Raw genomic sequence first — 72,089 nt, 5'->3', positions numbered from 1 at the left:
AATCTGGGGCAGTGTCAAAATGCCATAATGTTGCTGGGAATGCTCCCAGAAAACTGTGTTAAAGGGGACAATATTCACGAGGGAGCATTAAGCCAAAAAAAGTGGCTTAGTGCTGCCTCGTAGATATGGAGCAGGCTCCTGCGCCACATAACGTCACAAAAAGTGATGCTCTGGTGGCGCAAGGGGCCTCATAAATGAGGCCTAACGATTGTATGAAGCTTTTGAAATTTTGTGTATTATCTTTAATTTATATAACTCAATTTTTTGTGCCACTGCGCCATGTGTAACATATAATGGATTGAAGGGTGGCATGACGTTTTGGGGTCAATCATTTATTAACTGGTTTGTTGTTAATATGATGAATAATAGTGATGATTATTATTATTGTAATATTTATTAAGCACACGTTCACTGAGTCATCTTGGTGCTAGGGACAACCCCATAACAGGCCATCAATGTTCTAAATGACACTTAACTAGAACTTCACAAATGTGATTATCTTGACCTCTTCATTTTCTTGTTTATGCCTCAGAAAAGGAAGACATTGAGGAGAAAGGTCAAGAAAATAATGCAATGAACTGTCTTTTTTTACCACGCCCATCTTCCCTCTCTAGTAGTCCTGGAGCTTCCACCACAGAGGGTGGCTTGGGTACCTACAGGTTCAGGAGATGAGGGAAGAGGTTTTTTTTTTATCTCCCAGGGCAAAGAGGGTGGGAGTAGATGTGCTTGAGGTTAACTTATCCATTTAACATCTAAGCACTGGGCTCTAATCCTAGCATCAGCACTCGGTGAACAATCCTTTGATTCTGGCCAAATATATATAAATATATATTTATTAGAAAGGGAGTATTGTTCCAAACATATTCACAACCTCAAATGTAATCATTTTACCTCTAATGAGTTAAAGCACTGCTAATGTAGAGTGTGAAATATTTCTAATAGCAATACTATAATCATAACTTATAATAAATTGATTTCCGCCTCATGAAGTAATGAACGTTAGCGATCAGTGCTATGATAACTATTGCTTATCAATGAGGGAGTTAAATAAGTCACATGCTATAGCTAAGGGTTTTATACGAGCAATGTACAAACATACTTTAATGAGTTTTGCGTCTAGGAGAAATTAGAGGAGCTATGGGGCATATCAGCAACGAGGCGATAGAAAATTATCGCCGCTTTTGCGACCGTTTTTGGCCGAAAAGCAGCGATAATTTTATCGCCTAATTAGCTAACGCGTGAAACCTTGCTTTAGCACGCGAAATCTTAACGCCCAGCTTTGCATCTCTAATGAGATGCAAAGTGGGCATTCCTGACCAAACATGACAGTAGAAGTGTCGCTAAGCGACATTTCTCCTATCATCAAGCCCCACGCTATGAAGCATAGCAGCAAGAAAAGTAGCGATAACCCCTGTTATCGCTACTTTTCTTACGCCTGCTTCAGGACTGACTTAGCCATGATATCCTATGAAGGGTGGATATCATGGCTAAGTTTGTGAGGCCCTATCAACAAGCTAACGCCACACTTCGTGAGATTATTATCGCTGGGTTTCCAGCGATAATCTCACGTTAGGCAGTTAGCGCTAGGATTTTTATCGCTTTTGAGATAAGCTAATAGCACGCTGTCTCAGCGATAAAAATCCACGCTAGCCGGCGATAATTATCCTAGCGCTAAGTGCGCTTAGCGATAATTATCGCCGGTTGTTGTTGATATGCCCCCAAGTGTTAGTAAGAAAAAGGGATAATCTTTCGGTATTCATTGTCTTAGAAAAATAAAAGTATGCTACAAATGACCCCAAAACACCCTTTAAATACATATTTTTTTTGCAAAATATTTTTATTGACATTTTAAAATAGATAACAGTACGGTTGTATTAATTAATACAGGAGGTCATTTACTTTGCACTCTATATCAAAACATCTGTCTATTGAACATTATTGCAATAACACAATATCCATTAAAATAATCAACAATAAGTCTTTGAGTACCATAAATTGGTTGGTGTTATCCCTTATATATTGGCCCCATTTGGTTACGTGTCAGCCTGTGTTGATATGTATGTTTCATAGTGCGTCCCGGTGTTGTCTGGCTTATTTCATGTCTCTACTGCTACTCATGTTCGTATGTTTAATCATTCAACATTACTTGATGCTCTGGGAGTCATGGTCGTGGAGACCACCGTAGAAATATTGCCATTGTACTGCTCAATAGGAGAAGGCAATACAGATTATATTTCTATTGACTACAATTCCAGACAAACAAACAAAAATAATAAGGAAACCATCATGTCGCTCGGTGGGTATGTATAGGTTAGCTGTCAGGAGGATGTCCTATAGGTCAGTTGGCCGGTGGTATGAGCATGTCAAACCGGAGGGGGGGAGGTGTTGGGGGTCATATGTGTACCAAGCCTAGTCTGTCAATTCGGGGCATTATTGCTTTAACTCTCAGTAATTGGCTAAGGAGTGGATACCTCCAGTTCTCAACTAAGCTCGCGATCGATGAAGTGTCGTCTGCCCTGGCAAGGAGATATGAATTCCATGCCCTCAGCACTTTCGTCCACTGTTCCGTTATTGGGCAGCGTCTGAGTCCATAGGTGTCCTCTCTTTTTAATGCCCTCTCTTCTGCCCCAGCCCATGCTTCTACATCTTCCTCCCATGTCACGGTCGTGGGACTCAGCTTGGCCATCCAGTGTAGGGCTATACAGCGTTTTGCTAGTATCATGGCCAGGTCTATGAATCTGTTGCCAACCTTGCATGCTTTGGGCCTAGGGAAGAGTCCGAGTAGGCAGATCTCTACTGTGCATATTTCCTCAGCCTTGGGCAGTCCCATACCATATATGCCATATCTGCGAATCCCACATCTGATATCCCGCATTTATTGCAGGTCCTGGGTTCCCCTCCATGCATAATCCTGCGGCGGTGTGGGGTCAGGTATGCCATATGTAGGCAATTAAATTGTATATTTTTTAAACCAGTGATCCTGGAGACACTCTTATGGCTTTCAACAAATCTATTCCACTCTGCTTCTGTTAGGTCTCTGCCTATCAGTGATTCCCATTTATCTCTTAGCCCTGACAGTCATCCCGTAACCACTTCTAGTTGCGCCCTCTAGAGCCATTTTACCAGGTGTTGCACTGACCCCAACGTCACCAATGCCAGTAAGACTGCATGGGTTTCTTGTTCATCGTGTTGGCCGGGCAAAAGTTGTTTATAAGTTCTGGCTATTGCGTGATACACTAGGAACTGACCGGGTGGCAGTCCACACTGCTCCACCAGTTCATCAAAGGGCAGAAGCTCTCCTAGTTGGAGGCAGTCTCCAGCTGTCACTAACCCTGAGGATGTCCAATCAGGTAATTTGGGCTTGTGAAAGGAGAGGGAGGATCTCCATGCGGCATGCCTACAAGGGGTAAGTTTGGGGTATTAAGATGTGCTCCGCAAACACGCCCCACACATCTTCTGCAGCATTGTAGGGCTGTTCGTAGCAATACCCCTGGTGTTGGGATCTTTACTTTTGGGTTGTGTAGCGTCGCTAGTAATAAACCTTGATTGGTGGACAATCCAATTGGGCCTAGTAGGTCAAGGTCCCTGCCATTCAGTCAGTGGGCCAGCCACTGAAGTTGCGCTGATAGATAGTACAATTCTACATTTTGGACTCCCAGCCCTCCCTTCTCTGGTGTTCTCTACAGGACTGCCAATGAGACCCTGTGCCTCCCTCCATCCCAGATCAGCTCTCGGAGCAGCGAGTCTAGAAACCAGTAACACGGCAACATAATAGGGAGATTAACAAAGTAATATAGGAGTCTCCGGAGCATAATCATCTTAGAGAGTGAAATACGTGCCATCACATGTAGCTTTAAGGATTGCCAAAACAGTATATTAGTTTAAAGGGATCAAATTACTGGACCAAAATTGCCCTCTCTAAGGTCGTCAAGGGCATGGCATACCCCACTGCAAGGAATCAAATAGCCTTTAAATACATATGAAGGTTCCTGAGAACTTGAAACCTATATCTCTGCTGCCTTTCTTTGCTAAGGTTGCTGAAAAATATGTCAACCAGCAGTTGATAAATTTTGCGGAAGAGAAGGAATTGCTACATGAGTTCCAGTCTGGTTTCAGACCACTCTTACGCACAGAAAATGCACTTTTATTTGCTTCAGAGTCACCGCATCCCTCTGCTGATGAGGACAAGACAGCTGCTTTAGTCATGCTTGATTTAAGGGCAGCCTTCGACACGATGTCCTATGCCCTGTTATTAGAATGGCTATGGAGGCTCGGGTGGGGAGCTCTGTGCTGGGCGGGATTGCAGATTTTTTTCAGGATCGGTTTTTTAGCAGCCCTATACTTCCAAGATACTGCCTCTGCAGCAGGGAGTGCCACAAGGCTCTGCCTTGAGTCCAACTTTATTTAATGTGTACATGCATCCTCTAGCTTAAGTAATTGAGTGCCATGGTGTCAAAATTGTATCCTATGCTGATGACACCCAATCGATCATAACTTTGGTGCAGGACTGTAAAGCCACAGATGACTTTAGAGTATGCCTGGTGGACCTTCAAAAATAGATGGACTCTAGCTGCCTCAGACTCAATGTAGGTAAAACAGAGATTTTGGTGGTAGGTAAACAACCTTCTATATGGTCACTGCCTGGTGGCCGAACGAACTAGGCTCTATGCTCACTCACAAACCAAAAGTGAAAAAAGCTTGGCATTTGATTTGATTCCACCTTATCTTTTGATGACCAGATTTCTGCTTTTGAGGGAACTTGCTTTGGAAAACTAAAGTTGATTTGGAAAATTTTAGGGCTTTTGCCTGATTCCACAAAAAAACTGTAATTAAAGCACTCGTGGTATCACAAATCAATTACTGTAATATGCTCTATTTAGGGGCCTCTAAGGGCAGATTGAAAATGCTCCAAAGGGTGCAAAATGCTGCGGCCCGTCTGCTTTTAAACATCCCTAGATTCTCATCTACAAGCACAGCTCTTGCTAAATTTCATTGGCCCCCTGTTGAGTAGAGAATCTCTTTCAAAGCATTATGCTTTGTTCATAGAATGCTCAATCAGAAAAGGCCCTGCTATATCTTCTCCCGAAACGATGTTTGAGGTCTTTAGGAACTGTCTGGACAGTGATCCCAAAAATTTGCAGAATACGTCTAGGTGGCAGCTCTTTTAGCTTTTTGGCTGCTACCCCTAAATCTCAGACTAGAAGCCTCCAAAGTCCTTTTCTGTAAACATCTGAAAACGTGGATTTCAGAAAATCCTTTAACCACTAGTCTGCTTCTAGCTGGCTCTCTCACTAGGCTCTCAGTTGGATTCTAGCTCGGGGACACTCCGAACTGGAGTAACCATGCGCTCTATAAATCTCTAACATAACATGAAATCTTTCTGAAACAAATCCCAAAACAGTAATAAATGACTGACGAATGTGACTTGAACAAAGAGTGATTAGCCTTTTGTCCCTTAACGGCGACTAAAATAATGCAGTGGATGCATGATTCAACCGAATAAGGGACAACACACAATAATCAAAACAGAGAAGAAGCACTCACTTTAATAGGCTTATTACACGTGGTTTAACTCATTTTAACAGAAGTCAAGATGGATTGATGTCTTCACATTCTTCCACGCAAATGCTATAAGCTTTTAACTAATCTCTTGAAAGCAATGCAGGAGATATTGATTTTAAACTGTTTCCCCTCCGCTGCTAATAATTTGCATGACCCGCTGAGTTTTTCTTACCTCAAGGTCATACACTCTCTTGAAGTAAGACCATTAGGTTTGACATTTAGGATCACAGTTATTAAAGTTTGTGGTGGCGCTTGAGTGCTCCAACACAATATATTGCTGTGCATTGTAGGATTAAATGTATATATTCTTCATGTACCTAAAATTGTCAGCATGGGTACATAATGGGTAACTATGCAATATGGTCCTATTATTTAATTAAAATGTACTCATGTTTTGGAGGTTGTTTTGGGATTTTTCTTGTTTTAGGTTTTCACTTTATTACTGTTTGTGTGCTGCATCAATACTTTACAAATTGCCTCTAAGGTAGGTCTGGCTGGTTTTGTGCCAAGCTACAAGAGTGTGCAGCACAACAATTATGATAGTTGCCTGAGTGAGGCTTCCATCCAGCTTAACCAATAGCCCAATTTCTTACAGCAGTGTATTACAATATTGCCAATTTTACCTACTACCTGTTCTGTATGTTTTATATTACATGTTTCGTTTGCAGGATTTAGTTTGAAAAGGCTGTTTTCACCAATTTGCAGCAAACACTGACCGCTTACAGAAGTAAGAATGGGTAGGCTTTGTTTACCTTTCATGAAAAGGTTGCGGATAAAATAATGGACCACAGTGATGGCCAATGGATTTATGTGATTCAGAGGCTGCAGTTTTTATTGGATTATTGTGGATTGCTATGGATTTTCTGAATTTTCCAAATGATTTTCTTGACCTGAAAACTTCACCCCAAAAATATTTTCTACTTTGAATGTTTGAAAATACTTCCAGAGAATGTACCTCATAATCAGTGGGGTAACACAGACCCCCGCAGCCCCAGCGGCTCAGGGGGTGGTGGGGCAAGCTGCAGGGAGCCCCATCAGCACAGTACTCAGGCCTGAGAGCTCTAGATTGAATCCAGAGCTGGGGCCCCTCCATGACCGTTGCAAGGGGGCCCCCTCAACGTTCATTATGCCACTGCTCATAATTAACATTTTTTGCCACATAGATTAGAAAACATTTCTGCATAATTTCTTGCTCTGTGCCACATAATCCTAGGGGTCTTGACAATGCTAAAGCTCTGCAGCATGGCTTGGGGCTGTCATTACGATGATGAAAGCCACGTGTCGCATGGAACCATCTGAAATATGGATTTTATACCTCTGCATTTTGTGCAATAAAAACATCAAAACATGTATTATATCTATAGTGGCAGGAGCCTCTTTATTTCATTATTAAATGTTTATATTGCAGTAAACTGAATGAGTCTCCAGTGGCCCTCTGATTGCTTGGTCAGGGGTTAGACCGGGTTTTGGCTACTTGGTAATGGCTGATTGCATGGTCAAGGCTTTGACTGCATGCATACTCAGCTGTCAACCCATAATACCGACATAGTGGCGTTGCTCATTCAGTGAGTGGGAGGGGAATACCGCTGCATGGGTCACATAGCATTCAGCCAATAGTAACTGCAACAAAGAATGAAGAGGGTGGTTTTGCTGAGGACGCAGCCACATATTTGTGGAGATGGTTGTCAGGCTGACAACTGAGGTAAGGTAAACTGGGTTTGTAAATGTATTTTTTCTTTTTTTAAGTTTAAAACGTTTTCATGATTTATATTGCACATAAATCGTTAAAACTAGTGCACACGCTAGAAATGTATAACAAAATTGGGTATTATCACATTCTGCACCATTTTCAAAGAAAACATTTCCAAAAAGAGATTTTCGCAAAAGTAACTTTCTATGATTGGTAGAGCACAGATGTCTGGGTGACCCAAAAGTTGAGAAAAGGAAAGAAATTGGGCAGATTATGGTATGGTAGGAGTATTCCAGCTAGAAGACTAACAGGCACTATATATATATACCGTGAGCAAGACCGTGAAGGTTGAAATGCGTAGTAGGAGCAAGACCACTGACTCATTGTCAGTGAAATTGCTCTCCCTCCCTCGCAGCTCCACCATTAAGTGAGGCCTTCCCCCAAGCCCCTGCACTCTCGAGTGTTGGTGTTCGAGGCCCTCCTCCGCCCGCAGGTTTCACCTGCGCCTCATCCCTGGTTGTCAGTGGACCTCTGTCTCCATTCTTTTGCTCCGCTAATTTTATCCTTTTCACTCGTTTTTTCCCTCACTTCTATCTCCCCCCTTCACTCTCCTTCTGGGTCTTTCCTCCATTTTCTGTCGTTTTCCCCTCATTTCAAGCTCCCACCTTCAGTCTCCTTCTGTGTCTTTCCTCCGTTTTTCCTCGTTTTTTACCCTCATCTCAATCTCCCGCTTTCACCATCCTGTGTCCTCTGTGTCTTTCCTCCACTCTTTCTTGCACTTTTGCTGCCTTATTTGCACTTTTCTCTCTCTTTTTGCCTTTTTCCTTTTGCCTTTTTCAGCCCGTTTTTCTCCGCCGCTGCTGCCCCTGCGGCCCATCCCCCCCAGCACGACCAGTGCGACTGGCCCAATCCAGCTCCCCTCTCCACCTCCCAGTTGTTCAGCCCACCCCGACCCTTACTTAATGGCGGCCGCCGTGCGGCCGCGCCGCCGTGGTGCCAAAGGCAAGCTCGTTTGCACCCATCCACGACCTGACTGCGACCAGCGCCAGGAACCCTGGATCTCTGCACTGCCAACGCTATGACCCAGTGGCACTCCATGCTCTCAACCCAGGCAACAACTGCAAGCTAGCATCACCAGCCGACATCAACGGACCCTTCAGTTGTCACCGCTGCCGACACACCTGCAGCACCGCCAAGACCACTGACCCAGCGCAATCCGCCCGCAAGAACACAACCGAAACGAAGACCCTGCAATGCATCCTCCTCAATGTCCGATCCCTCCACAAACACGCCACTGAAATCTTGTACCTCCTCGACAGCACTACCCCAGACGTGGAATTCTTTACTGAAACCTGGACCATCACCAAGTCGGGACCGGACATCGCCATTGCCATTCCCCAAGGATACAAGATCTCCAGGAAGGAAGGCCCCACCCGCCCGGGAGGAGGAATCGCCATCGTCCACAAATCCACCTTCCGCCTGAGCACACTCCCTGATGAGCCCACAGACCTGATGGAACAACTTCACTTCAAGATACTGGCCAGTCCTACATCACGGACATCATCTCGCCGCATGCCATCGCGTCCACCAACTACACCCTACTGGTAGACCTCAACTTCCACCTCGACAACCAACTGGACCCCAGCACGACATCCTTCCTGGACAACCTCCACAACATTGCACTCAGGCAAGATCATGACCGAACCCACGCACTCAGCAGGACACACCCTCGACCCCCTCTTCACAACATGAAACTCCATCACCTTCAGCCACACCACCGAACTCCCATGGACTGACCATCGGTGCGTCCACTTCACCTTCAGAACACCCCAATCCACAGACACCAGCACCTGCTCCCATGAAGAAACTGAACCAGAATCACCGACGACCAGTTAACCTCATTACTCAGCAACTCCACCCCAACCATTGCGGAAAACGACGATGCCAACACCGCAGACCGAACCATGCACAGATGGATCTCTGACAGTGCCAACACCGTAGCCCCCCTCAAGAAAAATAACAACACCCACACCATGAAAGCTAGATGGTTCACCACCGAACTTCAAGAGTCCAGACGCACTTGCCGCCGCCTCAAAAAGGCCTGGAGGAACACCAAATCCACAGAAGCCCACAACAACTTCAGAGCCGTCACCAAAGCCCACCACCAACTAAAGAGAAAAACGAGGAAAAAAGCGATTGAAGACAGAATCTCCACTCATGCACATAACAGCAAAGAACTCTTCAACATCATCAAGGAGTTCGCCCAACCCACTAGCGAGTCTACCAACATCCCCCCTCACAAGACCTCTGCAACAAAGTTAGCACCTTTTTCCACCACAAAATCAAGAGCATCTACGACAACTTCGACGAAGACAACCAACACACTGAACCCTCACCAACCACCCCCGACACCCTGAATCCAGCGATCGACAACTGGACCGACCTCACCACCGAAGACACACTGAAGACGATGAAGTCAATCCACTCCGGGGCCCCCACGGACCGCTGCGCCCACCACATTTTCAACAGAGCCGCCGACACCATAGCAACCATCCTCTGCCACACCATCAACCGCTCCCTGGCAACCGCCTAGTTCACTGACGACAGGAAACATGCTGAGATCAACCCCCTCCTGAAGAAACCCTCAGCGGACCCGACCGACCGCAAAAACTACAGACCCATCTCCCTGCTCCCACTCCCAGCGAAAGTCATCGCGAAAGCCATCAACAGCTAACTCGCCACATTCATCGAAGAGCACAACATCCTCGACTCCTCCCAATCCGGATTCAGAAAAACCACAGTATGGAAACCGCCCTCCTCGCTGCAACAGACAACATTTGTACCTTACTGGACAAAGGAGAAACAGCAGCCCTCATACTCCTCGACCTCTCAGCGGCATTCGACACGATCTCTCACCGCACCCTAATACACAGACTCCACGAAGCAGGGATTCAAGACAAGGCCCTCAACTGGATCCACTCCTTCCTCACCGGCAGAACGCAGCGGGTCAGACTCCCCCTTTCTTCTCGGACCCTACACCTACCACCTGCAGAGTCCCCCAGGGGTCCTCCCTCAGTCCTAAGCTCTTCAACGTCTACATGGCTCTGCTCGCCCCCATCGTCAGAACCTATGGACTCAACATTGTGTCATACGCAGACAACACCCAACTCATCCTCTCCCTGTCCAACGAACCCAACACCGCCAGACACAACATTCACGAAGGCATGGAAGCCTTCACCAAATGTATGAAAAACAGCTGCCTACAACTAAACACCAACAAAACAGAAGTACTCTTCATGGGCCCAAACACAGATGCCTGGAAATACACCTGGTGGCCCCCCACCCACCAGAAGCCCAACCACCCCCACGGACCACTCACGCAACCTGGGAATCATCCTGGAGTCAGAGCTCAAAATGGACCACCAGATCAACTCCATCTCGTCCTCCTGCTTACACACCCTCCGCCTCCTACGTAAGCCCTTTAATGGATCCCTCTCGAACACAGAAAGACCGTCACTCACACCCTGGTCACCAGCAGGCTCGACTACGGCAACACACTCTATGCCGGAATAAACAAAAACCTCACCCGCAAGCTACAGAACATCCAAAACACCGCCGCAAGACTGGTCCTCAACCTGCCAAGACACTGCCACATCGCCCAGCACCTGTGCACACCCCACTGGCTCCCCATCAAAGCTATAGTCACCTTCAAGATGCTAACCCATGCTCACAAGGCCCTCCATGACACCGGACCAGCATACCTGAATAGCCGACTCAAATTCCACGCACCCCAAAGGACCCTACTATCAGCCCAGCTCGCCTATGCCGTGGTCCCCCGCACCAGAAAGACCAGATTGGGAGGCCGCTCCTTCTCCTTCCACGCGACCAGAGCATGGAACGACCTTCCGCTCCACCTCAGAAAGATTACATCGCTCCCCATCTTCGCAAGAAACCTCAAAACCTGGCTCTTCGACAGACCTCCTCCTTGATGGACTGGAACCTGCGAATCTCCCCCACACACCCCCCAGTGCCTGAGACTCTTACAGGTGGGTAGTCGCACTTAACAAACACCTGATTTGTAGGAGGAGGAGAGAAAAGGATTAAATAAAATAAACGTATGAAACCCCAAGGAGAGTTCTGCGAAACCATTTTTTGTAATGAGAAAAAAAAAAAAATATGTAGGCCAAACAGTGAATGACCTCCGTACACGATTCAGGAACCACAAATCTGCAATAATTAATAAGAAAATTGACCAGCCTGTAGCCAATCATTTCAAACGCGTCAGGCATGACGAATCTTTTCCTCGCTGCTGCTTCAAATAAAGATTGTGGCAGATACTTACCTGTTTCGTGGGCTCCTTCCATTACAGGCAACCTGTTGGATTGGTGTTTAGCGGCCCGCCTGAGCCGCGGAGTGGAGCCCCTGGGCTGGTTTGCAGACCACCAGCGGAGACGCCAACCGACGCCTCCGCAAAGGGGAACAGTGCTTGTTGTTTGAAGGTGACTTTCAGCAATGAGGATGGGCGCCTTGCCGCACAAACCCACTGCGGTTTAAATTTAATTTGAATGGACGCATTTGCATCGCAGCTCACATGAGAAATACTGGCACTACAAGCACCATCGAGCAACGGGGTAGCCACGCCCACTGGGGCAGTTCTTTACTATTTAAACAGTGGTGCCCGAAATCGTCATGCTGCTGCCTCCTGAGTCTGTCACCTTTGACAAAGTGCTCTGTGCACGAAACGCGTCAGGCAGGACTAATCTTGTTGCCGCTTTGCATCTTTTCCTCGCTGCTGCTTCAAATAAAGATTGTGGCAGATACCTGTTTCGTGGGCTCCTTCCATTACAGGCAACCTGTTGGATTGGTGTTTAGCGGCCCGCCTAAGCAGCGGAGTGGAGCCCCGGGGCTGTTTTGCAGACCACCAGCGGAGACGCCAACCGACGCCTCCGCAATGGGGAACAGTACTTGTTGTTTGAAGGTGACTTTCAGCAATGAGGATGGGTGCCTTGCCGCACAAACCCACTGGGGTTTTAATTTAATTTGAATGGACGCATTTGCATGGCAGCTCACATGAGAAATACTGGTACTACAAGCACCATCGAGCAACGGGGTAGCCACACCCACTGGGGCGAGACTTTACTATTTAAACAGTGGTGCCCGAAATCGTCATGCTGCTGCCTCCTGAGTCCGTCACCTTTGACAAAGTGCTCTGTGTACGAAACGCGTCAGGCAGGACGAATCTTGTTGCCGCTTTGCATCTTTTCCTCGCTGCTGCTTCAAAATAAGATTTTGGCAGATACTTACCTCTTTCGTGGGCTCCTTCCATTACAGGCAACCTGTTGGATTGATATATATATATATATATATATATTTATATTCCAATCGATTGCGCTCCGCAAATGAAGATACCCACACAGCGGTAGTTTTCTCCTTTTATTGCAGGGCAGCAGCAACAGACATGGAATCTCCTTCAAGCAGTGTACACCAATTGCCTATGCGTTTCAGAAAAAGTTTTCCTTATTCGTGGCTTGGCATTCTGTAGTGGGTTGGAAAGCAGCCTCAGTATTCACAGGTGTTTTGAGGTATGTATACGTTCCGCCCCACTGGGCGTGTCGGCTGCAAAGCATTCTGGTTGATGTAGTTCCAGATAGTGTCAAATCCATAGTGGATGCCACTTTCAAGTCCCCTCATATCATATTTCCCATCGGGTCACTCTCCGGGTGAGCCCAGGCCCGCTGCTTTTCTTGTGCTGATCCCGCAAGGCACGTTGTTCCGTTGAATGTGTCTCTGATGAAACACACGGACCGCCTCACAGCTGTGGGGTAATCTTCGTGACCCGAACCGGCCACATAATACTCCAATCGATTGTGCTCCGCAAATGAAGATACCCACACAGCGGTAGTTTTCTCCTTTTATTGCAGGGCAGCAGCAACGGACATGGAATCTCCTTCAAGCAGTGTACACCAATTGCCTACGCATTTCGGAAAGAGTTTTCCTTATTCATGGCTTGGCGTTCTGTAGTGGGTTGGAAAGCAGCCTCAGTATTCACAGGTGTTTTGAGGTAAATATACGTGAGTGATTAAATGTGTCTTACTGAATGCATGGGTTAGTGACTAAACTGTGTGAATGTCTGTATCAGTCTGTCTGTTGTTGTGTAAGCTGCTGCATGGGTTGGTGAGTGGCTACATAAGTGTTTATATGGGTTATCGATTGGTTGTCTGAGTATTTGTATGGGTGCCTGAGTGTGTGTGTGCGAGGGTGGGAGGTGTTTGACTCTGTACATAGATGTGTGAGGGGTTGATTCAGTGGCTATATGGGTTTAAGAGTGCACGTGGAAACATCTGTATGGGTGGGTTAGGGTGTGTTGGTGAGTGAATGAATGTCTCAGTGGTACATGTGCGAGTCACTATATATGTAAAAGGCAGTATATGTGAGTTATGGTGTCCATAAATAACTATATGTGAGAGTGAGTGATTGTGACATTAGCTGTATGGATGAGTGTGTACTTGTATCAGTGATTGTATAAGAGTAAGTATGCGTTAGTATCTGTATGAATAAGTGAGGTGGTGTGTGTATAACTGTATAGGTGAGTAAATGGAAGTGTGATTGATTCATTGCATGACTGACTAGGTGTGTGAGTAACTCTGGATGAGTGGCGGTGTGTGTGTTTGTATAAGTGTATGGGTGCATATGATAGTGTCGTATTGATGAGTGACTGCATGTATGAGTGACTACATGGCTAAATGAGTGGATGTGTATGTAGACCTAGGAATCAGTGAGTGCGTATGTAGTAACTGGTATTGGTGTGTCTATGGTTTCGAAAATGGTAGTCTGTATTTTAGAGTGGGTGTATCAAAGGTTATATTACAGTGGAGGAGGTGCATCAGATTGTCACATGGATGATGTCATCAGTGATGTCATCAGCGATGTCACTGACCATGTCATGAATGATGTAATATGTGACATCATCAGCAGTGCATGGCGGGGCCGCGAGTTGTAGTTAGCTGAACTAACTATAATGGGGGAATTTCTCTGGTTTTGTACGAGTGGAATGTCCAACTTTCACTTTTGATAGCTTTATTTCGGTCGGTGACCATAAAAGCACAGATAAAATATATACATATACATAAAATGCTTAAATAATTCAATATTTTGGATAAAAAGTTATTAAACAGCAGTTATCAAAGTGGGAACAATAAAATTCCATTTATGTTAAAAGTTAGTAATTGATTGATTTATCAGAGCTGACCTTCTTCTCCACATACCATATAAAAAACGGGAGACAGAAAACACAATTGGGGGGGAAGTGTCATAGCGTAAAATCCTACAAGCTTGCGCACAGTGCTTTAATCCCAAGTTTCTGCACAATGGCACGAGCCAGGCTTTTCGTATTTTGCTGTAAGCGGAGCAGAAAAATAAAACATGGGCAAGGTCTTCTTTGGTTTTGTTACAGACGGGACAAACCCCCACACCTCTTCCCATCCACTTGCTAGTCAATTCCCCAATCGGGAGACAGCCGTACCTTAATTGGGTATATAGCTTCTTTGCTCTGGGCGGCTGGATCAAATCTAGGTACTCCTCCTTACTGGGGGTCAGTTTTACTTGTAGGAATTCCGTTGTCAACCTACCCATAGATGACAGGCGGTATAGTTGGTCCAGATTATGCTGTCTAATTATAGCTAACAACTCCGTTCTTTTTACCGCCAGACAGCCTTGCTCTGGGGTCTCCCAAAGTTGGGGGAGGCCAATCTGGTATAATGTGGCCTTTATATGGGATAGCCAAGGTATGTTTCTACTCTTCAGCTGATCCCAAATTGCAAGAAACTCAGCTCTGTAATCGCCGAGCTCTGGCGCTGTCCACAGCCTTCTCCAGTACAAAAGGGGTCTGCTTGCCAGAAGTTCAAAGATAGGCTCTAGATCTAAATCTAGTCTCAGGGGTATCAACGGGGTGCTCTGAGGGAGCCCTATCAAATTTCTAATAAATGTATGTTCAACCTTGGAAAGGGATGATACACGGGTATGGCCCCAGAGTTCTGCACCGTACATTGCAGCAGGTCTAGCTTGGGCTTTATAAATTTCGAGACCAGGGGAGACTGGTTTAAATAGCGTTTTCCTTTGGAATTTGTTTATGCCCCCCGCTATCTGTGTGAGCCTCAGGGCAGATTTGACCACCTGTGGGCCCCAGCCAAAATCTTCGGTCAGGGTGACACCCAGATAGACGAAGGTCCCAACCCTTTCCAGTGGGATGCCATTTAGGACTGGGCAGGGGCGAGTGCGCTTCGGGGGGCCGAAGATCATGAACTTTGTTTTTTCTAAGTTGATCTCAAGCCCCCTCGAAGCACAGAATATTACAAAGCCATCCAATACCCTCTGGATGCCTGTAGAGGTTCGAGACAGCAATAAGGTGTCGTCTGCGAACATCAATGCAGGCACCCGTCCAGATGCCAACCGGGGAACATCACCATTCTTAACCTTGTCCAACTCACCCACCAAACCATTGATGTAAAGGCTAAAGAGGGTGGGGGCCAGGGCGCAGCCCTGACGCACACCTCTGGTAACTGGAAAGCGTTCTGAGAGCTCTCCGTTTTTCCCGCAGCGTACCTGAGCATAATTCTCTTTATGGAAATGCTTCAGAACTTCTAGGAGGTAAGACGGGAGGTTTAGATCTTTCAGGACCTTCCATAGGCTTTCTCTGGGCACGAGGTCAAAAGCAGCCCGTAAGTCTACGAAGACCAGGTAGAGACTACCCCCTCCCAGAATTACAATTTTCCAAAACAAGACCTGTAGTCTAAAGAGCTGATCCAGGGTCGAGATCCCTGCTCTGAACCCTGCCTGGTAGGTACTTAATATCTTGTTCTCCTCTGCCCACTCAAGTATTCTATCTAGTATGATCCGGCCCATAAGTTTCTGTGTAGTATCCAAGAGACTTATAGGCCTGTAATTCGAGGGAGCTAAAGGGCAACCTTTTTTGTAAATAGGAACAATTTCAGCACCTGCCCAGGTATCTGGTAAATTGGCTCCTGTCAGAACTGCATTGAATAGTACAACTAGATAAGGTCCCCAGATTTTAGGTTGCGAACGAAAGAGATCGCCTGGCACTTTATCTAGCCCTGGGGCTTTGTTAGAGGGTAGCCTGGTAATAGCAGATTCTACTTCTTTGATTGAGATAACCTCAGTACTTCCAGTAGTCATCTGCTTCCTAGGTCTTAGGTGGCCAGAGTAGTTTCCACGGTCTAACGGCTCCTGGGGACAATGCTCATGTGTAGGATTTAAATCCAATGAAGCACCGAGTTGGTCTTTTGGTTGCATTATCCGAGCTCTATTCAGTGGCTCCGGGGTGACCGAGGGAGAAGAATACAATGCAGCAAAATGCGTTTCCCATACTGAGGGAGCAATGTTTGGCAGGAAAGATTCCCCACTGCCTCCTACAGAAGAACTCACTAGCTCCCAAAAGAGTTTGGCGTCCTTATTTACCAAGGCATCCCTCAGCGCTTCCCACCTCTCTTCTTCCCATTCCAACCTACTCCTAGACAGCTCCTTCTTATATGCTTGTCTAGCGTCTCGAGTGCTGGGTTTGTTTTTTGATTTAATTGCTGCGAGAAGGTTCTTTTTTAGTTCCCTGCACCTAGTATTAAACCAGGGAAACGCTTTGGGCACATACCTCTTTGCTCTAGCTATTGGGTAAAAAACATCCCCCAGTTCCAGTACTAGCTGTTTATGTATTTCCACTACCTGCGTAGGCCCAGTTTCAGCAGCCATCCGAGTTATCCAGGGTATCGCGGTTTGATAAATTTTCGCAAGTTGTAAAGGTGATGTTGCCAGACGAGGCCATTTCACCCTTCTACGGTTGTTAGATAGTACAAGAGGAGGAATTGCCACGTTTAGTGTAGTCTCAGGGTTTTTTAACCCGAAGGACCCTGGCTTCAGAATTAAAGTCAGAGCATTGTGGTCACTATCCTGCCTTTTTTCAACTTTAAAGTTCTTTATCTTGCTCCAATTTTTAGCTTCAATCATTATATAGTCAATGATGGAAACCCTGTCTGTCCGGTTAAACGTTCCTACTGCTGGGCGGTCAGAGTCCATTCTCCCATTACACGCCCGCAGAGACGTTGTAAGGCAGAAGGATTTTGCTTGCAATACCAAAGGTGTCCAAGCTCTGACTGGGGAAATATCCGGGTCTGGGATATGCCATAGCGCATCTACCTCATCCTGCTCACCCTGATCCACCCCACCCAATGGTTCAAACTGGCAGTTAAAGTCCCCGCCGAGGACTATAGAATTACAAGGATCTAGCCCTGAGATAAATGATGCCAGCTCATTCAGTGTGGTTGATTCTTTACCGTTTCTGGTTGGCCTCGAATAAACATTGATTAGTGCTACTGGGGGGTTATTTGGCGGTTGTAATAAGACACATTGGAAATCCAGCGATTTTGTTGGTATTTGTACGGCCTGGGTTCCCAAATGTGTGGCTACCCATATCGATAATCCCCCAGACGGGCGGCCTTTACCTAGTGATGTTGCGAGGATATTATAGGTAGCAAAATTTGGGCTTCTACTATTCTCCAATGCCCAGGTCTCCTGCATTAGGCAAATGTCAAATTTATTCATAAACACAGTCCAATCTGGGGAGCCCGACTTGTTTTTTAGGCCAGCTATATTCCAAGAGACCAGTTTTATACAACCTTGTGTCGGATCATCAGGGCTCTCAGTGTCCGAGCTGCTTATGTTAGTTTCCCTGTTATGTGAGCTATTTATACAATCTGTTAACGGTGCTGCTCCCTCTATGGCCCTTATCCAGCTGGTAGTTTTACTGGTAAGTTGTTGATCTAGTTTTCCGCCCAAGCTAAGTCAATCCACCTCTTCCAGTACACTGAATCTATTCCAATGTGACTGTAACGGGTGGGGAGGAGTACGAATAGGCCAACCTTCTCTATGTATACCTCTATTTTCCGAATTGCAGGGTGGGAGGTGGTGGCCCCTAGTAAAATTCCTGGCTCTAGAATAGTGCGGTTCCCAACTAGGAGAAGGATAGAAATAGGAGAGATGTAGAGCAGATATTTGTGTGCTTTGTTTATAAGTGCCCCTACTACATATATATTGTACAGCAGTGGGATCCCTAAAGTTTAGAATTACTACATCTCCTGCTACAGTCTTTGGGTTCCTCCCAATCCAGCCCACTCTTCTAGCCAGCAAAATTTCTCCTGAAATGCCTCTTGGTAGGGGCCTATTTACTGTAAGCCACTGAATGCACTTATTCTTTAACTCACCCTCGTTTTCTCTTTTGTCCTCTCTTAGGGGTGGAACACCCACCAGTGCAACGACAAAAGTTTGTGCTTCGGGTGGTAAATTTATTGTGGGCAAGTGCTGGGCATTAGCTTCTGGTGTCATATTAGCTTTTGCAGGAATGCTAGTATTGTTACTCAGCTGGCCTTGTTTTAACGTAATCGGGGCTTTATCAGGTTTACTTGCCAGAGTTTTTGTGGGTTGGCTATATCTTTGCTGGGAACCATCACTAGAAGTGTCTTGGGGTGGAAGGAATGTAGGTTTTTGGGCATCCATAGTCACCCCCGTATTGGCAATCTGTGCCGGTTGGCTAGTAGTGTCAGGAACTAAAATGCAGGGAGCTTTATTTTGTTGGACTTCCATACGAAGAGGGGCCGACGATCTTTGGGAGTTAGCTGCCTCAGTTTTCCCCCCGCCTCTGGTGTTCAGCATAGAGATCAGTTTATCTAGTTTTGAAACCAGTGGCTTAAGCTGAGTGAAAATTGTACGTTCCAAGGAAGTGTGTAGGTCCGTGACCATGTTAGTGACCCAACAAGGTATTCCTGGCGCTGCGTCACGGAGATTTTCGGATGGGGTCACCAGGTCATGGTTGGTGTGGATATTTTTGTTTAATTTAGATGGGGCAGTGTTATTTTTATTTTTATTTTTGTTCCTCGGGCACGGCTTACATGTGTCCACCTTTTTCTTCACAGCAGGGGGGGAAGCCAGTATAGTGGATCTATCTCGGGGATCCTTAGGATTTTCTATTGGCACCTGACTGGAAGGTAGATCTATATAAGATGATGTCATAAAGGAGCTAACCTCCAGCGCCTCAGTCATAGTGACCGAGGTGTCTCTTTCCTGACTTGGAATATACAGTGATGGTGTAATAGAGAGCCGTCTCTCGGTATTCTCTATAGCATTAGCCACAACCCCGATGGTCTGCTGCAGCATCTTATCGATAGCAGTCAATGTTGGTAGTGGCTGGGAACCCACAGCTAGGGACTTAGTGTGTGACCGCGTTACAGGGGCTTTGGCGTTTGTTTTCCTTCCCCGTTTCATCATTTCCTAGTTTTATCACATAGGGCTAATACACACAATATGAAAATTAATCTGCCACAAGTAAACAGTAGGTGGAAATAACAATCCAAACAGTTAATAGTCTCTAGTCCATAAATGAGGGGTCTTGTGCTTCAATGGGTAATAAACTTATCCAGAAACATGTGCCTAGTGCTAATCAAGTACAAGTCAATAGCATAGAACACCGTGGTGACTCACAGTCTCAGGACGAAGGGGATATGGCCCAGCCCGGCCTCCTCCGGCCCCGGACGGCCACAGACGGTCCCGCCCTTGTCCCGGGCTTCTCCCGGCGCTGCCCGCGCGCTGTCCGCGTCGCGGGGGTCGAGGTCCGGTAAATAGCGCCTCCGGGCGCGCTGGCGTCGATATCCGGCCCCCAGGGAATGCTGGGAAGTGTAGTCTTTCCCTGCGCTCCCCCCACACGGCGGCCACCTCTGCAAGTAGCGGCGGGAGGGAGACGGCGCGGGCACAGCGATCGTCAGGGCCCCAGGAAACGGCACCTCTCACTCGTAAGGTTCGAGCCCACACACCTGCTTGCTGCGTCCCCCGCTCTGCCGGGGTCGAGGTCCGGTAAATAGCGCCTCCGGGCGCGCTGGCGTCGATATCCGGCCCCCAGGGAATGCTGGGAAGTGTAGTCTTTCCCTGCGCTCCCCCCACACGGCTTGCCACCTCTGCAAGTAGCGGCGGGAGGGAGACGGCGCGGGCACAGCGATCGTCAGGGCCCCAGGAAACGGCACCTCTCACTCGTAAGGTTCGAGCCCACACACCTGCTTGCTGCGTCCCCTAACTAACTATAACTTTCCCTAAAACCTATGTTTTTTTCAGTGAATTTCTAAGGTTTTTTAAATGCTAATTTCTAACTATAACGTGCCTGAAATCTATGTTTCTTTTAGTGAATTTCTAAGGTTTTTTAAATGCTAATTTCTAACTATAACGTTCCTGAAACCTATGGTTTTTTCAGTGAATTTCAAAGGTTTTTTATATGTAAATTCTTAAGTATAATGATCTTTGCATGTATGTTTTTTTACTGATTTTTTGAGGTTTTTAATTGTTAATTTGTAAATGTAATATTTGTTGAACAATATTATATACTTTTCTGAAAATTGCATTTTTTTCATTAAAAAAATTAAAACTGTATTAATCTATAATTCTTTTTATTTTATTTTAATATAGTTATATAATGTCCTTTGTCTTTTAAAATATTTTTAATTTTTTTATTTCGGAGTCGCGCACCCAACGCGCACCTAGCTCGACGGGTGTGCGTATTTCAACCGCCATATTGGAAAAGTCATGAAGGATCCGCGTACAGTGAGCGACGGGTGCATGGCTCTGTGTTACGTCATATACGTATAACATCACGTAATGTGCGCGATAGGTAAGTGACAGGTAAGCGACTCCTGCTTCGACCTAGTCGCGTCTTGTGAACATTACGGTATGCGGCGTTTGTGCGGTGGCGGGACCCGCGTGACATCATATATGTGATGGGAGGCGCAGGGTGCGTGACTCCCGTAAAAAAAATTATATTCTAAAACTAAATGTATGTAACTTTAAAGTACATATCAGGGTAAGAGATTATCTAAACTACTCATAAAACTAATATATTTGTACTTGTAATAAACTTATATCAGTTTTACTTATATTTTCGCGAAGTCGCGTCGGGTGCGTTCTTCGTGCGCGCTGGGTGCGCGATTCCCGTAAAACTTTTTATTCTGTAAAACTATATGTATGTAACTTTAATGTACATATTAGGGCAAGAGATTATCTAAACTATTTATAAAAATAATATATTTCTACTTCTAATATACATAATATTGTTACAAATATTTTCGTGGAGTCGTGTCGGGTATGTTCTCCACAAGCGCTGGGTGCGCACATCCCATGTGACCTCTAAAAAAAAGGATTTGATTGGTTTCTAATATTTCTCATTGTAACAGTTGAAGGATCCCACCCATTTTCTTCATTCTTCTTGGACCAGCTTAAGGGAAACATCTCTTCTCCTTCTAGAAGTCATTTGATTTTTTGGGGTTTTGATTTAAACCTGAAAACTTGCAATGGCATCTCAGCTGGGAGAAGTTCACGTTTTTTCAGATGAAGAGGTGTTAGAGGAGGCACCACCCAAGAAGAGACCGGGGTCAGTGGTGTGGAAGCTTTTTACTTTTCCTGAAGGAGAAAAAAAAGTCAATGCAACAAAGGTGACATGCAAGCTGTGTGAGAGGGTGCTGTCAAGAGGCAGCAATAAGAAATACTCTTGTGGTACAGCTAGTATGTACAAACATCTTTGAACTATTCATTCCCGCAATCTTGCACTGGAAGAAATGCGACGTGCAGCAGAAAATCCACCACCAGGTGTTGCAAGCACCTCAGGAGCGGCGTCATCCATGGCTCCTCTCAATATTAGGTCTGAATTCGCTTTCTTGGAACAGCACTGCATTAACTGCAAGAAGGAGATCAGTTATGGAGAACAGTCTGTGGATGTTGTATGTGCTGCACAGAGAAATCACCAATGTTAATTTTTTTTTTTCTTTTTGGAATAATTAATTCCAAAAGTTGATAGTTTACTTTGTTGCTTTTTTTGTTCAGTTTTTAAAAAAACACCCCCAAAAAAATCAAAATTGTTAAAAAAACACAAAAAATGAAAGAAAAAAGAAGAAAAAAAAGTTCTTCTCAGAACTACCTTATCTGGTTAAAAAAAGAAGAAGAATGCATGACGATGTTTGAAAGTTTGCTTGAGTATATCTGTAGAGTATGATTGAGTGAAATAATGCATTAGTAGTGAATGGTGATTTTATGAATGCATCACTAGTGCATGGATTATTACACAAGAGTATTTCTAATATATGAGGTGGATAATACATTGGAGGTGCTTAGGAAAGTGTGAATGGGTGATTGAGGAAGTGCATGGGAGTGACGGAGAATATTGTAGGTGTACTTGTGTTAATGGCTAGGCCACTCCAGAAGTACATCACTAGTAATTGGAATGATTACAGTGCTGCAAAGAGAGTGCCTGGTCAATTTATAAGTGCTTAGGTATTGGCGGAGTGATAGGATATGAAGATAGTGCTGGATGGGTGATTGAGGAAGTGCATGGGAGTGACAGGAGGAATGCTAGGTTCTATGGCTACTACCTTTGTATTTTCAAGTGTGTTCCAATAGTATGTATGTGGTTAGAGGTGTGCATGCATAGTGCAGAGAATATTGTAGGTGTACTTGAGTTAGTGCCTAGGCCACTTCATAAGTACATGACTAGTAATTGGAATGATTACAGTGCTGCAAAGATAGTGCCTGGTCAATTTATAAGTGCTTAGGTATTGGCGGAATGATAGAATAAGTAGATAGTGCTGGATGGGTGATTGAGGAAGTGCATGGGAGTGACAGGAGGATCCTAGACTGCATGGGTAGTAGCTTAGTATTTAGAAGAGTGTTCTAATAGTGTGTATGTGGTTAGAGCTCTGCGTGCATTGTGCAGAGAATATTGTAGGTTTACTTGTGTTAATGGCTAGGCCACTTCATAAGTGCATGACTGGTAATTGGAATGATTACAGTGCTGCAAAGAGAGTGCATGCTGAATTTATAAGTGCTTAGTTATTGGCGGAGTAATAGGATAAGAAGATAGTGCTGGATGGGTGATTGAGGAAGTGCATGGGAGTGACAGGAGGAATCCTAGGCTGCATGGGTAGTACCTTAGTATTTACAAGAGTGTTCCAATAGTATGTATGTGGTAAGAGGTCTGCATACGCAGTGCAGAGAATATTGTAGGTGTACTTGTGTTAGTTGTTTTCGCAGATTTTCTAGAAAAAATACAACATTTACCACTACATTAGCATAGAAGTTGATACCTGAACTATTTTCTAACTGATTTCCGACAATCTCTTCAATAGTGTCCTTTTTCTGTTTGCTTGGAATCTCAACATTATCTTGATTTTTTTTCTTCTCTTTAACTTCACCACAGATATTATCATATCTTCTTTTTCGACCTACTACACGCTTTTCATATACAGGATATTCCCCTAAATTGGGAGCATACAGTATTCTTAACCGATTATACTCTCTTACACAATTTGCATCTGTACTAATCTTTCTCTCATCAAAATCAATCAAATGCAATCCAGATAAAGTTCTGACTCGGGACAATGCAACATATGCCATACCCTCTTTAAATACTGTACTTCCAATGTTTACCAAAGCACTGTCTACACATAAACCTTGAGATTTGTGAATAGTCACCGCATCTGCCAAATAAACAGGAAACTGTTTTCTATGAACATACAAATCTTTAACAAGCAAAAAACGAACACAACAACGAGCAATTTGTTTCAATTCTTCAATTTGATCAAATTTGATTTTCAAACATTCAATTCCATCTCTTTTTTGATAATTAATAAAATCAACAACTTTTCCCATTGCTCCATTTACTAAACCTTTTTCCACATCCAAATTACGCCGTAAAATAACCCGATAGTTTACACATACATATAAATTATTTTCCAAACCAGCAGTTTTAGATATAGATTTTTCCAAAGAATCCAATTTTGTTTTTAATGTTTCTGTCAAAATAATAGTAATTCCTTCATGCTCTATTTTATCAATGGCTTCCATTTTTATTATTTGTTCATTTTCAAGCTTTAAAAGTTCTTCATTGAATGTAGAACACTCTCTCAGTGTTGGCATTAAGCAGATTATAGATTTATTTAATGCAATTTTATTGTATATTTTTGCAGGAACTATGGGGCATATTATCAAGACAGGCGATAAAATTATCGCCGCTTTAGCAGCAGAAAACTGCAGCTAAAACGGCGATAATGGGCTTGATAATATGGTCTATTGAATTCCAATTGATGCCCATGTTAGATGTCCTTCACATCTAACATGGGCTTCACTTGGAATTCCATAGAGCATATTATCAAGCCCATTATCGCCGTTTTAGCGGCAGTTTTCTGCCGCTAAAGCGGCGATAATTTTATAACCTGTCTTGATAATATGCCCCTATATTTTCATTTGGAAACAAGTTTGTAAGTAGCCGACTTTGCAAAGCTTGTTTGCCATGATCTGTCAATAATCCAATTCTTATATCTTGAAGAATGGTTCCATAATCTTCATCACTTGCCTGTCGCATATTTTTAATGAGTTCTTTGTATTCAAAATATGACCAAATGTTCACGTTTCCAACACTTCCCAAAGACTTTCTGGTGTCTTCATGCACAAGCGTTTTAAATACTGGTTGCCCTTTTACAGGAGTAAGTTGCAGTAGATCAGCAAAAACTATCACATGTTTTCCTCCAAATAAGACATCGTATTCTGTTTTTAAAATTTGCTGCATTCTTAAATGCACAAAGGCAAGCATTAAGTTTGAGACCATGCTCACCTCATCAATAATCAGAAGTTTAATTTTCTTAAGCACTCTTGAAACTTCATACCAAGCTTCTCCAGATAGCTTGTGATATTCTAATTTATTTTCATGCTCTACAGGTAGCATTAGTAAACAATGTAATGTAATTCCTTTAATGGTGTGTGCTGCCAACCCTGTTGGAGCAGTTACAACACAAGACAAATGTGAGTCAGTTGTTTTCTGTAGATAGCTGGTCAAAACTTTAATTAAGAAACTTTTTCCTGTACCAGCTTGAAATTATGTGCATGTGCATTATTTCTTTTCATGAAGAAAACCATGGTCGATCTGTTGTCTCACATGCTAATATATTTCTATCTGTTGAATATTTAGTTGTTCTTCCAAGTTTCCTAAGTCCATAATATCTTCTTGAGCTTGATGCATTGCTGTTTCCACTTCACTCATGGCGATGGCTGCTTCATTTTCAAGAATTGGTTATCCTAGTGGATCTTGACTCAGTGAAGCAGAACTTTGACAGTCTTGAGAACTGTCTCTAGCAATCTCAGCTGCAATAGTAGCGTTTTGATCAATTTCTTCAGTCAACATTTTGAGATAATTTGCAAAAACTGTGCATTCAATGCTATCTTTACATGCATTGAAAGAATCTTCATAGCATTGAAAATCTCCAAGTAATTCCAATTCCGTACGCCAAGGCTTGAACAGTTGCAAAAGAGCTAAATAGTAAAATTTTCTTTTACCAGGAGTGTCATAGCTCAGTTTCCTATGATTGATCAGATTTCCTTTACTGTGTTTCACCAAACATCCTTCTGAACCAACCACTGCATATTTTCCTTCACTTATGTTTTCTCTAGTATTTCTCTTAAAACTGTAAAATTGCAGCACTTCATAGAGACATATATTTTCAAGATGACAACTTCTATTTGGATAGTACGTATCCAACATGTTTGTTTTGACAATATCTGTACTTTCCGGTTCATTTACTGCTAAATATTCGATTTCGTGTATAGATTTCAGTACTCAATTTCGCGTTGCAGCAAGACCTAGACTCACCCAAATGATTGCTCTTGACTTTGAATATAAACTTGCAGACAACAACCGATCCGAGCATTCGTATGCTCCAATCTCTTGATGGGATAACATCTTCAAACTAAAACTGTATAACATCTTACTAAGACTCTTCTCGTGAGAAATTTCTTCCCACATTTCTTTCAAGGTTTACAGATAGCAACGTGGTATAGGTCATAGGTATGTTGGCGCCACTAAAAGATTCACACACTAGTTTCCTGTTCTCTACTTCTATGACGGTGCTGAAAAGTGTAGAGAACCACAAACTCTACAGAGGGAAGCAAAGCTAGCACAAATTATGTAAAATCCCCAGCATACGTAAATATGAAAAATTTTAAGTTTCATTTAGTTAATAACAATCACAGCAGGCCAAAAACATATCGAAGAGTCATAAGTTAGGTCTTCTTCTTTTCTTTTATTCAGGAAGCCTCCATAAGACACTCCACAGCCAACACGTGTTTCGTCGTGTAGGGATTGTGGTCCCACGACTTCATCAAGGCTGTACAGGTAAAAAACATATATAAAGACCAATACATGGACTCTCGAATTATTTCATTACATGGGTTTCTATTGTGAATAGTTAAGAGATAACAATGTGGAGAGAAATTCAAAATTGGATCAAACGTATCAAATAGAAATCTCACAAATACAGTGAGTTGAAAGATGAAACATTGTGAGAGCTGAAATTTAAGACTATGACCCCAAAAAGGATGGAGAGAGAAAGGAAAATCCAGACGCAATATATCGGAGATGACAAAATCGTGCTCCGAAAGAGAGGTGAGTGAAATTGACGGTCCCTTATACCATAGTCAAGTGACCTCCACGTTACACATGCAAACCCGTGATGACTTCCACAGCCCTATTTTACCAAAACTATACAAGTTTACCTAAATTCCTTGTTTTATCATGAGTCTGAAAAATATGAAGTGTAGAAAAAATCGAAAGAAAACGTATCAGAAACAATTCAAGGGGAATTGGATAACATCCATACCTATACTAATTAAAAGGAAAGTCACCTACTTGAAATGTGGTACAAATTCCAGACCACACTGGGTTCTAATCTCCGACGGTGATATAGCAAAATTTCTCACAGTTCTGTTCTCACGTGCTACGTCAAATTCAAATTCACAGTAAGCTGTAAAGAACCAAGAGTGAGGCCCGTGAATACTCGTATGAAATGCAGGGCTCATTTGTATCAGGAATAGTCAAACAAGAAGCTTCTTATATCTCTATAAGGCCAATATTCCCTATTATCTGAAATAGTTGAGTCCAAACTCCATCCGAAACCACATAAAGTATCACTAATAAACACAAAATGTTTATAAGCCACTACCACATCCGTCGCATCATACGTTATTCAAACCCTAATAGTCAGTCTTGTATATTCATACTATAATCAGGAACCAAAATCATCTACTCCAGAGTACTTATATTATCTCACCTCTCAATATATCTGTCGATGTGTGTCCACCGTCCTCTGAAACAAACGCGGCTAAGCCGAGTGCAGCAGCCCGTATCCTGAGTGCTTCCGCCAAAACCTTCGAATATTCAACAAGCTGAAAACACTTCTTGATGACGTTAACGTGTCGCGTCATAAGTAATATAAACAAAGAGAAAAGACTCCGTAATCGCTTAAGATTCTCTGTCCCCGAGTTGTGAAAAATGGCAGTTTAGAAAAATAACCCTATATTTGCAAAGGTATATGTTTATAAAACCTCAATCCTAAAATAGGATCCAGAGAGTGAAATCTAGTTTCAAATATTTAAATTAAGAGGTGAGGCAACGTCAGAAAGCATAACGTTAATAACGCGAATAAGTAACATCAATATCTACGCCTTGCCGCTCCACAAATTTCCGTGTGTATTTCAAACATAGTGCCCTTTAATCTCTCCATCAATTAAGGTCATTACAATATATTCCATTAAATAATTCCTTCTAATTAATCACTCGTGTCATGAGCCCAATAAAACCACATGGTCGATATCAATAGAATGAGACAAAAGTTATACATACAGTTCAACATGGATATAAGACATCTTATTAGTAATGTTCCAAATAATCTTCCTTTTTCTGATTCAGGTTACAGGCGTATCTAGTTCTCAGCCTGCCCCTGATCCGGTATTCAACAACTCATACAGATGTCAATGTATGTCAGGCATGAACACAGACATTCTATCTGCCTAATAAATAATGTAGCTCCTGATCAATATTTAAACCACATTCTGTACTCCTCAATTTTAAAATCCATAGTGCTTCTTTCCGTCTCAATGTCAATTCCCTATTCCCACCCCTTGGGTGTCTGGGTATGTGATCTATTCCGTAAAATTCAAAACGTCTATTGATAGTTTGGTCTGAACAGATAGACATATGTGCCGCTAGAGGATACCTCATGTCCCCGTATTTCACAGCCCGTATGTGTTCTCCAATCTTGACCACTGACATACATCCGGATAGGTTGAAATGATGTGCATGTGCATTCTTTCTTTTCATGAAGAAAACCATGGTCGATCTGTTGTCTCACATGCTAATATATTTCTATCTGTTGAATATTTAGTTGTTCTTCCAAGTTTCCTAAGTCCATAATATCTTCTTGAGCTTGATGCATTGCTGTTTCCACTTCACTCATGGCGATTGCTGCTTCATTTTCAAGAATTGGTTATCCTAGTGGATCTTGACTCAGTGAAGCAGAACTTTGACTGTCTTGAGAACTGTCTCTAGCAATCTCAGCTGCAATAGTAGCGTCTTGATCAATTTCTTCAGTCAACATTTTGAGATAATTTGCAAAAACTGTGCATTCAATGCTATCTTTACATGCATTTAAAGAATCTTCATAGCATTGAAAATCTCCAAGTAATTCCAATTCCGTACGCCAAGGCTTGAACAGTTGCAAAAGAGCTAAATAGTAAAATTTTCTTTTACCAGGAGTGTCACAGCTCAGTTTCCTATGATTAATCAGATTTCCTTTACTGTGTTTCTTTTCACAATTAATTTTACTCCAACTAACCATACAATGGTCATTAATGTTACATCTAGATGGAATGTTATGATGAACAGGGGAACTTATAACTTCACCACTAGGTGAGCAAGGAAGCAATTCCTTTTAATTAAGGTACCCTCACACACCCTAGTGGTGTCATGCTTCATCATCGGGTCACCCCGACGCCTAAAAGTCGGGGTGGGCTCGACCACAGTGTTGGGAGCGCTTTGAAGAAGTTGCAGACCAGGGAGGCTATAAGATAAAAAACCTCAGGCAGATCCCCAGTTTCCCTTTATTTTTGGGTCTGTCTGGGTTGATTAAAAATAATAAGAGTAGGGGTATATATAGGAGTATTATGGTCCTATGACCCTAGTGCCAACATGTTTCAGTCCACAGTGGCCATAAAGGTCCAGGACTTTCTTCAGGGCCAATGAGGCCACCCTGGGATTCAGAAGGGGGAATACCCTATTCTGTTTTTTTAGACAAGGGTAGAGTAGCTACTCCTTGTGTAGAAGACTGATTGATTAATCTGTCCTGCGTTGTACATCCATCTGTAAAAGAAAACACAAAGAAACACATATCCAACTTGTACAAATCGGTTTGCATCAAGGAGTTTCCAAAATGGCGTGTTTCAAAATCGTGTTTGGAATTCAGAGCCACACCTATATGTGCCAGGTGGTCATAGAGGCATAATAGTGTGCAGCTATATCCACATGTGTGTCACTCAGAAAATTGTATCTGTGTACAGTTAATCGGCGTGTCAGATATATTGTGCGGTGGCGATTATGCTCGCATTCTATCTGGAACCAGTCGCCAAAAAAGTGGATGCTATCAATGAAAGGAAACTCTCGTAAAATCTGCCCACACATACAACATTCATACCGTATCTGTGATTCAACACAGCATTAAAAACATGCGTGACTGTTAACACCTATGAATAATTGTGAAGGTGTCTCTCATTCCTGCATACTCGCTTACCCGGACTTCGAATGGTAGTTGTTTCTCAGGGGATGGAAGGGCTAATGGAGTAGCTCTGTAGTCAAACCCTGACGTGAAACCCAGGGGAAATATGGAGTGGTTGAGAATGATCAGGTTTAGGGCATTCAAGACCAAACATATTCACAGGTGATTACTGCTCAGGAGGGGGACCAAATGCTACGCTGATAGTTCTAATGTGACAGACTTACTTCGTCAAGAGTCCTGCTCCGCTTCACCACCTACTTGGACCCGATCCCCGGCGTTTCGCGCCGTGTTATGGTTATCGGGAAGTTTATACTTCCGTATTGTTAAAGGGGACGTGTGGATAGGTCAGTGCAAGCTTGTGATTAGTGACGTCTCCCGCACGGGATAGGTCAGCCGCAACCTGTGACCCATGGTGTTGGCCAATAGGAAAGAGCGTAACCCGTGGCAACGCCGAAGTAAACGGATATAGATTTTGATCCGTATATACATATTAGCGATCTTATTTCAATAGCCCACAGTAATGTAATATTCATAGTTGGGGGCTCATATTCTCGATTGATGTACAATTACTAATGGACCCAGGATTACATAGTGTGTGTACTTGGTCCGTGGAGTATCGAGGGTGAACTTCGTACCCAATGTAGATGGCTGATGGGGGATGTAGTTCATCTGTCCACTGATTGTGATAAAACTAATACCCTATAAAATGCGTAGACAGCGCTATTCCTTAGTATTGATTCATCAAGTTTTAGTGTTCCTAAGTGTTTTAAAGGATATTTTTACACTGGGTGACAGAAATGTCACAAGAGACATCACATGGGTATAGTATATAGATATGGGCATTGCACCATGGGATGATGGTGGACGTTAAACGAAGTGTAGTAATTTTAATACACGAAACTAAAGGTTTTAGTGGAGACCAAACTCCACAAGGGGGGATAATGACAAATAGAGACATCTCATAAGTTAATTGATCACCCATATCAGAGGGAATGAGGGATGTGCTGTATCTATTTGTTCAGTTGGTTCCAGGGTATACAATCATTGAGCCCTTTCTCATGGGTCTTCAAACGGTAGACCCATCGTTGTTCATGCTCTAAGAGTTTTTGCTGCAGGTTGTTCCCCATAGTAGTGACCTTTTCTAGTACAGTCCACTTCAACTCTGTATCTTTATGTTGTTTCTCCTGGTAATGGGCAGTGAGCCTAGTTGCTGTGACTGATCTACGTATCGTGCTTCTATGTTCGCTAATGCGAACTTTGATCTTACGACTAGTCATGCCAATATATATCAATCCACAGGGGCATTTTATCATATAGATCACAGATTCCGAGTTACAATTTGTATGTGACCTCTGTTCCCATGGAGAATTTAAGCCCAAGTCCAATGTTTTGGTGTGCTCTGTAAAGGGGCAGGCCACACATGACCCACACGGGTAGTGTCCAACAACAGGTGTTAGACCCCACAAAGTCTGTTGATCAGTCTTTTTAGGAGTAAAGGAGTTAGTATGTACCAGGGCATTCCTCAAATTAGAATTTTTTCTAAATGAGAACATGGGTTTCTCAAATGATAACGTGTTAGATGTCAAAATTGACCATTTTTTGTTAATAATTTTCTTCAGGTCATTGGATGAGGAATTATAAGTGGTCACACATATGAGTTGGTCTGGTTGCTCTTTTGTGTATGTTTCTAACAGAGCCTCCCTTGGTGTATTGCGCGCTCTTTTATTTGCTCTTTGTATGATCTTATTAGGGTACATCTTCTGTTGAAGTTTGTTACTAAGAATAGCAGCCTCTTTTTTGTAGGTTTGTATGTTGGAACAGTTTCTTCGAATCCTCAAGAATTGGCCTACTGGCAAATTCTCTCTTAAGGATCGCGGGTGGGCACTATCAAATCTTAATAAACTGTTCCTGTCCGTAGGTTTTGTATATAATGAGCTTTCAAGAGTGCCATCTTTAGCTGTGAGAGTGACATCCAGAAATGAAATGCTTTCTTTATTCACATTCATGGTGAAGTGAAGGTGTGGGTTCAGTGAATTGATCCATGTTTTAAAACTCTCAAGACTAGTCAGATCACCTCTCCAGATCATCAGGACATCATCGATATACCTGTACCACTTGCAGATATTCATGCTAAAAGGATTTTGAGTCCATATATGTAGGTCTTCAAAGTTACTGACATACAGGCATGCCAGACTTGGGGCGAATGTACTCCCCATTGAAGTACCATGTACTTGCAGGTATAATTGGTCTTCAAAGGTAAAAAAGTTTTCTGTTAATGTCAAGTGTATAAGGGTGATCACCCACTCAATAGGAGCTGCCCATACCCAATCCTCTTGTCTAAGGATCTCATGGATTACTCTGATACTTTCCGCCTGAGGTATGTTGGTATATAAAGCCTCTACATCCAAACATACCAGAAAATTATCTACAGGATTGTATTCTACTTGTGTCAGGAGATTAAAGAGATGTTTAGTATCTTGAACATAGGATTTGATCTTCTTTACCAGGGGCCGTAAGAACCAGTCAGTATATTTTGACAGTGGTTCCAGAATAGAACCAATCCCTGAGACAATTGGTCTCCCAGGGGGAGGAATCTTGCCTTTGTGTATTTTAGGGATGGTGTAGAACAGAGGAATTCTGGGGTTCTCCTGATTCAGAAATTCATATTCTTTCTTCGTAATCCATTCTTTGGTCAGGGCATCTGTTGTTAGTGTCATGATAGTTGTTTTTATCCGTTGTGTAGGATCCCTGTTAATCTTTTTATAGTATTTTGTGTCTGCCAATAGATTTAGACATGCTGTTCTGTAGGCGTTGGTACTTTGTATCACGGTCGCTCCCCCTTTATCCGCTGGTTTGATAATTATATCCGTTCTGGATTGTAGGGTGGTTAGAGCCGCACGCTCTTTCTTGCTTAAATTATTGAACCCGTTTCTCTTGGGTTGGAGAAGTTCAACTTCCTTGCTGACAGCTTCTTCGAAGGATAATACTTCTGGAGGCATCATGTTGGTTGGGGGGAGAAAAGAAGATTTTAGTCTCAACCCCGTGTAGGTATTATCTTCAGTGGGTCTCTCTTTGTCCTGAAAAAAAGTTTTCAATCGTATTTTTCTGAAAAATTTGCCTAATTCACATCGAAGGCGGAATTTGTCCAGGTAGGTTGTAGGGACGAATCCCAAACCTTTATCCAGAATTGTTTGTTCGTCTGTGGTAAGGATGACATCTGTAAGATTTACAATTAATCCCTCGTGTTGCTTGTGCTCGGCTGTTGTTCCCTGGTGTTGCTCCTGGTGTTCACTGAGCTCCGCTCTTCTTCCCACTGGATTCGTTTCCCCCTTCTTCCTCTTCTCCCTCTTCTTCCGCCCTGACCTAAAAAATGTTGGTTGAAGTCCGGCTGGTAGTAGGGTTCTGAACCAATCACTGCATATTTTCCTTCACTTATGTTTTCTGTAGTATTTCTCTTAAAACTGTAAAATTGCAGCACTTCATAGAGACATATATTTTCAAGATGACAACTTCTATTTGGATAGTACGTATCCAACATGTTTGTTTTGACAATATCTGTACTTTCCGGTTCATTTACTGCTAAATATTCGATTTCGTGTATAGATTTAAGTACTCGATTTCGCGTTGCAGCAAGACCTAGACTCACCCAAATGATTGCTCTTGACTTTGAATATAAACTTGCAGACAACAACCGATCCAAGCATTCGTACGCTCCAATCTTTTGATGGGATAACATCTTCAAACTAAAACTGTACAACATCTTACTAAGACTCTTCTCGTGAGAAATTTCTTCCCACATTTCTTTCAACTCTGTCTTTTCTGATTTTGTTATGTATGATGTTACATACCGAGCAACAGCAATGGAATTATCCATAACATACTGGATATCCATATTGGCATTCCACATTGACAGAATAGCTGGATTATAATCATTGATATACTTTGATTCTTCACTTCTTTTCAAATAGTAAGTATTTTTGGGTGATTTTCTAGTGATGGTATGTCTCACTGCTGACATGAAACTGTTTACTCTTCCTTTGGATATTACTGGACGTGGAAATCCAAAACGACATTTGGTATAAAACTTTTCCTTCGATTTGTATTTCCGTCAACAGTATTTGCAACATCGATGACTTTGGAATCATAACACTTGTTCCCTTAAGGTGTTTTCTTCTGTTCTTTTTGGTATAGCACATGTGACATAATCTTCAATAAAAGATAAAACAGTGTCATCCGAATCAGTTCCAAATGTGGGTGCATTCTTGATCCATAAAAGCATATGTATATGAGGAGCACCTCTAGCTTGATACTCCTTTCTCCAAAAGAAATCAATAACTTCTCCAAGAGGAGGATTCTTTTTATTTCAGATAAAAGACATCATAGCTTCAAATCTATGATTGAAATATCTGCATACATTTACAGGATCCAAAGAACACAATTCTCCAGGTGTAGTGTGTTCAATATTTTTAATATTTGAATTTGCCTCTCGAAGAAATTCAAGTAACTCATCCCAAGCGTATTCAGCACAGCTTAGGGTAACAAACCATGTAGGTGTTCCTAAGTTCCTTAGCATGCATTTAAGTTCTGACATGCCATCAAATTAATCGGTTGAGATTCTAGGGGCCCGATTCACAGAACTAACTTAAGACAAAATCCTAAACTTACTACCATTTTGGTATTCACAGAATGCACTTACTGCTTTTGGTATTCACAGAATGCACTTACTACTTTTGGTATTCACAGAATGGATTTACGACTACAAACTTTACGTCCGCACTTGGGCCGGAGGCGGAGCTTCTGGGCCAGAGGCGGGGCTTCCGGGCTGGAGGCGGAGCTTCTGGCCCAGAGGTGGAGATTTTGGCCATGGCTAAGTCTCCGCCACTGACCGGAATCCCCACCTCCGGGCCGGAATCCCCGCCTCCGGGCCGGAAGCCACGCCTCCGGGCTGAAAGCCCCACCTCCAGCCTGATTTTTACTTTTTACTTTTGGCCTTCGTAAAATGTATTGGCTTATCTAGTGATCGAATTCTGTTTAAAACTAAAATGAATAATTTCCTTTTCAATTCAAAAGACTTCTCAACAATAGTTTCAATCTGTTTCTTCTTTTTATAAAATGATGATTTTCTTTTATATTTCTTCACATCTTTCAACAAATTAAAAACAACTCTATTGTAAAACATTCTCTTTCTAATTTATTCAAACTGATTCTTTCTCCTTTTACCATACATTGATTCTTCAGAATGCATTTTTCCATTAACTTCTCCTTTTTTATTTTTATTCTTTGTTGTTGGGGCATTCTTTGTACGTTCCACATTGAGCATAATGTTTTTAGCCTTTGAAAGTTTTTTAATAAATTATTTTGTTCTCTTACCAGATGACTTTTTCTTTTTTCCCACATGTTGTAGTTCATCTAATTTTTGCTGTTATGTTTTCTTCAAATAATACTCCTTTTTTGTTGTTTCTTCTTTTGTGTTATTCTAGTCATGGTAAGTTTTTTTTAATGATGATGAACAATACCTGTAAAAAATGTTTATGTTTTTATATGACATTATTAAAATAAATGTATAAAATATACTATTGTATGACTAAAGAAACACGTTGTATATAAAAACCATTTAAACACTTTGTTTTAAAATTACAATCAATTTACTGCAAGACACAGATACTAACTGAATAATCGTAGTGTTTATCTGTTTAGAGGACTGCATCAATAGTGGATAGATGATTGTAATACTAGATATATTAGTACCTGGATCATTACATAAGTACATGGGTACTGATTGGATCATTAGAGTAGTGCAACAAAAGAGAATGATTAATTTATAAGTGCTTTTGTTTCAACAGAGTGATTAGATAACAACATGGTTCTTTCAGGATGATAGCAGGAGTGCACAGAGAGTGACAGTGTGATTGCTGAACTACATGGCTACTATCAATATTTTTGCAGGACTGAATCAGTAGCCTGCACAAGGTTAGGGAAACACATAGATTGTGCACATTTGAGTGTAGCACTGCGTGTCTTAATGCCCGAGTCATTGTACAAGTGCATGGACAGTGAGTGGGTAGATAGAGTGCTGGTAGTTAACAGCAGGGTGACTTTATACATGCCTGTGTTTTGGCACAGAGATTAGATAAAGACATGCTTCTGTCAGGATGATTGGAAGAGTGGACAGAGAGTGACAGTATGATTGGAGCACTGCATGAGTACTACCTGGATTATTGCAGGAGTGAATCAGTAGTGTACAGGGGGTTAGGGGCCTGCATACACTGTGCACATTTGACTGTAGCACGGTGTCTCTTAATGCCCGAGTCATTGTACAAGTGCATGGACAGTGACTGGGTAGGTAGAGTGCTGGTAGTTGACAGCAGGGTGAGTTTATAAGTGCTTGTGTTTTGGCACAGAGATTAGATAAGGACATGGTTCTGCCAGGATGATAGCAAGAGCGGACAGAGACTTATAGTGTGATTGGGTCACTGCATGAGTACTACCTAGATTATTACAAGAGTGAATCAGTAGTCTTCAGGGGGTTAGGGGCCTGCATAGATTGTGCACATTTTTCACTGTAGCACTGCGTGTGTTAATGCCTAAGTCAATGTACAAGTGCATGGACAGTGGCTGGGTAGGTAGAATGCTGGTAGTTGACAGCAGGGTGAGTTTATAAGTGCTTGTGTTTTGGCACAGAGATTAGATAAGGACATGGTTTTGTCAGGATGATTGCAAGAGTGGAAAGTGAGTGACAGTGTGATTGGGGCACTGTATGAGTACCATCTGGATTATTGCAGGAGTGAATCAGTAGTCTGCAGAGGGTTAGGGGCCAGCACAGATTGTGCACATCTGACTGTAGCACGGTGTCTCTTCATGCCTGAGTCATTGTACAAGTGCATGGACAGTGACTGGGTAGATAGAGGGCTGGTAGTTGACAGCAGGGTGAGTTTATAAGTGCTTGTGTTTTGACACAGAGATTAGATAAGGACATGGTTCTGTCAGGATGATTGCAAGAGTGGACAGAGAGTGACAGTGTGATTGGGGCACTGCATGGGTACTATCTGGATTATTTCAGGAGTGAATCAGTAGTCTGCAGGGCGTTAGGGGACCACATAGATTGTGCACATGTGACTGTAGCACTACGTGTTTTAATGCCTGAGGCATTATACAAGTGCATGGACAGTGAGTGGACAGTTAGAGTGCTGATACATGACAGTAGGGCAAGTTTATAAGTTCTTCTGTTTGAGCACAGTGATTAGAAAAGGTCATAGTTATGTCAGGTTGATAGCAGGAGTGGACAGAGAGTGACAGTGTGATTGCTGAACTACATGGCTACTATCAGTATTTTTGCAAGACTGAATCAGTAGTCTGCACAAGGTTAGGGAAACATATAGATTGTGCACATTTGACTGTACCAGTGCGTCTATTAATGCCTGAGTCATTGTACACGTACATTGACAGTGACTGGGTAGATAGAGTGCTGGTAGTTGACAGCAGGGTGAGTTTATAAGTGCTTGTGTTTCGTCACAGAGATTAGATAAGGACATGGTTCTGTCAGGATAATTGCAAGAGTGGACAGAGAGTGACAGAGTGATTGAGGCACTGCATGAGTACTACCTAGATTATTACAAGAGTGAATCAGTAGTCTACAGGGGGTTAGGGGCCTGCATAGATTGTGCACATTTGACTGTAGCACGGTGTCTCTTCATGCCTGAGTCATTGTACAAGTGCATGGACAGTGACTGGGTAGGTAGAGTGCTGGTAGTTGACAGCAGGGTGAGTTTATAAGTGCTTGTGTTTTGGCACAGAGATTAGATAAAGATATGCTTCTGTCAGGATAATAGCAGGAGTGGACAGAGACTGACACTATGATTTCTGAACTCCATGGCTTCTACTTGGATTTTTGCAGGAGTGAATCAGTAGGCTGCAGGGGGTTATGGGACCGTATAGATTGTGCACATTTACTTACATACTAACTACGAAATTAGACATTATAGAACCACAAAAACACTTCTGATATACTTATAAAATCACCTATTCGCTACCTTTGCATTCCTGTAATCTATCAGGGACTTCTCATTTATTCAGTAAATATAGATACAACTATATAAATACAATCTAAACAAATATATGACTCATGACATACTATCTACTTAAAGAGACAACTACTACATACCAGAAAGAGTCAAATGTAGTGGTTTTCTTTTGAACTACATATTGCCAATTAAATCTAGAAATATGAACCTCTCAACAGACTTAATTAAGAAGAGTAATCAACAACACCTTTTTTATGAGGATTTCTAAAACCACACACACTGTACAAACTAATAACAGAATTGTAATCATTAACACCTTATATGATCATCTTGCAAACAACACAGTTGTACCTCATTTTACCAAACTATCTATAATAATGCCGTTTTATTGAGAAGAAATATGCATGCCTAATAAACTGCACCATATATGAACATTTTTGAAAATACACATTCATCGTGCATATTTTACCAATTAATAATAAATAAGAAGCATAATTTAACTATACCTTTCAAGACACTTATTAATATATAAATTAGTGCACATACTATTTTCAAATACAATATAAATTATCCCAATATATGTCTGTACATTTAATACATTAATTTAACCAGCAGAGTTTCATAAAAATGTCAAATCTTTATTACATAAATCTCTTAAAAATATATATCACCTTTTATATAAATCTGTTGAATGAAAAATCTCACACACTCAGTCAGGATTTTCTTTTACTCACAGAGAATGTAGATGAGCCCACTCTCCAATGCAAAACCAGTATTGGCAAACTTTCCCTCTAATTTTCCATACATATACACATAACCCACAAATGAAATTGCTTCCCAGTGTTTTTCAAATTGAAAAACGAATTTCCATTGGTCATAGAGAATAATACTTTTCAACTGACTTCTTCACCCCTTGTCCTTAATGTCACTTTCCATAGCAACAGGTCATGCAACATTCAACTTAGCTGCCAGGTCACAAGTTCACCACAGAATGTTGCAAATGACAACAGCAGGTGTGGTTGGCTTTGCAAAGCATGCCCTTATCCTTTCTGCTGTACCTTTCAAACATTTCTTAATAACCAATAAGAAACATGCCTTCTTAACAAAGTAAAATACACCCTATATTTGAATGTAGAGTGTTCTGAAACAGCTAATCAAATCCCTACTTTCTTAAAAACAGCATGTTGTCCACCATTTTAGATAGATTTTATTCTACCACCTGCCTACCTCAGCTACAGACATCTTCTGCTTACCTACAGAGGACCCTTTAAGATGCTTTCAGTGAGGATTGTTGGGCACAGCTATGTTTTCTGGTGCAAAAGGTATGCTGAAAGCAGAGGTATTGACAAAGACCTAGCTTTGCAAAATGTAGATATTAAATGGATTGGACAGAGAGAATTAAAGTGGCACCAATTGATGCCATTGGTTAAAACCTTTATGCACCTCCAACCCCCTGACCTCATGATTGTGCACTGTGGTGGCAATGACCTAGGCACATTGACTGGGGTAGGTCTGCAAATGCTAATGAAGGACACCTTTGCAGAATTGATGTTGCTTTTCCCCCAAACTGCCTTTGTCTACTCTAACATATGCCAAAGGCAGAAATGGAAGTGGTCCAATCAATTTTGTCCACAGATTGATAAAGCTGGAAAATATTTCAATAAAGCTGTTTCTGCTTATCTCAGAGACCATAGTATGGGGTCCATATACAACAACAATCTACATTTTGATATGGATGGCATCTACAGGAGTGATGGTGTACAATTCACAGATAAGAGTCTGCATTGGCACCTACATGTAGCTACACAAATCTCCCAATAAACACAAGGTTTTTTCTTAGTGCCACCCAAGATCCAAACATATAACCTAGGTTTATAAAAAAAAATATATATTTTTTTGCTGGGAGTCGCTCACACAGCGCGACTAGGAGTCGCGCACCCCTCGCGTTCACACCAGGGCATCGCGTTGGGAGCCGCGCACCCCTCACGTTATGAGTTGCGCACCCCTCGCGTTCACACCAGGGGGCCACGCTGGGAGTCGCGAACCCCTCGTGTTCAAGAGTCGCGCACCCCACTCTCCCGCACATTCACACCAGGGGGCCGCACTGAGCGGCGCGCTAGGGTCGCGACTCCAAATTTTTCCTTAAAAAAAAACGGCTCCTACTAGTAATTTATATTCGCCCTGGGGACCCCATTCCCCGGGGCCTAGCCACTTCGATGGGGACTGTGGTGGGAGCCCCAATGGCCCCACGGTACCGCCAGCTCCCCGCGTCATGCGAAAACCGGCACTGCTTTTCCACATGGGGAGCTGCTAACATTGCAGGAGTCGGCCCTGGGGGTTGGTGGTCCCCAGGGCCATCAAAGGCTTCAGACAGCCCCCTTCCAAACTTTTCCACAGCCCCGGGGAGGTGGTGGGCCCCGGGGCTCGGGGGTCCAAAATGGACTCCCGCATTTAAACAGTTAGTGCCCCGGGGAGGTGGTCCAACAATTGTGTGCATTGGTCCTTTGTTTATATCCTTTGTCTATGTATGCACTTGCAAAACAATTGCTCAGCATGTGATCAAGGCATTTCTGCTGAAACACGTTGCAACTGAGGAATAAATATATATCTCTTTAGTGTGATATTCATATTGTCTAATGTTTTTGCATTGCCTTTTGAATAGTAACAATCATGTCTACAGTCATGCCACTGTAGATATTTTATAAATAAATGTTTTTTTGGTTCTGCACTGAGTCTGGAGAGTTTTTTTTATGCCAAAAAGTTTAAACTATTAAGGGCCTCCTTAGGATGTTCGACATCCTGCATAGCGGTCCAACCGCCGCATTAAGATGCTGTTGGTTGGCCCACAATAGTCGGGTCGTATTCACTCCAATTGGGGGGGTGCCTGCGAACGATGTCCCTTTCCCACAACCTTTTAGTGGCCGTCTGACCGCCATAGAAAGGCTGTCAGAAAGGGATGTTAAGGGCCCCTTGCAGGTCCGCTGTCAGCCATGGGCCTCCGCTATGAGGCCCTGGTGGGCACCTATGATGCCCCCCAAAAATCCATGCCCCGTGGGCTAGGAATCACATGAAGTTTCACATCATAACTTGTTGGATGGAACGGCCGACTACATGTTGGTATTTTTCCAACCCGCTGCGATGGCATTCGAATTAGGCCCTAAGTCACTACAGATAATGTCATTGATAAGCCTGCAAAATGGTGATACCGTCAAGCCCAGCCAAGAGCAGCATGCATTATCACTACAGCATCAAGGATTCTGCCTGTGCAGAAGTTATTCCCTTAGAAAAGGGTGTAGGATCTACCTCTGTTTATATGGACCTCGTCTTTACTTGTGTAATAAAAATGAAATCCTTTGTAAAACAAATTTTCACCCTTCTATCTACTTTTTTAGGTGGATCTCTTACAACTTTATCCAGAGTACTAAAGCTGCATCCATATTAAACAAAGTCTCTGACATTCTGTATCAGGGTCAAACAAAACTCTCCCAAAGAGTCCACTAATTACTAGAAACAGTACAACAGTTCATTTGGCTCCTTAAATAGCACTCTTTTCCTCTCTTGGAGTCAAAATCTGAAGAAGTATAAACCACAACTAATATTTCCAGATGATTCATCATGAATATTGCATGTATCACACTTTTTTCTGTAACATCTTCATAGCCTTCACAATAGGTGCATTTTAAACCCATTCTTTGTTTTACTCCTTTGCTCTCATGTAATATAGAGTTATTATTGTTGAAACCTTTTACTGTGTCCTGAAGTCCTGAAAAATGCCACTCCTCCTGACTTAGACTTCCACAGCTGAGTACCAGTTTCATCCATGGATGGTGTAGGAAGCTGGCTCTCTACATAGTATACTAAAAAGAAGTACACTGTGCAGAGAGTCCAGTGAGTCCCCAATTGGTTTACAGAGGCTAAAGTAGATAATATGAACGCTCTCTTTTATAGTAGTGTGGGCGAGCTATTAGGTTTATAAGAGGGTAGTGCTAAGCATTTGTTGTACTCACAGATGCAATAAATGAGACACGCTCACGAATAAGTCTGAGACTAATTTAGAAAAATAACCCTTTATTTAGATATATTTGAAACAAAGAACGTTCAAAGGTAAGTACTTTTTGCAATAATAATTTGTACAGGTAACTAAAGCTTTTAAAGGTGGGTTCCTTTATGCACAATGTAATCCTACAGCAGGAAAAAATCAAAGATGCATAAAGGTAGGTATAGTCAGTTTCAGAGGTTCAACTTCTGGAATTGGAGTAGTAGTGGCCCAGGGTTCAAAGTACTACCAGCAGTTTGTCGGGAACCAGGAGTAGGGTGTTGATGAGGCTGGTAGCTGGTGAGCTACAGAGAAGCAACTGCACTGGGGTCTTGCGGGCAAGTTTGGGAGATCCCAAATGGGGGCTTAGTTTGCAAAGGTTCATAGAGCATGGATGCTTAGCTGGTTTGTTGTGAACTGGGCCAGTCAGCTCGGGAGCAGAGGCGATTGGTCGGCTGGGCTCGATGCATAAAGATGCACCTTGCAGTCTGGGACAACAGCTGGCAGGGACAAAATCAAGGCAGCTGGGCCACTCTCAAAGTGGGCCTCGGTGATGCTGATGTCCCACAATGGCTGCTTGGTTCTGCTGCAGTGAAAATCCCAACTTGACTTTTACTGTTGGTTTTTGGTGCAGGGCATCGAGTACCCCGGGGGTTGGTACTACACTGCTGCGGTTCGTCATGGTGTCTTCACTCTCAGTTAGGAGACAGATCTAACCTTCCAGAGCGTGAGTACCACTGACAAAGTACCTTCTTCTGGTCGTCTGCGGCATCGGTCCGGGGAACTGCAAGGCGGTGGATTGGACTCTGCTGTTGGTGCCTGTGGACTGCAGGGGAGTAGCTCCTCTACTCCAAGGGAGACTGTCACTGGTTGTTAAAGTACTGGCAGGCTACCCAAGGCTTTGGTTGTTCTCCAGCTTGCAGAGCAAGTCACTCTGTCGCTAGTGACGAGAGAGAACTGAGGATGGCAGGGTTTCAGTCGAAAGTTCTGCTGCAGTTCTCACCAGGCAGTGCCTCTTCTTCATCCTCCTTCTGTTGATCCATCAAATCTGAGTTCTTGGGTTCAGGGGTGCCATTTAAATACTCTGCATATGGGAGCTATGGGGAGTGAAAGGTAGTAGCCAATGGACTACCTACTTTTAGGGTGTCTACACCTCCTATATAACCCAGACCCTAGAATACTGATTCCATCCAAAACAAGACTGAGGAATCTGAAAAGTGGGGTCCAATCCATTGGCCCACCCAAGTGGTGGTGCTGTCTGAATGTGGGAACACCTCCTAATCTTACTAATTTTCCATCCTGCCTTGTCGCCTAAAAGTGGTGTCAGGACAGGGGGATGAGCATCTCTGCTATCTGGAGAGGCCTGGGTTGCATTACAAAGGTGGCAGGGGCTTTGAAGATTCCATCCCTGGAATGTATATCCTGCGTGGAGGAGGTGTGGGCACCTCCGCTCAGAGCAGGCTTTGTTCTTGCCCTCGGAGAGCCTAGGCTCTCACCTCAGAGGGTCAGAAACCTGCCTATGGTGGCTGGCTGGTTGAGACTAGTCAGTCAACACACTGGTAGTCAGTAGGATTTCAGAGGGCACCTCCAAGGTGCTCTCTGGGTGCATTTATTAATAAATCCAGCACTGGCATCAGTGGGTTTATTAAGATGAGGTGTTTGGTAGCAATCGCCTTGGGTTACAGTGAAGCCATCATGGTAGAAGGGGAACTCGTAATCATGAGTGTCCATCCCATGCACTCACCATGTCTTCCCTGTGCACTTGTAATATCTAAGGTTCTGCTTAGATATTACAGGGACCCATCTACTCATGCAGATATTCCCACACATGGGGTATAGCGCACCCTGCCTTTTGGATGTGAGGCCTGCTGTAAGCGTGACTTACCTATACCACATGCAGTGCTGGGTAGTGCCATGTGGACTCTGGTTTTCTCTGCACAAAGAAATGCAGGCTACAATGGCAGTTTGCATGAGATTGGTGAGGGGTCCCTTAGGGGGGCACAATTTGTGCTGCAGCCCTTAAGGACCCTTTTTAGGTCCAATGTCCTAAGTACCAGCCAATTGTGGAACAAAAGTACAGTTTAGGGAAAGAACACAGAAGCAGGAAACCGGGTTAGCAGCAAACCAGCACACTTTCAGTCAAAGTTGTGCCAGATACCTGGCAAAAAGTAGGGGGATACTTCAATAAAAACCCAGTATCCTACAGATGACATTTAGAAACAGGGAAGAAAATTATCCATGAAGGTCTCCAGCCTCTGTCCCGCGGCATTTACAACCTTCTCCATAGTCTTCTCAAATTAGTCCTCTGACTTGAGTGGTTATGCTTTCCTGATAATACATATATGTTCCATGCAACACAAGAATAGTGACTAACGGTGCTCCAACCTTCTAGCCACTATCCAAGGAAAACAGTTGGCCCCAGCTTTGTACACCAAGAGGCGGCATGGATGGGAGAAAAGGGATCATAGAGCAGCCCCCGCCCTCTCCCCCTGCATGAAAAAGTGGAGTCATAGATTACGCAAGATCCAGGGAAATGGCTAATAGTAAAAAAAAAACACCCAAGGGTAGCCAAAAAAGAAGATGCCAGATACAAAGGCAGGGTCAAGAATATTTCAAACCAGCCACCTGGAAGCCACAAGGGAGGGCCATACCATGTTAGACACCATGTTCTGGGAACAAAAAGGTTCACATGCACCAAAATGTGCTCACAGCACCTGGCAGACACTAGCACCACCAACAGCAATATGCCCCCTCTTCCCATGTGTTCCATTCACCTATAGCGGCATTAAGCTGGATAGGGCATAACACACGCAACTGAGGGTAGTATAAAAAGATGTTTCCCTAGCATGGAAAATAACTACTGGAAGGGGCTGCACAACAACCTGACCCTTATCCACCTAATGAAGTGCCTATGATAAAAAATGGCAGCACAGTAGGTCTTGGACTAACAACCGCAATTCCATCCCCCACTATGCTCATGAGACCACCACAGAAACCTATTTAGAACCCATCTAAGCATTTAGTTAGGATTGGAGGGGGGCTCAGCAACTAAAAAAAAGATTTGATGGGTCTAGATAAGCTAATAATCACCCTTACTCCCAAAAATTTACAAAACATACCCAACAAGTGCCTAGATCACGACAAGTGGAGTATCGAGGTCATTCCCCTTTTGGTAAATATACAGGGACTCCGAAACCCATTAAATGCAGAGCATGTGTAAATGCTTAAGAGTTAAGCATCAACAAATTTCTTTCAAAACCAGGCACCAGAGAAAACAACCAAAATTGTCAGGGCTCACATGAGGTTTTCTCCTCAAAGCCCTGTTGTGGCCCAACCTACTATCCCACATTTAAAACCTTCCATGACTTTAGTTGACGAGTATTCTGGCTGCGCTGGACATCCAATGTGTCTGCCAGCATGCCCGCAGGGTCAGCAGTCTAGTCTCTTTCATAATCAGAACTCAGGTGAAGCACCCACCAACGTTCCACTGCGCACTTCACCAAGAGTTTTCCCCCGAATGGATGTTTCCTTCAAGTCGTCGTGTTCCAGTTAGTCTGGGGCCTTTACGAGGGCGTCGGGTTCAACGGCGTCGGGTCCTTTGAAGTCCGGAGATTCAGGTCAGTGGTTCGGAGAGGCGCATGCTCAACTGTCAGGACAAGGGAAATGCGCATGTGTCTAGAGTAGCGTTTCCCTCAGACACTTTCCCTTAAAAGCATCTCCGAGTGTTGCTCTATTCTGGGAACGGAGTAGTGTTCTCCGTCTACGCAAATAATAAGGTTGTAGTCCAAATACAGAGGTGCCGTTGGCAAAATACAAGAGATTGGTAATTTCTAATTAATTACGCTTGCTGAACACTTTCCCCTTTTGAGCTACAGGAGAGTTAATGAGCAAATGCCGATAACCTTCTATCTTTGGAGGTTGTTATCGAAAGAAGGAAGAGTCTAGGTTATATGTGCGTGAACAAAATTCACATAACAGGTACCTCAGACTCACAAGCATTTCGTTGTTGAATATCTGTAAATAATAAAATAACATTCAGTTCACAGTTAAGAACCAGTGTTTAGTTGTTGAAACAATTGTGGATATTTACTAAACCTCTAGGAAGTCGTACATAGGAGTTCCCTCACGTTACCACAGTAAGTTAGTTACCCTTAAGTGGTCATTGCTTAAAATGTATATTTAATATGAGAAGACTCACCTGTTTTTGAACCAGAGTGTCACCTGCGAAGGTGACACTCTGGTTCATAACACCTCATACCAACACATGACCTTAGGCGGCTCCCAAGCATCAGCCAGGTCATGTCATGTCTGTTTACTGATCCCACATGAGGTAGGCGCAGATAGGCTTTACTTGTCCCAAGAGGTAGGCCCTCGAAAAAGCTAAGGGACTTATTCACCTTTAATTTTCCAGGATACGGGGCAAAGTCCAGCCCAGCAGGATAGAACCTCACAGGGTAGTTGCAAACCTGACACGATACAACACTAACGTAACAGTGTTATACCTCTTCACTGAACCTAATGATATCCATACTGGATGTGTAGAAAGGGCACCATAGGGAAGGATATTGTTTAGCCCCAAAACTTCCCAGAGAAGAGATTCTTGGAAGTAGCAAAAGCCCCAAATTGATGCACAAAAACATCCACTCCTGCATCCATCTGTAGACCGAAGGTGGCCCTTAGCGTAACTGGGGCGGTCTTCTTTAAGAACAAGTAGTCTCCTGACATGGAGTTTGTTGTAATTTATGTTTACCTGCTGCTCAGCCAGAATGAGTGTGGCGTGGAATATTGGATTGATGGAATGTTGGATGTCTGTGAGTGTCAGTTGGGTATGGGCTGAGCAGCAGAGCGGCTGCTTCTGGTGGGGTTTCCTCATTTATACATGTAACAACTTAATAAAAGAACTTAACTAATCTACACTAGAAGTCCAGAACGTCATAATGATTACAACATTTGGCGATGATCCTGAAGAAGAATCCACGTGTGCCACCTAAAGGAAACTGAAAAGTGAAACCCAAGAATGTTGGAAAACTGAAATATGACAGAAACAGAAAATTGAAGCCAAGGAAATCACAAGGTAAAAGCCTTTTTGTGGAAATTAAGTATGTATTTAACACTATCTGGCACCTGAACCCCACCAGTGACCCTGCCATTGGTCGCCCTAAAACCCAAGTGTGCCAGATCCAGCTGTGTTAATCAACGGCATAGTACCAGCCCCAGTGTAATGTGTATATTTGTTCGGGAGAAAAGATCGGGCCCCGGTGTGAAGTGCTGACCACGTAACGGTGTTGGGCACTGTGAGGATGCACACCTTGAAATATAGTTATCGGGGACAAAGATCAGGCCCTAGTGTGAAGTGCTGAGCACATGTTGGTGTCGGGCACTGTCAGGATTCACACTTTGAAATATGGTGATCGGGGGTAAAGATCGGGCCCCGTGGTAAATGACGTGAGGGTGTTTCCACTATGAGAATTCACGCTGTAAAATATGGTGATTGCATGAAAAAAATCGAACCCCGGTGTGAACTGCTCACGACGTGATGGAGTTGTGCAAAATATGGTAATCGGTGAGCAATGTTCGGACTCCGGTGTTAAACACTTTGAAATATGGTGATCGGGGGTAGAGATCGGGCCCCGGCGTGAAATGCTCATGACGCGATAGTGTTGCCACTACGAGACTTCACACTCTGTAATATGGTGATCGGGGGCAAAGATCGGGCCCCGGTGTGAAATGCTTACGACGTGATGGTGTTGCCACTATGAGAATTCACACTCTGAAATATGTAGATTGTGGGAAAAAAATCGAGCCCCGGTGTGAACTGCTCACGACGTGATGGTGTTGTGCAAAATATGGTAATCGGTGAGCAATGATCGGACTCCGGTGTTAAATAGGGAGTCTTGCAGGGATGATATGCACCATGGAATGAGCATATCAGGTTGTTCAGGGGCGGAGATCGGGCCCCGGTGCTGACTATTAGTGTTGGCAAGGATGTTGTACACTTTTGGATATGGAGATCGGGAGCAAGGATCGGGCCCATTGCTGCTTTGAAGATCGAAGAGCGAGGAGGTGTGTCTATGCGATTGGCTCAAGTTGTGGAGACAGCGCTGTGGGGTTTGCCCGGATTCTGTGAGAGTGGAAAAAAGAAAAAAAAAGCTACACTTTATTTAAAGTCATCGTCATTGCCATGAAACTAGAAGTCATAGTCATTGGCATGAAACTTGTTAGTTTTTTTTTATCGGTTTTGACCGTTACCTTCAGTTAGTGGAGTTAACGGTTACAGTTTCCTTTTAAAAGTCTGGCACGAGATAGACAACATATTTGCCGGTTTACCTTCTCACAGTGGCCTTCAGCGTCATCTTCTGTGACGACTCCTCACTCCATTCATGTCTGTAATCTTGTGCGGCATTATTTGGTGCATGTTTGTGCCGAGAACCAACCGGCTCTACGTCAATGTGTGTGCCTCCATTTTGTATATGGTAAACCCAGGCACACATTGTCAAGCCCAGGTATTGCCAATAAAGTTAATTTCAAGATGAAGATTACTGTGAATGTCGCTGCCTGAAAATCGGCAGGGGGAACCAGGTACTGTCAATAAAGCTGACAGAAAGCTTTATTTTACTGTTAATGTTGCTACGAGGCGTTTGAGGGATGTGTAAACATGTTCAGTGCAGTTTTCTTCTTGCAGACGCATGTCAACCACAAAAACTTACGATTGTATGGAATATCGCTGCGTGAATATTGGCAGTGGGTTGGTGAGCTCCATGAAAGCAGTATGGCAACAGCGAACATTAAAAAAAAAATACAAGAGAAAAAAAAGAGGCAGAGAGCTCAGAACTAAGTCAGAACGAGATAGTGATCCCATAAGTTGGGTCAGAGAGTCCAGATTGGGCGCAGATGTGGGTCAGGGGTTCAGAGTGAGCCCAGAACCTTGACAGAGAAGTTGAAACAGGACAAAGGTCCCAGTATTGAAAGCGGGTCTAAGAGCCCTTGGTGGGGACAATGTCCCGGAACTCGAAACACAATGGAGAGCCCAAAAAGCGGGTACAAGGATAAAGAGCCCATGTTGAGGACAAAGGTCCCAGAACTTGATCCGCAACAGGGACAAGGGTCCCAGAAGCGGAAGATTGTTGTGTATGAGTTGGCGTTGAGGGGTTAGCCCACTCATTGGTTTGAGTTGTGTATGAGATGGCTGTGTTTTGTTAAGTCACTCATTACAAAGTATTTGCTGTTGAATAATGGTGCGTGATTAAGACACCCATTGTCTCAGAGCTTGAGTTTGCCTTTTGTGGGTACGTGAGTGTAGCTTTGTTTTATTGGTATGTTGATTGTGATGAGCCATTATATTTCGTTCTAAAGTGTGTGTAGCAGTGGGTGTCTGGTTGCTTTTCTGTGGTGGGCATTTATGTTGTTTCCTGATACACTGCTTTAAGGTTTGTTCCCTGTGTGTCACTCGTCGTGCTGGATGGCCAACTAGTATGATCTGTGGCATATGGGTTATGGTGTATGATGTTGGATGGTGGTTCAAATCAGGAAGAGATGTGATGTTTTGTTCATAGTGTATTTTGGTGTGAAATCTCTAGTACAGTTCAGTGCGAGATGAGATGTAATATGGTGTGACAGGACGTTTTTTATAATTATTTTTTGTGAGTATGATGGGATGTGGTATGGTGTGACAGGTTTTGATGTGAGACGTTCCTTTTAATTATTCATTGTGGGTATGAGTGTGGTCTTTCATATACTTATTTATGCATAGTTTCTTATGTATTTATGCATAGTTTCTTATGTATTATTGTTTTGCATTTTATTCTTATTATTAGTGCATTGTATTCAATTTCTTGACTATATGTTATTTGCCATATTGTCATTATTTTAATTGTTTCATCTAATCTATTTCACAATGAATTTGTTCCCAGTAAAGAATGGAGATGTGTTATAACTTATGTTTACCTGCTGCTCAGCCAGAATGAGTGTGGCGTGGAATGTTGTATTGATGGAATGTTGGATGTCTGTGAGTGTCAGTTAGGAATGGGCTGAACAGCAGGGCGGCTGCTCCTGGTGGGGTTACCTCATTTATACATGCAACAACTTAATAAAAGAACTTAACTAATCTATGCTAGAAATCCAGAAGGTCATTATGATTACAATGGAGTTCTTGTTTAGGGTCGACCAGCTCGAGGATAAAAAGGGGAATGAGTCGCATGGGGGAAGGTTCAATGAAAGTATGGCTAGCCCATGTCAGCAAATATGGGATGTAGAAGTGGGTGGATAGACTTGGCTAGAATGGAAGGGTCAACCCCTGATGTATGGAAACTCACACTGTATTCCTTATGTTTCAGTGGAAAAGGAACACTTCTAATGCGCACGAATACTAACTGTGGAGTGATATTGTACTTTTTGGATATGCAATGGGGCATCTCCTCGCCTATGCATTTCTACTGGCAGTGCGGCAAACACGCCTTCACCTAACTGGTTCTCGGTTGAAGGTGATAGTGCTCCATGGTGACCATGCATACCGACCCTGGTCCTTCCCGGAGAAAATCTAATAGAGTTGTACCAGCACCCGTTAAAGAAAAAGACCAGCTTGCTGCAACAAGTTCACATGAAGAGAGTGGCAGATTATTTTGCCTAGGCTCAGTTAAAGGACATCCCAGAAGAGTTTCAACTGTTCACAGAAGCACACAGAGGCAGGAGGGGGTTGATTACCTTCTTCACCAGAGAGACATAAGCTAATGCCCACTTGCTCCAAATATCCAGGTGGGAAATGCTCAAGATGAAGAGCAGCACTGCGCTTGACCTCAATTTGATCAAGGAAGAAATGTAAGCCATCCGCCTCATTGTTATGCATCATCGGTATGTGCTGGTCCTTAATGACAGCGATGGAGGGAGGGGTCTGTGCCAAGATTGGCGCTGCATGCTGCACTTTCATTCCAGAGAAAGCCATGGACAATGGAACTTTGACTCTTGCCATCCAAGCACTGCATAATCTAGAGAGAAGCATGCATGAAGAAGGACGTGCCCCTGAGCAGGAGTGGTTTTCGAATTGGCTCCCACGATGGATCTCTGGTCTGTGCAAATCACTGTTGCCAATTGTTATTGTGTTCCGGTTGGTTTGTGGGGTTGCACAATTGGTGATACTCTGCTGTAAAAACGCAGTGCTCAAATTAGGTAGAATGCAAATAACTACAAAGGTTGCCGTGGTCAAAAGCGAACAAAGTGAAAAACAGGAGCCTAATAAAGTAATGCTACAAATGCTGAATAGTGAAGTTGAAGAATCAACTAGAGGGGGAATGCTAATATAGATATCGATGCATTTATCGACAAAAATGAACTATTGTTCTTATTGACAGAATCACCCCTCCCGAACTCCAAATCTACCTCGACACGCTAGTATGTAGTAAGACAGGTCCTGCGACCTAGGCCCGGGATTACTGATGGAAGGGTCACAGGTGGGAGGGTGCATAGCTGGAAGGCAAACACGCAGGCAGGAAACTCTTGACCAATCCCACAGATAGGTGCAGCGACATCACAATGGTCAGGAGAGATTTCCCCCAATAAAGCATAAATGTCCAGATGGGGTATGTGTGCTTCAGAAAACAACATAAAGTCAGATGCCACATTATTTAGGAACACATAGCTAATCAGGACCTAGCACACATAGTGATCACACGATCCCCATGCCAGTCATCTGAACACATACCCAACCTGCCACAATGTGTCCACACAAGGTCGAGACCCACCTGCACTATTTATTGACCATTAATTTTTGACTCTAGGGCAGCAACCAGCATTCCTTACCATATATGGTAAGAAGGAAACGTTTATGGCTTAGTGTAAAATTGTATATGAGACTAATGCAAACCCAATGTAGCTTGAGACAGACCTCATGCCTGTAATTGTCTTCTGGCCAAATTGTTTAATTAAACGAAACTGTTACTGCTTCGCCAAATGCCTCTTGCCTTTTTTTAGGTAATTCAAATCTGAGCAACAAAAGATTCCCCAACCAAATTACAGACTCCACCTAAAATAAAGTAATCATCCAAGAGAGACATTAATTTACATGAGATATTAGGCCAAAGGTTTTGTCTGGCTGTGTAGGTGCAAAAATGTTAAAGATCAGAAAGGGATTTTATTAATAGTCAATTTGACAAAAAGCCACCTACTATCCACATCACACTCCTGAGATAGTAAGTGGGATTTTGTTTTCCAGAGAATAACCACTCCATTATTTTGGCACAAGCTAGGACATGAGAACACTTGTCCCACCCAAGCTCTAGCAAATTTATTAGCTTCAGCTTGTACCAGATGAATTTTCGGTAATAGAATCACATCTGTTCTCAATTTAGTTAAATGCCATAAAAACCTTGTTGTTTAGAGGAATCCAACTCCCTAACATTCCAAGAAGCTATATGAAAAGACATTAATGTGCAACTATAACTTTGATGAACATCATAATTATTCCACAAGAATAATAAGCAAAAAAACTGTATCTGACCAGCAATACAATTATCAATATTGATTTCAAGTAAAGGAATAGGGTGATTAAGAGAAAAAAGTAGAATATATGAAGAAGCAGCCATTAATACAACCAGGTCTTCAGATGCTTTTTAAAGCCAGGGAAGTCTGTACAAGCCTGAATGAATAAGGGAAGCTTGTTCTAGTGGTAGGGAGCGAGATAAGAGAAGGCTCAGCCACCGTACTTGGATGTTCGAATAAGCTGGGGGCAAAGAAGAAGTTGATTCTTAGATCTAAGATTTCTGCTGGGTTGTTAGGGAATAAGCTCATCCTGCAAATATTTGAGTCCATAGCCTGACAAGGCTTTAAATGTGACGCAATGTAATTTGAACCATGCTCTTTCCCTTATGGGGAGCCAGCGAAGGACTCGAAATACTGAAGGTGTGCCTGGTGGCATTTTGTTGACCAGGTGAGCTGCAGTGTTCTGGACTACCTGCATCATTGATAATTAATCTTTGGTAGAATAGCAAATTAATAATGGAAGGCACTGTAGAGAAAACAAAATATTTATAATAGCATGAGAGTGAGGTAATCAACATACGGAAAGTCCTCTGTATAATTTTCTAAGAATTTCATTAATGCATCTGGTTCCTCATAAGTGGTAGTTTTGTTTTTCAATGTCACTTTGAATAGACATGGATAGAACAAACTAAAGAGAGCATTTAGAGACCTTAAAGTGGGCCTCGTTGTCAGCAATATTTTCCATCGATCCGCTGGGGGTTTTGCTAGCTCCTGGGAAAAATGCAATTTGGAAACAGACCAAGTAACTGGACCTTTAACCTCAGCCACTCTGATAATTTTCAATAAATCAGTATACTCCAGAAAATAAAGTATAACTACTCTGGGTGTCGATGGGGAGGTATGAGCGCTGTGACCAAGACAATGAACTCGCTCAATGTTTAGAGAGGGAGAAGTAGGGATATGTGGAATTTTGCAAAGAAAGGATTGAAAAAAGTGGGGTCTGCACCTTCCAAATCCTCAACCAATCGATAAAAACACAGGTTATTTCTGTAATTGCTATTTTTGAGGTCTTTAGCGTGCTTTTTAGGTTGGACAACTTCAGCTTGAAGTTTTTTTAAACCTTGGCTAACATCTTGCAATTCACCAACTATACATTCCACCTCAATGACTCTGTTATCCAGCCGTGAAGTTGATGACTTGTTTCCTCCATATTATGGTTTGAGTGCTCTTCTTTTATCCAGTACTAGCTCCATTGTGACTGGAATGGGAGATTTAGTTGTGGAAGGTGGGTCTTTTTTAGCTCTCTTATGTGTAGATGTGATAGAGGACGCTCCAATTTTCCATGAATTTGAAGCCACTCGAGGCCTTAGATAGCATACTAAATGGATATGATAGAGTTGCAGCATCTTGATCCTTTGGTATTGTATATGGCAGAGGATCCATATGATTATGTTGTGAGAGGCACAGGTGTGCTAGTGATGGAGCATGGGTGCTGCTCTTTAGCCTGGAACCTTTAGATCATCCCATAAAAAGTGCAATTAAAAGGCCAGAAAGCAGAAGTGGATGTTGGGCAGAATATTAGCCAGAGAGTGTTAGGTTTGTGTAGGAATCATATAGCACAACGCCACATGGAGGAAACTACTTAAAAATTATAGCCGTGGGGGAAAGTTACGAATGGAATAATCTCCAGGAATATGATACAGATGTCAGCATGCAGAAATAATATATGGCATGAGATAAAATCCTCCTTTGTACTGTGTTATTAACACTTTTGTTTATTGGTATTTCAAAGATTACAACAATACAGCACTGTATTAAAATGAATCAGTATCCTGGGTTTACAAACATTAGCCCACGCTGTGCAGACAGAACCAAGCGAACACTCCCAAGGGATGGGGTATGGTCACAATTGAAGGAGGATTAGATGGCAAAAGATGATAATAATACCCATTTAAAATACAAAGTATAACCATGTCAATGCATGTCTAAGACTTGCCATCGAATGTGTGAACAACATCCGTTGCAGAGAAATAGGGAGGTGGTGAAGGGTGCCCTGAAATGCAATCCTTTTGAGAGGATGTGGCCTAATGTGCTAGGGCAGTTGATCTCAAATCCAGGGAACTGGGTTCGTGTCTCGGCTATGACGCTCAACATCCTGTGATTCTGGGCAAATCACTTAATTTCTCTGTGTCTAACAAAAAGACGAATGTGTTCTTGTGTAATGTAACTGGTGTTCATGTAAAGCGCTCCGATACCTTTGGGTCAAGTTTGCGCTATATAAAACTCTAAAACAAAAAAAAAAACAATTTTGCTGACCACCAATCAGGGTTTGGCTCACGTTTACACGGACTTGGCCCCACAGTCTGCCACTCCTCAGAGTCAATTGCTGCCCCAGGGGATTCCCATTTGTCAACCGCTTCCCTCCAGAGCATTTCAATAGGTCTGTGACAGACACAACTTGCTTTCACCCTCTGTAGCACCCTTTCCTCAGTCTGTGTCTAGCACGTAACGCCATTCACTCATGTTTCCACATTAGGTCCATTGGGTGATTTCCAGGGCATGGCCATTGTTGCTTGTCCAGAGCCAGGGTCAAGTCCATGAATCTGTTCCCCACACTCTTGGTGCCTGGCATACGGAGAAGGCCCAGTAAACAAACTGCAGGCGTATTAGCAAGTGACCTAGACAGGGTCTTATTAAGATGCAAAATAACCTCCCCCGGAACCCTGTGAGCCCAGGGTAACCCACGTCATGTGACGAAAGTCAGTGTTTCCTTTGTATTATCAAAGAAACAAACTTGATATGAAAAAGTGGTACGTCATGCAACCGCCGATACATACCTTAGAGAGCGTTTAAAATGGCAGCTGCGGCAACACCTTCCCATTAGTTGAAATGTTTGTTAAATGTAGGTAAAATGTTCAGTAGCTTTTCCTATGCAGTGACTCAGTCTTGCCTCTTGTTGGCTCGTCCTTTCCCTCCGAGCTGCTACAGCACCCCCTCAATGTGCGCCCCTCTTCGATCGGCCTCCATGATCTCCCCTCACTCTGCCTCCAGTGCTCTTAGAGATCCTGACCTCCTTAAACCACACTCACATGACCTGAGCCACGTGCCCAATACACACATTTCCCACACTGCACTCACACACTCACTACACATCTCTACATCAGTTCAAATACTGAACCGTCCTATCCTTCACTCCTTTTTTCTTCAGCTTGTTCTGCAGGTTTAGTGGCAAAACCCAATAGGAGAACATCTCTGGTCCAGAAGCACAATGTTGAAATACTATGGTAGTGGTTACATGACAGACACACTCTTCCATCCATAGCAATCCCTAGAGGTAGCAAGTTACAAGTGTGCAAATGCACCTCACAGCCTTATCAGAGATATCAAGCGCTAATTAACGGCAAGCATTGCACAATATATTATAATGCAATATATAGACCAAAAAAGGAAAGCACCTGATTTGCACACGTCCGTACTTTCCTCAAAGAAAATAGTTATGTTCGATTTTAATAAGGCTAATTGCAGAAAATTGAAATTAAAATCACCTAGTGAATTCTGCTTTAACGGTCAAAGAACTATGTGCTACTTTCAGTATTAGCTCAGGTCCAGCTTCTATAAAACAACTTCAATATGTAGATTTTAAAGTTTAGTGTATCATTTTTCATTTATATAACTCAATCTTTTGTGCCATTGGGCCATGTGTAATGTTTTTTTATTTATTTTCTCTATGTCCAAGGCTCGGTTGCAGTTTATGTTTTTGCTGCCGTGAAAGTAATTATTAATTGTGTGAATTGTCTGAATTATTATTAATGCTTTTTGTCGTAAAAAGCAAACTTTGCTACTACCACCTTCAGGTTCTGAACTCTTGCTGTCAGCTTTTGGTTCCTTTTAAAATGTAATGGATTGAAGGTGACATAACGTTTTGGGGTCTATCATTTATTAAGTGGTTTGTTGTTTTTATGATGAATAATAGTGATGATTATTATTGTTGTAATATTTATTAAGCACACGTTCTGTTGGGCAGTTACTACTAATCCGTAGGTTCTGCACATTGTTTGTACAATGTAAACTAAGGGGCAGATGTACAAGCCCCATGCAACACTTTTGCACCGCCGTTGCGTCACTTTTTGTGACGCAGTGGCAGCGTAAAGAATGTGCCACATTGCAGCCCACTTATATTACGCATCTAGGGAGATGTGTCACCTTGTAAAACCCTGTGTCACAATAAACCTGCATCAGGTATAATGTATGCAAGTTTGGCGTTCCCACGCAGGAAAGCCTTGTAGAAGTGACGCAGTGAAAACTACAAGATTTCACTGTGCCACTTCTAGGACGCCACTGCGTCAAAACCCTACACCTGCTTGGAGCAGGCATAAAGAGTGACACAGTGTATTAGGAATAGGCATCCCCATGCATTGCTGGAGTTGCGGCATTCTTGCAACACAATTCCAGCAATGCATGACTTTTGCGCCAACAGATGCGTCTGAATTTTTGACGCATCTGTCAATTGTTGCGCCATGGTGCGCCATATTGTAAATACAGCGCATCCATGGTGGTGCATGTGTTTCTCAAGGCGGCGCAGGGAAACTTATGCATCTATACAGATGTGTCAGTTTCTTGTAAATCTGCCCCTAATGCTGATTCTAGACACCACCGCAGGATATGCCGGCCTGTAGGTCAGCTAGCTCACTGTGCGACTGTAAGCCCCCCTAACATACCAGGGAGTGAACATAACAACCCTGATCACTCAGGGAGCATGGAAGCAGTGCAGAATCTCCCGCTCAGTCACTCGTGCTGACTTGTTCTCAGAGAAATATTCAGAGTATACACAGTGGGACGATTTTCAATATATGTATTGAACCAACGTTATTCTTCTATAAAATACATGTGCTGCAATGGTTAGGACAAAGAAGCAAATAAAGGAGATTACAAGCACCAAGAGTAAACAGTAGATACACCTCTACCATGGTGATGAAGCAATGAATATATGCAGGCTTATAAGCAATAAGGTAATCTAATGTACTCCTATGGTGCAGACCCTACACTAACTGTTCCTAGAGTGTGTATGGTTGTAAAGTCAAGAGTACCCCCAGGGATGATCCAGCCCCATTACCTGATGGGAAAGAGTGAAGGACACCATATTTGTCTGAAGTTGGATACCCCTCACATGATGTCAGACCGGTGCATGGTGATTTCTCAGCATGCAGGGACCTTCAGTGTCAGCAGAAGTACCTCCTCTACCAATTTATCGGGATGTCTATTATTTATAATAAAAAGCAGCCCTTGCAATGTGAGCGCTAGAGTAGTGATGTTATGAATATGTGGATAGCTCTGTCGCCCCGTGAATGAAGTGAGGACGACATTTGTACCTAGTGCGTAGAGAGGCCTAGTAAATGGTGTTGAAGGCATTGTGATAATGTTGAGTGGAGCTGGATGTATCAATAAAGTAGCTTCAGAGAAACTAATTCAACATTGTTGTGCATGCAAATGTGTGTAAAAGGTCACTGCTAAAATGTTATTTTCTAGGACAATGTAAGGAATAAGCTGCTTTGCTACATGGGCCTAACAGGGGATTATAACAGTTCACTGAGTCATCTTGGTACTAGGGACAACCGGAAAACAGACAATCAGTGTTCTAAATTACACTTAACTAGAAATTCACAAGTATGATTATCTTCAATCAGTCAACCAGATATCTTGTATTGCGACTTTTCTCCCGTAAGGGACTCAAGGCTCTGGGGGTTTGGGGGGACTTCTGATCCATTGAAGACACTGTGGTTCAGTTGAAGAGTCTGGTCTTGAGGTCCTTCCTGAACTGAGGCAGTGACAGTGATTGCCTTAGATGGAGAGGCAGGGTGTTCCAGGTCTTTGCTTTGACCTTTTCATTTGCTTATTTATGCCTCAGAAGGTAAAGACGATGATGAGGAAGGGTAAGAAAATAATACAATGAACCTTCTTTTCTTACTACTCCTATATTCCTTGTATAGTATTCCTGGGGCTTCCACCACAGAGGTTGGCTTGGGTAGCCTACAGGTTCAGGAGGTGAGAGAAGCAATTTTTTTATCTCCCTCGTCAAAGGGGGTGGGAGTAGATGTGGTTAAAGTTAACTTGTCGATTTAACAGCTAGGCACTGGGTTCTAATCCTAGCATTAGCACTTGATGAACAATCCTTTGATTCTGGCCAAATCATTTAATTGCTCTGTTCCTTATATTATTATTAATATTTATTGTGAGTATGTTCTATTTATTAGAATGGACGCATCGTTCCAAACATATTCACCACCTCAACTGTAACCATTCTACCCCTAATTAGATAAAGTACTGCCAAGTTACAGTGTGAAATGATTCTTACAGAAGAACTATAATCATAACTTATAATACATATATGTTCACCTTGTGAAGTAATGAGCACTAGTGATCAGTGCTATGATAACTATTGCTTATCAATTAGGGAGTTAATTAGGTCACATGTTATAGCAAAGGGTTTTTATAAGAGCAATGTACCAACATACTTAAAGGAGTTTTGCGTCTAGGAGTAATCAGAGGAGCTATGTATGTGTTAGTAATAAAAAGGGATAATCCTTCAGTATTCACCAATCTAGAAAATATAAAATATGCTACAATTTATGCAAAAACACACTTTAAATACATCTGAAAGTATAGTTGTTTAACAAATCCTAAAACGGTATTGAGTGATGGACGAATGTGACCTAAACTAGGATGGATTGTCATTTTATCCCCACACAGCAACTAAAATAATGCAGTGGACGCGTGATTCACCCTAATGAAGGGCAAAACACAATAATCAGTACAGATAAGAAGCACTCATTCTAATAGGCTTATTCCACATGGTTTAACTCATTTTAACAGAAGTCAAGATGTACTGATGTGTCCACACTCTTTCACACAGATGCTATTAGCGTTTAGCAAATCTCATGAAAGCAATGCAGGTGATATTGATTTTAAACAGTTTTCATCTCAGCTGGCCATACTTTGCAGGACCCACATAGCTTTTCCTACCTCAAGGTCATACATTTTCTTGAAGTAAGACCATTAAGTTTGACATTTAGGATCACACTTAATAAAGTTTGCGGTGGCGCTTGCTTGATCCAATGCAATTATTGCAGTGCATTTTATCATGAAATATATAAATTCTTCATGTACCTAGAATTGTCAGTATTGGCACATAATGAGTAACTGTGTAATATGATCCTATATTGCCATCAAGGGACTCTGATGACATCACAAATCACAAGTCTAAAGCCTGAGGGGCATATGTACAAGCCACTATCGCCACCACAACATCACTTTTACGGACGTTGTGATGGCGATAGGGGCTGCACCTTATGTACAAGGCAGCGTTAAGCCACTTATGGCTTAACGCTGCCTTGTAAGACTCCCTTTCATGCTATGATAAGCGTGGAAGGGGCGTGCAGGGGGTGTTGTGGTGGGCATTCCACCACAACACCCATTGTATTTGACGCTGCCCCCTATGTACAAGGGTGGCGTACATAGGAGACAGCACCAAAATTAAGACCAGGATCATCCTGGTCTTAAGCTGGAGAAATGAGGAGAAATGCATTCATCGTTTTTGCTTTTTCCATGTGTGCTGCCTTGTGCAGCACACATGGAAAAAGCAAAATGCCATGGTTTGTTTATGTACAGAGTGCAAGGGTGTCTGCGAGCAGGGGAGGATTGGTTATGTGTAGGAAGGTGTCCCCTCCTGAAAATGTTAGAAGCACTAGATATATTTGCAACAGGCACACCAAAGAAGACAGTAGCATTGGTGTCTGGCATTTCTCAGTCAACCTTTAGAAAAATACTCTGCTAAATGATGGATGCCTTGCAGAGAGTGGGTGAGCAGCATATATTGTTCGCTTTGGACTTCTGCAGAGCAGCCAGCAAAGCAAACTTCTGTGCTATAGCAGGAGTTTCTGATATCCTAGGGTCAATTGGTTGCACTCATGTACACATGGGACTTCAAGTAGACAGGAACAAGTGAACTGAAACTGTAAAATGAAACACTATTTATGAGCAAATTCTTTTTGTTGTGGATCTGTGAATACTGAACTGGTTTGTTAGGTGCTCTGTACAAAACCATAAAGTAATGATGCCGACAAGAAGCAACATTAGCCATACTGTGGTGACACATCACCCTTAAGGTACATGGCAGACAAATCAACCTTTTATCAAGATTACAGTGAATTATGAGTGCTGTAGCCCAATCTCTATAGATCTCAGCAGTGCCATTAGAAAGTTGTTAATCCCTGTGTCATATACGTGGATCAATGTGAATATGTATAACATATTACATTGGCTCTTCTTCACAGCAATGATGATTCCCTGCCAAGTCATCTTTTTAACAGTTACATGTACGTCCATTACAACTCTTATGACTGTTTTTTAAATTCCTCTGACCTTGCAGCGTTCTTTCATGTCATCCACTCCAGACATGTGGAGGATGGTCATGAATGGTCCTTTCCACAGCTTGAGGTAGAGCTGATAAGGAGAACTACCAACAGTTGCCATGCTTTAGTGCTTGCAACTCGCTTAAGTACTTAGAATTTAAAGTTTTTTAACCAGTTTTAATGTTCTCAACATCATGTGGAAATGTTGATTCAGTATTGATTTTGGACATTATCTCCTTCAACAAGCATGTATTTCTTTGTTTTTGGTGCCATCTTCAGCATGATATGGCACACTTGAAAAGTCAAATCAAAAACTTTATTGATTGGTTACTAGAACCATTTCAATCATCCAATCATTAGAAATATGAGAGCAATAGACTACTACACACATTGTCTGTCATATGTCCTATTGTTACAGAGCAGATACATTAATCAACAAATACAAATTGGTCAGAGAGAAAATTCATTAAAATTTGCTGTAGCGATATAAAAACTTGATAAGATATAACTAGACAAAGTTTAATAAAATAGAACATAGCATAACAATGTTAAGAGCAACTAAAGTGCATTAGAAAGTGCATATGAGAGATGTTCATAGTTATTATGTCTTACCACCAGGAACTCTCTCTCATGATTCAAAATCTTGTACTTCTTTTCCCTACCTAGGTCCATGATGAAAAAGTTTGTCAGGCCTCTACTTGTAACGACTGAGAGATATCAAAGGATGTGTGTCTTGTTTCAAGGTGATTTGTCAACACAAAACAAATGTATGCACAGGAAGGAGTTGTTGGTGTACTTGTGTGAGTGTTTTAAGGTTCATTTGAGTGTTGCCCTGGCTGTTTCTGTTCTCTAAGGATTACTTTCCACATTCCAGGAACTTTCAATGCTTGTAAAAAACCATTTCCTGATGTTTTGTGGTTTTGCAATTCATTGGGTGAGTTATTTAGGGCATGAGGTAAATAACACACTCAGTATTTACCACATGTGCTAAATTGCACATGTTTGATATTTAACACATGGTCTAAATAACGGTACCATGGTGCAATGTAAAGACTCATAATCAGGGTTATTCAACACATGCTAATTACTGAACCCAGTGGTATCTGTATTTACCCTATGTGTAATTTTGGTGGTATTTACTATCTACTATCAAACTTGTAATCAAGGCTTTTCTCAAGTGTGAATTGAACTCTTTGCAACGGACCTGAGAAGGTAACTTTTCAGCTGAACTAACCTGGCCCCTGTAGCCATCTCATGCTCTATTGGGGTCAGCCTGAATTTGAAACTTTCTTCCGGTCTAGCTCGACCAGATGGCCTTGAGCATACTTTGTGCTTTTACATGCCATTTTTACTAAAACCTTCTCCAGTCATACTGATTGAATTTTGGCCATTCTGAATTTTCTTGTGGTGTGTTTTCACTTTATTACTGTTTGTGTGATGCATCAATACTTTACACATTGCCTCTAAGGTAGGTCTGACTGATTTTGTGACATGCTACCTGAGTGTGCAGCACAAAGATTGCGGTAGTTGCCTGAGTGAGGCTTCCACCCACCTCAACTAATAACCCAATTTATTACAGCAATATATTACCACATTAATCATTTTACCTGTTATCTGTTATGTATTATATATGTTTTATATTACATATTTAGTTTGCAGGATTTAGTTTGAAAAGGCTGTTTTCTCCACATTGCAGCAAACACTGGCCACTCACAGAAATAGGAATGAGTAGGTTTTATTTTCCTTTCCTGAAAAGGTTGTGGATAAAATAATAATAACAGTGAGGGCCAATGGATTTATGCGATTTAGATGCAGCAGATTTTGGGGGATTATTATGGATTTTCTTAATTTTCCAAATAATTTATCTGACCTGCAGACTTCACCCACTAATGTGTTTCTACTTTAAATATTCAAAAATAATACTGTCAGAGAATGTACCTCACCATTAACCCTTTTTGCCACACAGTCTAGATAATGTTTCTGCATAATTTCTTGCTCTGTGCCACATAATCCTAGTGGTCCTGACTATGGTAAAGCTCTGCAGCGTGGCTTGGGGCTGTCATTACGATAATAAAAGCCATAGTTTCCACATTTTGCAGTTTGCTCTTAAATATGGATTTTTTTTATACCTCTGCATTTTGTGCAATATAAGCATCCAAACATCGATTATATCTACATTGCCAGGAGCCACTTAATTTTATTATTTAACTTTTATATTACAGTCAGCCGAATGAGGCCTCAGTGGTCCCCTGATTGCTTGGTGGGCTCGGACTGTGTTTTGTCTTGGTAAGAGTTCCCTTATATACATGGTCATGGCTGTTTGCATAGTCAAGGCTTTGACTGCATGCAAACTCAGCTGACAATCCATATTCCTGACAAAATGGCGTTGCTCATTCAGTGAGTGGGGGAGGAATACAAATGCGTGGGGCACATAGCAGCCACATTGTTTTGGAGAGGGTTGGCAGGCTGACAACTAAGGTAAGTTATTATGGGTTTGTAAATTTCTTTTTTCTTTTTTTAAGTTTAAAACTTTGTCTTGGCTTATATAGCACATACATCGTTAACACTAGTGCACACGCTAGAAATGTATAACAAAATTGGATATTATCACATTCTGCACCATTGGTAGCGCAGCGGAGGTTTCTCTGAAAGCACTATTATAACTCATCTACCTGCCTGCATTTGCTATCTCTCTGCTATCACTCTGTTTGCACTCTGCTCCCTCCCCATCTACAAGAACTGCAAGAACTACAAGAACTGGGAATGTGCTCAAAACATCTTAAAGCCGGAGATAAAAGGGGTATATCAGAAATGTCAGAACACTCATCTACACTTTCCCCTGCTCCAAGGGGAATGCGAAGAGGCCAGAGGAATGCACAACAGAAACTGGAGTTGAAGGCTAAGGCATTGGCTGAGAAGAAAAAACAGTCTGAAAAACAGCCTGAGCAAAGTGTATTAATGGAGTTGTCGGACGATGAACATACACTAGATGTGGAATTAGGGAAGAATATATTGTTGAACTCAGAGGAGGGGCAGAAGGAGACGCGGAACTGTTTAAATCAAATGATAGATGAGGAGACTCAGAGTATAAATAATGTAATTTTGAACAGCCCCAAACAATATCCTCTCTTCCATAAGCTTCCATCATATCAGACCACGACTACGAAGAAAGACTCTGCACTAGCTAGCCCGGGGCAAGAAATGCCTCTAGCTCAGCTGCCTGGTTGCAGTCTTGCACATCCCATCCAAAGTGAGGAAGGAGTTGTGAAACCCTCACATGAGACAACATGTGGTAAACAAGGTGATACCCCAGGATGGACAGAGACCGAGTCCGATTCAGAGCCAGAGTCCTCAGGAAACTGGATAGGACGAGAAGGTTTGACTCAAAAGATGTTAAAGACTATCCTAAAAGAGATTAGAGATTTCAAAGCGTCTCAGACATTAGAGATTGCACAGTTACATGAAAGACTGGGCAAACTCGAAGAGAATATTTTCAACATTCCAAAGAGATTAGTAGAGGCCGAAAGCTGCATCTTTGACCTAGAGGATAATATTGCAGCTATGCAGCAAGATATGCAAGCCCTGAGCAAAAGTATAAGTCAGATGGAACTAAAACTCCAGGACTTAGAAAATTGTAATAGACGATCCAATCTCTGTGTAGTAGAAGTCCCGGAAGGAATGGAAAATGGGGAAATGACTGAATGGACAGGGGCACTCCTGAGGAAGGTTATGCCAGATCTACAAGGGGACCTCACAATAACTAGGGCTCACAGGGTCCCAGTACAAAAGCACCCAAGCGCCAAATTCCCACGTACAATCTCGATGAACTTCTCGGATTATAGAATAAAGGCAAAAATATGAAGTACTGTAATAGCTAAAAGATCTTTTTTCACTATTGAGGTTCAACATTTTAAGATATTTTCAGATATGTCTGCAGCTTTTGCACGCAGACGTAAGGATTTCATTAAAATGACTGATTGTTTCAAAGAGAAGTGTGCCCAAGCTACAATTGTAAAGCAATCAAAGCTTAAAGTGTTGCCTAAAGACTCGACTACCCAGGAGGCCCAATCACTCCTGGAATAGCTGTCTACTGCCCGAGAATAAGGCCTCCCGTTAGTATCCAAGAGGTTGAAGTGGAGATAGGCAAAAAGACGTTTTAATATAAAGATCAGTTAAGTTAAGGGCAGACATGGGGTGAGCCAAAGGGCACACAGGGATGCAATAAGATGGCATCCAGCAAAGAGGGGAGGAAGGAGGCAAAAGTGGGTAATGCCGTCCTTCAATGGTGGGGGGGTAGGAGGTGGGTGGAGGGGGGAAGCATTCAGAAAAAAGAGATTTCTTATGCATGTGCTCAAAGTTTTTTTGTGGGAGTCAAAATATCATAGTTCCCTATTCTTCAAGAAAAGTAATCAAGGACTGTTTGCTATAGCACAAGGCACTTTATACAATGATAAGCTAGATGTGATTTTCGTTAGCACAAGTCACTTTAATGTTTTATAGGTACTGTTCCCACAAGCACGCGTCACTTTAGGTTTCATAGGTACCGATTTCACAAGCACTTTAGACATTCAACTGCTTAGGCATTTATTGCTAAGGAAACTACTGCATAGAGATTCTGGGCCATATGTAGGTAACATACTATTTACCGATTCATAAATACCGAATTTTACCGATTCGGTATTTATGAATCGGTAAATAGTATGTAGGTCAATAATCGGTAATTATTACCGATTCGGTAAATATCGGTATTTATAAATCGGTATTTACCGAATCGGTAATAATGCATCCCTTCCCATTCATTCCTATGGGCCTGGAGGCCCATAGGATTGAATGGGAAGCCAGTTACTATTACCGATTCGGTAAATACCGAATCGGTAATAGGGGAGGCATTATCATGGGTGGCAGGGTGTCACATTGACACCCTGTTGCACCCCTGATTCGTGCATGTGTGCACATGTGGCGCACATACATGCCATAAGGGCATGTATGTCTGCCACATGGCACTTTGAAATCAGCAAACTATAGCTGTTTGCAAGGTATTCATTATTTATCACCAACCTGTATTTGGTGGTAAATACCGAATTCTTAATACTAATATTCACTCTTTTGAGTGCTCCCTACATATGATTTCAGGATTCGGTAATTTACCGAATCTGTATTTTACCGAATCAGTATTTTACCGATCCATTACCGATTCGGTAAATTACCGAATCCTGAAATCATGCCTCCTACATCGCAAATGCCTAAATGACGGTCGGTAACGGGATATTTACCGAATTTCGTCCGTTACCGACCGGTATTTAGCTACCTACATGAGGCCCTATATATCTAGCAGTCTAATAAACATTAGCACTTTTCACTTTAGATCTCCCAGGTAACGTAAAAGTTATTGCTATTTATTTTATATATGCTGCATTTAGATTATTATATTACACAGCTTTTAATGTCATCGTTATTTGTCATCTTGAATAGGCTATGTACTGTAATGATTATTGCTATTTATTACTATCTATTGCTTCTTGAGCTTTGTCTCTCTACAGAAGATATTGATTTATATCAGCACTTGTCACTTTAAACACATTATGTATTGTATGCGTCATTTCTTAGTAGCTGTACTTTTAGACCATTGACTTTTTGAAAAATTTATTTAAAACAAAGCATAAAAATATTTGTCTTTGAGTTATACAGGGTAGATTGGAGCTGCTATTTGTGTAGCCCACAAAGCTTTCTTTCAACATTTTTAAACTATGAGTAAGGAAAATATTACGGTCCTCTCCCTTAACACTAATGGCCTGAATAACAAACGAAAGGCTCAGGCTATTGAAAGTTGGCTTAGAAATCATAATCCAGATGTAATTTTCCTAAAGGAAACACATCTCCAAACCGCATCTGATGCAAGTAAAATATTTCAGAAATGGGCTAGCTTCCAATGTTCAGCAAATGCAGGGTGCGCGCAGAAAGGTATAGGAACCTATATAGAGAAACATGTACACTTTCAAGTTAAAAATACCTAGTCAGATCCGGGAGGCAGGTGGACTCTTGTTCATGGAATTTTAAATCAGTTAAGTATCATGTTGATCACAATTTATGCCCCAGTCTTAGACCACAACTCCTGTTACAGTTGAAACAGGTGCTTTCATGCTATCCGGTGTGGCCACGAGTACGAGCGCTCGGGCTCCTTTATTGGCAGGGCACCTAATTGGTGACATCTGTGTTGGATGGGTGTGGGTGAGTGTATGGGCCAGTCCTCAAGGGAGTGGCTAGCAGAATACTCGACTGTGTCCAGCAGGATCTATCATATGGGGGGGAGATTTTAATTCCTACAAGACCCAGCAGTAGACTCTTTGAAGCGAGCTCGAAAGCAAAACAAACCCCAGGTAGCTATTGCCCTGGCTAGTTGTAAAACATCATTTGATTTGGAGGATCAATGGCGTTGTCAACATCCAGGAAAGCAGGAATTTTCAGGTTTCTCTGCAAAATATAATACATTCTCAAGGATAGACTTTTTTCTGATAACTCATGGCCTGGAGGTTAATAAATATGACCATATCCTGAATGCATTCTCAGACCATGCCTTAATTAAGGTAGAAATAGGGGGAGATAGAAATGCCCATGAGAGGGTATTTTAATAAATTGAACTTGAAAATGAGAGCTGGTGTGCCGAAATAGCCAATGAGATCAAAGCTTTCTTTTCTCACAATGAAGTCTCAGCGCCAATAAATATAGTATGGGATACATTTGAGGCTACTTTACGCAGTATGATAACATCTAAAGAAATCCCGAAACAAAAGGTCAAAAAGGAAGAAAGGCTCAAGATTGAGAAGCGCTATATACAGGCAATTAATGATCACATTATTCTATTTCCTTAACATCAAACTTGCATTTGTCTGCCCTATGGGTGAGACCTGCCTCCTTCAACTTCTTCAAGACTGACCTCACCCTCCCATTGTGTTCCTCAAGATCCACTCCAAAAGTACATCATCTTGATACACCTTGACACCACGAAGACCCCCCAGAATTCCCTCCATTGCCCTCTGAAATACAGAGGCTCCAAAAATTAGCCCAAAAGGCATTCTCAAGAATCTGAAGGTGCCAAATGGTGTGATCAAGGCTGTGAGATCCAGAGACATAGCATAAAGCTTGACTTGATGGTAGGCTGAGGTCAAATCTAAGGATGAGAAGTGCTTCGCACTCTCAAGGGAACACAGCATCTCACTTATATTAGGCAGCGGATAGTGGTCAACAACCACCGCCTTGTTAAGCTCCCTCAAATCAACACAGAGTCTGGCCTCCCCATTAGCCTTCCGAGCCATCACCACTGGAGAGACCCACTCTGTAGCTTCAACCTCCTGAATGATTCCATTGTCCAAAGGTTTGTGTAATTCCTCTTTCATGCTTTCTCTCACCAACAAAGGCACATTTCTAACGTTTGCCTCATTGGGTTTGACATCCGACGTAATTTTTATCTGATGCCCAACATTTTTTAGACAACCCAATTTCTTAACAAACACCTCAGGAAAATCTATGACCCAGTCCTCATTCTTTCCAGCCACCACCCTGACCGGTAGTACTTCTCTCAGGCAAATAGATGGATTTTCATTAGGGTCCAGATATACATGCAAATCTTGCTGATGAAACAAACTTATCAGCTTGTCTCCTTTCATTGAGACATACATCTTCCCAGGAATAATTCTTCCTTTAAAATCAATTGTACCCCAGAAATAGCCCAAAAGATCAATGGTCACACCGAATAACCTTTTGTTTTATGTCAGGTTTCAACAGTGTTACCATACCCAACAGATTACACTCAAAAAACACTTTTGGAACAAGAGTCAAAAAGCATGTTCACTGGCACATCATTTATTAATATCATCTCAAGTGAACCATCACTCTTTAATGTGAAGAATGCTAATTTCTTCAACATCTTCTTCATACAGATCAACCTTTCTGACCTTTTTTTGTTCCTTGCCTGATTTGCAGCACTTTGAAAAATGACCATTCTTTCCACATATTTTGCACACAGCTTTACAGCCCTGACAGTCTTTGAATTTGGCGTGAGAGACTAGAGCGAGATGCACTAGACAGGGACTGCACTACCTTGAGACTCAAAGCAGAGTAGGGAGCAAATTGAGCGTCATTTATCTATTTGACAAAGCAGTAAATTGTATTCATCATCAAACCATCAATAATCATTAATAAACTGAAGTAACAAATCATAACTTCTTCTTGTCAAAGTGTTATTTTATTCACACTTCTACCAAGATCAAAACGAACGAAGAATTCATGTTTACAAGGTCTTATAGTACATAAAATATAGCTTGATCTTCCCACTGCATTTCGGCCGCGGTGTTCGCCCTTCTTCAGGGGGTATCTAGAAGTGAAACATCAATCGGTCATATTCAAAATCAATAGAAGATTCGCAACGAAGAAGATTTACGGAAGGCAATTATGGCGTCACAAGGGTATTCAAACAAGGTGGAAAGTCAAGGATTGAGGCCACTGAGTTACGTCACCAACAAGTTGGGGAGAATTCTTATAACAATAGAAAGGAGGGGTGGTCCCAAGCAAGAGAGCAACATGAATAGAAGCGGAGGAGTAAGTGAAACACCATGTGCGAGTGAAAGTTGTCACGCGTGAGAAACGTGAAAAAATGGGGCCGTCACCAAACCAGGAGAACGAATAATTACCTGAGAGAGCTAATATTACTGGAGACTATCCAGAATTGTAAACATTGCAGTGAGCAATCTGAAAAAATTTAATGAAACCTGTGTCTTAAAATATTGTAAAATAAAATATGAGGCATTTTGAATCGTCCGACAGACTTGAGAGGGGCTTACCGAGAGTTCTGTCGGCCCTAGCGGACACTAGATGACAGGCAGTAACTGTGTGTGCAGACGCGAAGGTACGGCGATGTGGTGGAGAAGACAAGAGCCTGCGAGTAATAGATACGGGAAGTTAAACACAACACTGTGTGAACTAAATGGAAAAATTGAATGCTTTTAAAAAAAGAACCATGGAACCTGGAGGTTTCTGTAGGTGTCTGCAAAGGTAGTCCGTGGGTTCATAGAACAGCGAGCAGTCCCGCACGTGGATACCAGTGGAATACGGGTGCACGAATGGGAATCACAATGTAAGAGAGTGAAGAGGGGCTTATGACGAGTGAGACCGGAAGTGGCCATCTTGGATTGGGAAGTGTATTTAGTCAAGTAAAGAGCGGATCGGAAAGTGAAAGAGTCCAGTGTTGGAAAAGCGTGAAAGGACAAGATGTAGATACAAAGTGAAAAACACACCTATAATTAAAATTGTCGACATGAGGGGTGCATACACAAGTATTGAGTGAAATAAACGGAATCCTACCTATTTACAATCTGATAAGAAATAAAACTCCCTAAATTAACATCATACCTGTTTACAATATAAATCGAAAAAAAGTGCTGACAATATGTTTGACAGTAAGAACATTTCTATTGGCATCCTGCCTATTTACAATCTGAATGGAATAAAGATTCTGACAATATATCTAACAAATGACACAATCGCACATAAACAGTATGGTAAATACATGAGTGAATATAAATATCTTTATTGATGAGTAAAAAGGTGGTGTTGGCAAATCTCCAACTGTAATGTGATGTGTTTCAAATGATGGGAGATAGTGACCAACTGTTGCAAATATACATGTGAGTGTTTGGAAGCACAAAGAAAGGGATATACAGTGTGTGGCAAAAAAGCCCACTAATATTAAAGGGGGAAGTGAGGTGAAACAGTGATGAAACATACCAAGCTCAAGATTGAAACAAAATAGGTGTGTACTAGTGCTCTGATGCACAAATAGGGACAACTATGTCCCCCCTTTTTTTTGTTGAAAGTGTAAGCGGTGGTGCTTACAGGAAGCATGCGAATTCAATTTTATCATTGAGACCCTTAGGACTCAAGGCATTAAGGTACCGAATCCAAAAGGACTCCCTTTGAACAATGAATTTGCTCATGTCGCGGTCATTACAGCATTTTATGACTTCAATCACACTGAATCTGAGTTGAGCAATCGTGTGATGTGAATCGCACCAATGACTAGCCAATGGTGAAGATGTAGATCTAGTGCGAATGCGACTTTTGTGTTCCGTAATGCGAGTACGTAAAGATCTCTCAGTTTTGCCTACATAATATAGGCCACAAGGGCATCGGATGATGTATATAACATTTGAGGTGTTACAGTTGGCAGTGAAGTTAAATTTGACCGGCTTACCCGACCAGGGGTGAGCCAGAGAAACACCTGTAATGACATTATTACAGTGTGAGCAATTGTAACATCTAGTCATCCCTTTAGGTGCCACATCAGTGATAGGATCTCGTTTTTTGAGAAGTTCCTTGAGGTTATTAGAGCGTTTGTATGCAAAAAGCGGTGGATTTGTGAACAGGTTCCCAAAGTCTGGTTCAGTCTGCAATATATCCCATCTAGTGTGGATAGTTCTTTTGATGGCAGGAGAGAGGGTCGAGAACTTAGACACGTAGACTTCCCTAGTTTGAGTGGGTTTGATTCGTTTCTCAAGAAGTGTTGGTCTAGACACCTGATTCAGGCGTTGAACTGAAGATTCAATCAGTTTTTTGGGGTAACCACGTGCCAGGAACTGAGTTTTAGTCTCTTCTAGGGTGGTGTGAAATTGTGCGTTATCAGAGGTGATGCGTTTAATTCTCAAAAATTGAGAATAAGGAAGATGTCTTTTCAGAGATTGCGGATGGAAACTGTCATACAGTAGCGTGTTGTTGCGGTCTGTGGGTTTTTTGAACAAAGAGGTAACCATATGATTGGATGATAGTTCTATATGTACATCAAGGTACGATATTGAATGTTTGTCCAGTGTATGTGTGAACTGGATTCTAGGATTGAGATCATTTAAGGCTGCAAGTTTAGATTCCAATACCTGTCTGTTACCTTGCCAAATAATAAAAATATCGTCAATATATCTGCGATATATGACGAGATTGTCTGTCCATTCACTGTCATTAAGGATGGTCTCCTGTTCAAATTTCATCATATAGATGTTTGCGTAGCTGGGAGCTCCCGCAAAACCCATAGATGTTCCGTGAGTTTGAAGGAAAAATCTATCTTTCCATTTAAAGTAACTGTGAAATAAACAAAAGTGTAAGAGTTCCAAAAGAGAAATTTTATTGGCATGAATAGTGTCCATTTGGAGAAGTGCCCATTCAATAGCT

Source organism: Triturus cristatus, chromosome 6 (assembly GCF_964204655.1).
Source record: "Triturus cristatus chromosome 6, aTriCri1.1, whole genome shotgun sequence".
Classification (NCBI taxonomy): domain Eukaryota; kingdom Metazoa; phylum Chordata; class Amphibia; order Caudata; family Salamandridae; genus Triturus; species Triturus cristatus.
The sequence above is the reverse complement of the archived record's forward strand: the minus strand, read 5'-3'. Positions refer to the sequence as shown.